The sequence below is a fragment of the Mytilus edulis genome, chromosome 14, assembly GCF_963676685.1.
Source record: "Mytilus edulis chromosome 14, xbMytEdul2.2, whole genome shotgun sequence".
NCBI classification, from domain to species: Eukaryota; Metazoa; Mollusca; class Bivalvia; order Mytilida; family Mytilidae; genus Mytilus; species Mytilus edulis.
The window spans coordinates 39,133,511-39,194,458 of NC_092357.1; the positions used below are offsets into that span (position 1 = coordinate 39,133,511).

The window sequence follows — 60,948 nt, forward strand, 5'->3', positions numbered from 1 at the left end:
AAATACAGCGATTTTGCTAAGACAGATATTATTCTTGCACAGTTATAATGTGCATCATAATTACTGCTTCAGTTGTTAAAGTACGCACACATATTAGTCGGACTTATGTGGCCTCTGTCTTTTGCAAAAGTATTCCAAACCTTTTATTCAATACAATCTTGAATATTTTCAAGATTATTAATTCGTATATTTTACCTCATTTGAGTCCAGGGATAGTCATATTTTAAACTATATTTTCAAAGGTAGATATAAAACGGCGGATAACAAATGCATATTGTACGGTTATTTTCGGAATATCAAAAAATCGATATACAGTGTGACGTCATGTAACATATGTAATGAATTTCATGACATTGTTAAAAGTTTTAAAAGAATTTATAATATATGTTCGATTATTTAAATAAAACAGTCTTCAAAAACATAAAATAAACAAAAACATAAATATACATTGAAATAACACACTTATATGTTCTTATGGTCTAGGAGACAATATGATTGTTTTTTTAAATTCCAACAAAATCAAATGATCGAACAAAGTACACAAATATGATCAAATTGATAGCATATCAATTATAGCCTTTGTAGGGGAATCAATACAGTATATATCGACCCTAAGAATAATATCAACCTGAGACGTTTGTCCGCAGTTCATATACTTCTTTCAGGTCAATAAAACCTTGTATCGACCTCATACAAAAACTATTACTGTAAAATATATTAATAAAGCTTGATCAAAGTATAGACCTACTCTGATACGGTTTTTTCTTTTCTTTTATTTCATAATTTAACAACTGAAGTCAGGAATTCGTAATATGGAAACTATATTGCGTGCATTGGAGAGTATGGTAATACTAGTGCAAGGCAGCTATCGCACCCGGAAAGTGGAAAGGGATTGTTATAAATTGTAATAACTTGTTTCCCAACTATATCAACTATAAAAAAAACTTTTAAGTTAGGGACGACATCAAAAGTTCAATGAAGGATAAAAAACTTAATTCACATAGTTTTTTTCACTGACAACCCTCTCTAAACTTAATTTGGGAAAAAATCATTTAAAAAAAAACTTGCAGCAATGCTACCCCCCTCCCCCAAACTATTTGATATAAGTTTTTTTTTTTTATCCTACATCGATCTTTTGATGTCCCTTAAAAAAAAATCATAATCAATCAAGTTGTATCAGATAATGGATGTTTGATCTTTATAATTCCCTTTGCATTTAATATTTAAGCTCTAAACAAATAACATTGATATTAATGAACTAATTTATGGATAATATTTACAATTACGTCAAATACATACCACATTTTAGTGTAACATCAAGACCATTGTTAGTACTATACCATAGTCGATTACAACCGCCGCAATAATTAGATCTTTAAAATAAACATAAACAAGTATATATGAACAAATATTGATTCAGGGATGAACATTGTATTATTTTTACCAAATATCGGTACCTTTCTATATCACGTTGTTATAACCCATCGTGCTCAGTTCACCTCGCATAAAGTCGTTATCATAGCATACAAAACACAAACGTACATCTTATTAAGAAAACGACATATTGTATACATGATTAAAATGAAATGATACATAATTCACGGATTGTTACGCTATATCCTGTCAAGCACACAATGGAAATAATGTGTCAACGTTTCCTTGTGTTTATAATTTTGTCGTATGACATTCTTGAATACTCTAAAACAAGTTTAATAAGTTTGTGCTTACTCATTTCTAGTGGTTAATGCCACCAAAAGATATGCCTTAATATTGGATACACGAAATGGGTAAAATTACAGTTTTTGAGTGTTAATTCAAAGCCAAAAGCAAATTATTAAATCACGTCCTTTTTTAGATAAAGTAACTATACATTTTTATCATTTTTTAATGTGTGTTGATTTTTTTAATCACTTATTATGTTGCCTGTTATGAGACTTCAAGGCATGCAATTGGTTTTCAGCGCAGCTGGAATATTTAGGAAGCGGAAATAGGCTTCAGCTGTTCCTTAAACATTAGTGTATACTAATGCAGCAAAAAATGCACAACACGAAACCTTGAAATATATAAAGGAACTAACATATTCGAAATATAATCAAGATTTACAAATGCTAGAGGTTCAAAATTTATTATATGTGCAAAAATACCGCAGGGTTAAACATATATTGTGACTTATAAACCCTCCCCATATACCTCTAGATAATTAAGAATAACCATACACAATGCAATACGCGATTTAAGGTCGGTTTAAATGTTAAAAACTAGTAAAGGTAGCAGAAGGAATTCATCAAAATGACAATGGTCAACATGATTTAACAAACGACTAAAGCGTTGCCTGTAGGTAATAATTAATTTCATTCTCTTATAACTTGAATCTGTATAAATACATGAAGTATACGTAATATTACCTGCATTTAGCACCTTTGCACTTCTGTCCTTTGCATGGATCTCTCCGGCACCTAACCAATGGGGTTCCTTCGGGACAACCTTGTAATAAGAAAAAGTAAATTATTTGGATGTCACTAGTACAATAGTCACTTTCTACAATTCCCGAGAACAAGAGTCTGGTTCTTTTGCAATTTAGAAGCAGAGATCTTCAAGGGGACATATAAAACCAGGTTGTCCATGGGAAGCTGGCAACGCCGTTGAACTTATGAAAGACACACAAAAAAAGACAAATTATACACAAACAAAACTTTAGACTTTACAACACGAAAATGCTACCAAACATCTGGGTTTTGTGCTCCGCTGATGTGATGTTCGGAATAGAAGTGTAAGAAATTTTCGACAGACTGGATGTCATTAAAAGGTATTGACGGTTATGTCGTTCATTGTGTCCTTCTAACGGGTAAGGTAATTACGTTTCTTACGAAAATTATTATTTTCACGAAAAGATGTATTTTTTCGACTATTTTTTTTTTATGATTGAAACTGTTTATTTTTTAGAATAGTACATGGACCCCTCTTTTTTAAAATTACATAGAGTTTTGTTACGTATAAAGAATATTTGTAAAAATATTAAAGAAAAAGTCAACATTTTTTTAAAATTTGATTAATATTTCGCACACAATGCCGTTTTTCCTTAAATCAGGAAACTATTTCCAACTGATGTTCATATTTATGAAAAGCATCCACTAATGGTTATATGTTTAAATACAAAAAGTTAGGTGTGTCTATCATAAGGATAGAAATGTCGAAAAAACTAAATGTCTACACCTTCGATCCCTTTGATCTCCTAAAGTAGTACATAAAGGTATTTTTTTATAACATATTTGAATCGCTTACTAGGTGAAAAAACCTTGTTTGCTTGTTTCATAAACAGTCATCATAGGATCGAAACGTTTCGTATGCCCTTAAGATACGATTTGTGTATCGATCACATTTTGTGGATAGTTGTCGTATTGGCAATCGTACCACATCTCTTTATTTCATATTATAATTTCTTCAAATACCTTGTTCTTAAAGGAAATCAAATCATTGTGTTAACAGTTAAGATGATTTGTATGTTTTTATCTTTCTTCGTACTAGTATTCATTTTGTTTTTTATCAAATGAAACCCGAAAAAATAAATTGTAAATGTAAACAGCTATCCTAAATTCAAAACAAAAATCGTTACCGGCTAATCAATAAACAATACAATACCTCATATAAGCTAATCAGTAAAAAATATATTACCTTATGACGGCTTATCAGTTATTAATATAATACCTGTTGAACATTGTTGAAGGATGATCAGAAACAATTATAATAAAAATACCGAGTTTCTGGTCAAATTCAAAGAGCTGAACTTGCAAAATCAAACGTCATCACTCAACGAAACAAGTTTTAACTTTTTATACATTTGTAAAGGCATTTAAAAAAAATGGTAGATAACAAGTTTTACTCAATACAATTCCTAATAACAGCTTATAAGTAAGAAAGACAACAACTCATAACAGGTTATCAATTAACAATATAATAATAAGCATAAATACGACAATACCATTACACCAGTTGTAAGGTTGACATGATTATCGTCCAGCAAACACACGGATATCTTACTTTCAGAAGACAACTTTTAACGTTTTACGATCTGTTTTTTTTTAATTTGTTTCATGAACAAAAGAATATAAGAGTTTTGATAATAAACATACCTTGTGTTACAACTTGAACAACAAAAAACAGCAAAAGAGAAAATAATAATACATATTTTAACATCTTTGAACACGTTTAACTCCACTTTGGAGTTATGTTCAAACAATATTTCAGGTAACATATGCTGTGTTTTAAAGCATTGACGATGGCATATTAATTGCTTAAAACTATAATGCTTTAATATTTCCCCACAACAAAACTTATAATTCGATAAAAAAGAGAAATAAAACATGCAGAATTAGCGGATTAGAAACTTTCCAATTGCTTTTTACTTTTATTATCCCCTTTGAAAAGACCGTATAGATATGTTAAACCAGTGACCTGTCATAGCATGAATGGTTTATGTATTTCATAAACATTGTGACATACTAAGTAGTTTTATATTATTATGTTAATGGCCAACCCAATTCCTTTTGACACTACTATTTTATTTCGCCATGTTTCGTCAAAACCCACCACATCATATTTTTTTTCTTCATCTGGATAGTTCATAAGGATGAAACCGTTCACGTATAAAAACTTTGCGTAAGACCGAGCTACAATTCAAACAGTTCTTAACCTTCAATGAAACGTCATAAAAATGCAGCACTAAAACTTTATCCAAACTGTTTTCTATTCCGTCCGCAGTTGTTGAGGAAAGAAAAAAAAATCAGTTTAGAATCATTGTTCAATCTGAATCTTCACAGTAAGACGTGTATGATACAATACAGGAATAAAACATTTTCTTAAACTTTACCTTAAAATTCAAATTTCGAAGGGCAGCGAGAATTGCTTTCTATGATTGTGCAGTTTTGTATCATTCAGAAGTTATGAAAGAAAGTTTGAAGTCGACTGTTTATTTTAAGCTTTTGAGTTTTGAGGAAAACAATATGTGACTCATTCACCCAGTTCATTCATACAAACTGCAGTTAGTCACCACTACGATGTTAACATAAATATTTATTATAAAGTAATTTATATAATTTAATGTTTGAAAAAGCATGAATTATTCTAAGTACTAAGGATGTTCTTATACCAGGCAGATAATTTTAGCTGTATTTGGCAAAACTGTTTGACATTTTTTTTTTTATCCTTAATGCTTTTCAACTTTGTACTTGTTTTGGCTTGCGAACTTTTTTGATCTGAGAGTTACTGATGAGTCGTATGTAGATGAAACATTCGTCTGGCGTATCAAATTATAAGCCTGGTACCTTTTGATATGTATTTTATGTGTGTTTCTCTGTCCCGTATGATCTCCTTTTTACTTGTATTGTAGTCTTGTCATGTAATGTTGTCATGTTAATTTTATATTTAACATTTCCATAAAAACGGGAGGTTTGGTTAGCCACAAGACCAGATTCAACCCACCATTTTCTTCTTTAAAATGTCCAGTATCAAGTCATGAAAATGGCCATTGTTATATAATGGTTTGTTTCTGTGTGTGTTGTATTTTAGGGTTTATGTTGTGTCATTGTTCTCCCCTTGTATTTGATGTGTTTTCCTCAGTTTAAGTTTGTTACCCGGATTATTTTTTTTCTTAATCGATTTATGAATTTTGAATAGCGGTATACTACTGTTGCTTTTATTTACTGTAATTGTTTTCAAGTGAAAAGCCAATATCCTTCAATATTTTTAAATTATACACTAACACTTCTAATTTCAACATACTCTTCGCTTCACATTTCATATTTACATACCATTTTTAATAATGACTGTGTGGGCAATGTTTACTGACAATAAACTCATCAAAGATACCAGGACTAAATTTAGTAAATACGCCAGACGCGCGTTTCGTCTACATAAGACTCATCAGTGACGCTCGAATCCCAAAAAGTTAAAAAGCCAAATAAATTACGAAGTTGAAGAGCATTGAGGACCAAAATTCCTAAAAGTTTTGCCAAATACAGCTAAGGTAATCTATGCCTGACGTAGAAAAGCCTTAGTATTTCAAAAAATTCAAAAACTTGTAAACAGTAAATTTGTAATATAACCATATTAATGACGATTCATGTCAGCACAAAAAATGCTGACTACTGGGCTTGTGATACCCTCGGGGAAATAAATCTCCACCAGCAGTGGCATCGACCCAGTGGTTGTAAATAAACTCATCATAGATACCAGGACTAAATTTAGTAAATACGCCAGACGCGCGTTTCGTCTACATAAGACTCACTAGTGACGCTCGAATCCAAAAAAGTTAAAAAGCCAAATAAATTACGAAGTTGAAGAGCATTGAGGACCAACATTCTTAAAAGTTTTGCCAAATACAGCTAAGGTAATCTATGCCTTTTAACGCTTCTTTTTGTATAAGAGTTGTCCCATTTACATGTACATCAATATTTTTTGGTAAAAAGACGTTCGGGTTAATAAGTGATATACACAAAAGATCACAAAAGCATTGCAAACAAACTAACTGAGTTAACTGTTAGATATATACACAGACATGTTCGTATGCTAATTTGGTTTAAAATAGTTTCTGGTTTCTAGTTTTCTATTTAGATTCGACAGTTGGTTTTCCCGTTTAAATGGTTTTACACAGTCAAGTAATTTTTGTGGCATTTTATAGCTTGCTGTTCGGAAGTGTGAAGGATCCGTGAAGACTATGCATATAAATGGTTTACTTTTACAAAGTGTGACATGGATGGAGAGTTATCTCATTGGCACTCATACCACAACTTCTTATATTTACTAGTACCTGCATAGTTGAACACCCTAATCCTTGTCAATGTATATTATATATATATTTATATATATATATATATATATATGGTAGGATGTATGAATGACATTTTGTAAACCCATACAATAATTGTTTGATTGTTACAAATAGTTTGTCAACAATTAGTAAATTCGAAAATAAAGCATTACACACAGTGCTCAATGCTATTCGTGTTTGCGTTTGTGTGGTTTTACCGCAATCTGTATCTTTGTATCTACATGTAGCTATTACCATGATAACAATAAGATATGTTGTTTTTTTGAAAAACAGAGAATGCTATTAGTCAATTTGTTTTGGATTTCCCAAATGTAAAGTCTGTCTAAACCTTCTATAAAGTAACAAGGTAACTAAAATGATCAGCCTATAACTTATGCTTTGGTAAAGAAGGTTTCATTGTTTCACTTCAATGTTAAATCCATATTCCTTTTAATAGCTGAGGAAGTCTAGTTTATAAATATGTAAACCATATTTAGCCAAAGTAATACGGACGTGATTATGCGCTTTCTAATGAATTATTTATCAGTGATGCTTTTTAAGGTTACTTAAACAAAATTAAACTACGATAGTTTCTAGGGCGAATATCATTTCACTTTTTGAAATCATCAATTCCTTTAATTCAACTCCAAAAAATTATCATATATGTTTTGTCTCGTAGATAATGCCCCTTTTTAGACGTAAAATATATTATATTTTCCATCTTTATCTTAATATTCAATTACCTTCGTTCTAGTCAGAAACATATTCCAAATTAAGATATCAAAAGTATCTTAATTGGTATGAAACAAAAAAATTGCCTAGGAAATACACTAAAATCTTCAGTGGTTGTCTGCAAATTTTTTTGTTCGTAAATTGGTTGGCTGTGACTAAGGTTGTTAATTTGCTCATTTGAATTGATTCATATTTTTCTCATTGGACTTCTAGAGCCTACTTGACTGTATTCAAATTTCGCCTTGTCGACAGCCGTATAAGTGAGTAAATCCACTTCATTTTGGCTTTCGTGGATAATTTATTCATTGGCAATCATACCACATCTCTTTATTTTCATATATGATATATATGTTTAACATCATAAAATGAAAACAACAATATTTAAAGTTGTTTGTTCTTTGTCTTTGTGTTTTCGGTTTGTAATCATTGCTCACATTGACTTCTCGTCCTCAAATGTTTCCAATCGTTTCTTTAATATTATTTATATTTCTATAATAATATTGTATACTAAGAATAATGAACGAAAGAAACTCAAATTACTGTGATTTATTTTTATCATTAATCTTTCATTTTCTTTAACATGTTCATGATGTTAAATGTATCTTTAATATATGCACAATTAAAAAAAAACTGCGATCAGCCCCTTGGTCTTCCTCTACAAATTACTGGTTTCCCGTCCACAAACCACAGCGCCTTGCATCCTCCACAATATGATGGACTGAAAGTAAACAAAGATACATTTATTTTTCATATAAAAGAAATTCTGAATTCACATTTATTTTTCAATTTGATGCACAACTTGTAAAGCTATCACGTGATACTGTGTCAAAACCTTTTTCATTGCCTATATAACTGTCTTTTATATTCAAGAATTAAATTCGGCTTTTTGTAATTCTTTTCGGTTGTAAGTATGTTGACGGAAGCTAATTTTTGATAAAATGTATAAGCGCTTTATACCAAAATGTTCCTACATCTATAACTTTTACAACCCTACAAAACATTAATATGCGAGTAATGCGACTACGATTTTCAGAATTTATTTTTTGTTTTCGTTTTTCTATAAGTTGAGAATTTCACATCAAGATCGTGCTGGCATGAATGTTGTATGGCATAGGAAAATACGATTCAAATTGAAATGTCCTTAGATTATTTTCAGCTGATAAAATTTAAAAGTATCGATTTTTATGAAAACTACACACATTTTTAATGTAATTGTTATTGATCAAATATCAGTTTTGTGTAAAAACAATATCAACTTTTCCTTAATTTTCATTGTCACAACTTTTTGAAAATTTTGGTGCTCAGTGCTCTTCAGCTTTGTACTTGTTTTGGCTCTCAAACTTTTTTTCATCTGAATGGCGCTGCTTGTTATTCTTTTTTAGACGAAACGCACGTCTGTCGTATCAAGTTTTAAAGCTGGTGCATTTTGTAAGTAATGATTCGTGTTTTTCTCTTTTCTATATTTTCTCCCATTTATTTTTATTATTGTTCTGTCATGAAATGTTTTCATCCTAATGTTATTTTATACGTTGTCATTAAAGTGGACGGTTTGGCATGCCACAAAACCAGGTTAAAACAACAATTTTTTTCTTAAAATGTCCTATACCAAGTCAGGAAAATGGCCATTGTTATATTATAGTACGTTTCTGTGTGTATTACATTTTAATGTTGTGTTTCTGTTGTGTCGTAGTTCTCTTATATTTTATGCGTTTCCTTCAGTTTTAGTTTGTAACAAGGATTTGTTTTTTCTTAATCGATTTAGGAATTTCGAACAGCGGAATACCACTGTTGGCCTTATCAATACCATATCTTTGCATTTAATTAAAAATGTTAGGATGATTCATCGATTGGCTCATTTTTACATGAACTTTGCATTTTATAGGGTCATAGAATATGATTTTGAAATATATGTTGATTGTTGTCAGCCAATGAAACGTACAGTTCTTATGAAAAGTACACTTAATGTAATTTTTATAAAATACATTTTATTTTGTTTCAAATATAAAAACATTGATCAATTATTCAAAAGCTACAAACCAGCATTTTGCCTTTGGATATCTACGGCACGATGAAACATCGCATGGGTTAGTTTTACATAGAGTGACAATCTCACCAGGTGCACATTTTGTTGATGGTGGGCACTGGAATGTTGTTGAACACTTACATTCTAAGAAAAGAAATTTAAATGAAAACGATCTTATCTTTGGTAACACTTTAACTATAAGGTCGACGTCATATGTATGCTTCCGATGTCAAATGTAACACCGAGAGTTCTGTGTCTTCTAGTCCGACTCTGAATGTAATAAAATGCCCAGTCCTTCCGGAATTAAAAATGTGTGTCTCCCTTAGTTTTATACAGATAATTAGAGAACTACACGCTGATGGTCATCCAAGCAAAACCATTGACACACAATTGTTGCTTCAGAATTATACTTAGTTCAGTCTAATGATGTGATTTTAAAAATATAAGCTTCGTGTAAGATTGTTGCAAATGAGAGTTCAAATAAAGCGGATTTAGAAAGTAACAATGATTATGGCCTTCAAAAATGATTAAAAAAAACAATACAGTATAATTGGTTTTTAAACGCCCACACATCTAAATAAAAAAAACACCCTGATTTATGACAAAACATTTCATGGAAAACAGACAGCTATTGAACTACAAGAAAATAAATAGTTTGGATAGGTAAACATGTGTGTAAGCGCATTACCCTTCCCTAAACTATCGTTGTGTCGTTACAGTTAATGAAACAAGCTTTTAGTATTCACATGACGATAACTAGTTATTATTGTTGTACTCCTATTACCAAAAAAAATCATAGCTTTATAACCGATGGTGGTAAAATGTTGCATACAATTTTGACTTGTGAACTATTATAATAAAAAATCGAAAAACATTATTGAATTTCAATCTCATTTATTTCCTAAAATATCTTTTTTTTAAAGAAAATGTACGGATTCACACGATTGCAGTTTGAATGAAATAATTAAGTTATTCCATTCGAACATGTCGTTTGAAAGCGACGCGATATAAATACCAAATGCACATTCAAACTCAAAAGTCGGAAATAATCTGACATCGCCGTGAAAATGATCAAATGGCAAACAAAAGTACATAAAACTCAAAATAGAAGAGAAGACGCAAAACGTAATAAAAAACTTCAAAAAATAGTTAGAATAAATGTTAACATATATATTTCGATGTGAAACTTAGACGTTGGAGATAATCCCTGTTATGTAGAAATCACTGAAAGATTATTTTTAAATGTATTACTTACATTGACAGTGGTTTTAATTGAAGAAAAACAAGATAGAAAAAAGATTAACAATAATTTAAATTACATACCACATTTGCTTGTTACATCCCTACCGGTTGGTGTATACCATAACCGAGTACAACCGCCGCAGTAATTTGACCTTAAAATAGACGTACATTACTGTATTTAAAATTAACGGTGTATTCAAGACCCCGTCCTCAACTAGCATATGGTTTTAATTCAAACAATTTGGATCGATCTAAATAAAACCACTTAGCGATCATATTATCTTTAATCCTAAAGCTCTCTATCGGTATAATCTGAGCCACTGCTTTAACACTACAATTAAAAATGCAATCGATCTGACCTAATTACCCGTAGAACTGCAAACATTGTGCATAAATAATTAATCAAATGAATGTGTTGGTACGCTGATACACACACTTCAAAAAATGGATGGAGTTACTGATTTTTGTCAATCACAAGTTCACATTTTGATACTGGTGCTCTTGTAGTTTTCATTAATTTTGAAAAAATAACTATTCCAAGGAGTTTACAACATAAAGATATTCTGCAGTTTACGAAAAGAAAAAAACTTCCAGAAAATTACAGAAGAAAAGATTTAAGACACACACATTTATGTATGAATCTTTTTTTTTTTTGTGCGGCGAAGATATTTTTTTCCGTTTTTCTTTACTTGCATGTTCGTTTTAATAGAACAATATTGGTTAAACAAAGAACCAGATGTTATGGGTTTTTCGCTATACATGAGCATACATTATTCTCGATTAAATCGTACTAGTTTAAACCGATCCTTATAGTTATGCAACTGACCTCGAACAAGACGCTTAGTTAACGAGTTTAAATGGTCCGGAAGAACACACGGCTGAAAATTATTTTTATTTTCCGTCTGGTCGTAAATTTTTTTCAATGGTCACATTTTTGTATTTTAGCCCTTTAAAGGGGTACTCTTCAATTAACGGTTTTGGGTAGTCACTTAAAAATAAAAAAAATAAATATTTTATTAAATTTCTCGCTATTTTTGTAAATATTTTCGAGGCACATATCACCAAGTAACATCGGAATGATGAAGACATAAATATAATACCATCCCCGAGTAAAACCTTTTAACTTAAAGTTGGTTGTTTTTCAGATGGAAATTTAACGCGTTTTCTGTGAAAACGAGTAAACATATAATTCAAAAGTAGTATTTGACATTTGAGAGGAGAAAATATATTAATGCGATACTGCATCCAAATTTTGTTGGGCAAATTCCAATTCCAAAGAATTTTGTCAAAACTTAAATATAAAAACATCGTTTGTACCTTTTTAATTACGGAAATTTCCTATCCGTCAATCAGCTCCACCCTTTATATTTTACATAACAATGAATTTGATAGTTTCGATGTGATTATGTTCATTTTCTAGGATAAATTAAAAAAAAATTGAGAGATTTGAATATATAAAGTAATTCTTTCGTGTATTTTTTGTAAATAAGTTATACTTTAGTTAATAAAATTTTGACATTTAGCATCCTTCGGATAAGATGTTTTTCCAGATAATGAGTTGTTGATGTTGTGTATAAAAATACATTGTGTATCAATGTTCAACCCCAGAGCAAGCGGTCGGGAAAAGCGTACTTTTGATGTTTTGCAGATAATTGGTGTGTGACAAGGCGATGCTACAACTAACTTCTCTTACTATTCTGCTTTCCTTGGGCGAAAAAGTTGTGAATCATCAGTGATGTTATAAGACTTACACCAGAAAGCAAAACTGTTGTGTCTTTAAATTAGAAGCAATAGAAAGCCAAATATGTGATCAAACTAATCCACATGTATCCTCACAACTTGACACTTTTTTTCAATCTCGCGCTCAGTTTCCTCCTTGCAATTAGGATATTTTTTTGTGTAAATGCTTTTAAACCTTAAAAAATGACAGAAAGTTACACAAAACTGAGTCATCTGAACTTGTTTGACAGTCTTTTGAGGTGTGCAAATATTGGTAATCAATTATCCATGCATGGCATGGTAAAAAATAATCGCCAGTACAGATCTATTTTCAAATGCCGTCTTACTTTCAGCATGCATTATAAGTACTTATTGAAGTCAACACCTGTGCAATCAGGTAAAACAGTTAATGAAAAATTAGAATTTGAACCTGCTGTTAATTCATTGATAAAGATTGTTAATGATTCAATTCATTGGTAAATATTTTCAGTGATAATCTGTTCTTTCTCATGTAGCACATCCTCGACATATACCGATCACTTTTAGCAAAGATTGTATCTGACTTCCAAGCTCCAGAACAAACTAACTATATATAATGACACCTTACAATTCAGACACAGCAGGGCCAAGGGATATCAAATATAGAGTTTAGCTCCTAACTCAATATGGGGGATGCCATATCTGCTGCAGGGAAATTGAGGTATGTGTAAAGACTTTAAGAATTACTCCAAGTAGTGTCTAAAGATATCAAAGATGCATTAGAAGAAGAACAATACCTTCATTCTGACGCCAGCGCTCTTATGAGTTATGTAAGAGTTATATCCACGGTGGGTGTTTCTATTGAAAGTATCCCCGTATCGCTACGGAAGTTCATTTGTTAGTTAATTGATGAAAAATCACGCAAAGGCTCTTCTGAACCGTATATTATCGCTAAAGATAACACAAATTCGTAAATGTATGTCTATTACAAAATAAATCGTTTCTGTAGCAACATTCGCCCGATTACATACGGGATTGGTCGTGCAGTTAAATAATGAATATGGGAATATAAGTTACGAAAATTGATAAAAACTTTGTACTCACATATCTTTTGTGTTTCCTTTGCAGAGGTGAGACTTTACCTGACAAGCATTGCCATGCACTGGTTTGACCGGATCAAGACATTATTTACGCTCTAGATGGCATTGTTTCAAAACACTTTAAGGGATATTTGATACAAAAGATGCCGACAACACAGTCACCAATAAACTCATCATAGATACCAGGACTAAATTTTGTATATACGCCAGACGCGAGTTTCGTCTACAAACGACTCATCAGTGACGCTTGAATCCTAAAAAGTTGAAAAGGCCAAATAAAATACGAAGTTGAAAAGCATTAAAGACCAAAATTCCTAAAAGTTTTTCCAAAAACATCTTAGGTAATCTATGCCTGAGGTAGAAAAGCCTTAGTTTTTCTAAAATTCTTAATTTTGTTAATCTGAAAATATAACCATATCAATGATAATTCATGTCAGGACAAAAGGTGCTGACTACTGGGCTATTGTAAGGAACGTTTCATTCCATGGCAGTAGCAGACTTTAAGGTTTTTCGGTGCATTGAAGCCTTACTGTTGATCTTTGATTGTTGTCTGCTCTATGGTCGGGTTGTTGTCTCTTTGGTGCATTCCCCATTTCCATTCTCAATTTTATTATCAATCCACAATGGATTCCAAAATGCGTCAAATGAAAGTGAAGAGAGGTCAAGATAACACTATTCAATTGACTGACAGTGCATCACCGTTGACGTCATTTTCATTATACCAAAGGTAAGAGAGGTCTTGTTCGTGTTCCGAATTCTTTCAAAAAAAAACACCATAAGAAAACTAACAATATTAACTTTGTACCTGCAAAGGTTAATTTTTGTGCTCAAAAGCTGTGTTTGTTTTGAACAAATTAAACTCTTTCCTGCGCCGAACTCGTTCGTGACAAAAATGGGAAATATGTTGTAATGCTAATACGCGTTATGAAGCCGCATATGATGACGAAGATTTTAATTCATGTCCCTATTTAATGAAGACTAGAACTATTGTATGTCGCTTCTAAAGGAACATTTATATAAGGGTCATGACTGATTTTGAATTACAACATAAGCTAATTGGTTTTACATTTTAGTTTTTGCATCATCTTCCTAAATAAATGATGAGTCTACATTTTTCACCAGGACAATCCCATTAAGACACTAAACTGGATCTGTGTTACACTCAACCAAACGCGAAATCAATGCAAGTCACAATTATGATTTTTTTTAAACCTCTCATTCGCCTCGTTTGACTATGGCATTTTTTGTGTTTTAACTGATATTTCTATACTTTGCAAATACACATTATGTATATATCTATAACTAGATACTAATTTTCACAAAATACACAACCTTTTATATGCAATATTATAAACACTGTTTAAGTGCCTGAATTTTGTTTTTTTTACAAAGATAGAAAAATATTGAAATAATTTGATAAACTTGTGTTTTATAGTTTAGAAACTAGTTCTGTAAAATACTGTAGTGAAAAAGTATGAGCAGTATACAAATTTACGGATGTGAAAAGGTCAAGGCCACCTGTTCTTGTGCTATGTCATAAATGTGGAAAACAAACAGAATGTTCAAGATCAACGCCATTTTGTAATGACAAATTCTCATATAAATAGTCCAATGTGTCGTTTTAACATCTTTTGTAACATATGCTTATGATTGAGCCGTTTTTTTAGCATATTATAGAATAAATATCAGAAAATTTCTCTTTTTTGTCCTTGTCGTTGAAATTTTTTTATTTTCAGATCTGTCCAGTCACCTCAATTTCACAAAAATGTGACCACTCTGAATTTTTATGAGCAAACTTTTCTTATTGTATAAAAAAGAAGATGTGGTATGATTGCCAATGAGACAACTATCCACAAAAGACCAAAACATTAACAATTACAGGTCACCGTACGCGTTTTCCTCTTTTCATCGATATATAATTTAGGTATGTGTTCATCCGGAATTTTTCATTAATTTTTTTAAAAATAAAATCTGGTTGCAGTACTATTATGTTCACATTTAAGTTAGATCGGTTGGCTTTAATTCGACTCAAACTATGTTGATGTTTTAGTTTAGACCGATTGAATTTCGATTAAAAGCGATTTGAAGTGAACCGATCTAGTTTAAATCGATCTAAATGATCTAAATATCATAGTTTGACTATGGTCTAAGTGATTATAATTCTACATGTTCACCCAATACCTGTATCAAGTTCGTTTCTGTGATGTCGAGTTCACCTCAAATAATGTCGTTATCATATATGGATCTCAAATAAAGAAAACAAACACAAACATACAGAAAAATCACTTTATATTATGATTAAAGCATCTACAACACTTTATAAGATGTATTCGTCTAAAGCAATCACGGTCTGAAATTGTTTGATCTGATTAAATTATCATTCTCTTAAATTTCTACTTTTTTAGAATATCAGTAATAATACCTGCATTTAGCACCTTTGCACGTCCGTCCCCGGCATGGATCATCAAGGCAATTAAACTTTATGATTCCTCCTGGGCATCTTCTGCAGCCTTGCAACAAATCAAAATATGAATTGTGTATGCAAGACGATCAATTAAGTAGTAAATTATGAAAAAGTAACAAACAAATAAATATCATAAATATAAAAAATCAACTATATTTTGCGAAAATCTGAATTTGTCTTTTAAATTTAAACGCTTTTTCTTAATGCTGGCTATGCCCAAAATATAATTCAAGATCTCACTCTAAAATATTTTAACAGGTTTTGAAGCGATTCTATTTTTATCTTTTCTCAAAATCTTTTTTTTATTGTTTTGATGTCGAAGCTTGCAAAATATCGCTCTTATTATAATTCAAATACTCTAATGACCTCACTTAAAAGACTCGCTGCTATCAGTTTCTACAACATAACAAGTACATGTAGTTGGCGGTTTCATAAAATTCAGTATTCATCATATCATCGAAACTTTGGTTCCAATCAGTCGTTACCGGATATCGGTAGTAGAAAATGCACTAGCTGTTCCACCGATGACAAATGATAATTTCCAAATGTCGTAGATACAATTCCTTTCTCTTTCCTCGAATGATACCTAAATAATTCGACTTTTTACTAGGTTTGTACAAACATGAGCTACACAGCAGGTGCCATAAGTGGAGTCGGACCTGCTTACCGTTCAGGATCTCCTAAAATCACCAAAAGTTTTTCGTGCATTTCATGTTGCTCATTTCTTTGTTTTCAATGTTATTTTCCAATTTGTGTAAGATTCACACGGTTAAAAAAAATAAAAAAAAATTAAAAAAGATTAAAAAAAAAAACCGCAAAAGTACAAGGCAACATCATAAAAAAATGAACAAAAGTTGAAGACATTTCATTAACAATATATACATACAAAACATGCAAACGAACGGACGCCCAAAAAATGGGCTGATGTCCGAACTATGATGTTTGGAATGGAAATGAAATCTTTAAAATACTGATGGAAAATCATCTACAGGTTTTTAGCTACTTTTATGTTGTTTTTTCATTCAGTCAACTGAAGTATGATCCCTGTTAACTGATGATTTCTTCAAATACTTATTCTTTGAGAATGTATTCTGCTGACGTTTCATTCTCCTTGATATCTTGTTCGGTCGCGCTAATAACAATATGACCGGATCGACAGACATAAAGTCGAAGGACAAAATGAATTAAACTATTAACTTATGCCTTACTATGTATGTTTTATGTCAGAAAAAAATATACATGTTATACCTTATATCTAGTTTTATTCATCAAATATTTTTGTATGGAATTTTACTTTTGCATGTTTTACTTTCTTTTCTTTAAACATTTTTATCAATAAAAACACGACTACCCGAAATACTAAATAAAATTTCAACGGCTTCCCTATATACCAAAAACAACAACTGAAAAAAACTACACGATAAACCATGCATACATAAAACAAAACTTATTACGGCTACTCTACATACCAAAACCTGAACTAATAACGGCCACGCTATATACCAAATTAATGACTGATAAAATTTACGTTAAATAAAAAATGATAACTGATGAGGGCTATCCTACATACAAAAACAACAACTAATAACGTTTACCATACATAACGAAAACATTAACTGATACTGGCTACACTGCATACAAAAACAACAACGGATAACAGCTACTATGCATACCAAAACAATAACTGATAACGTATACCCTTTATATCAAAACAATAACTGATAACGTGTACCCTTTATATCAAAACAACAACTGATGACGCCTACTTTGCATACCAAGCCAACAATTGATAACGGCTAATCAACAATACAATACATCATAACAGCTAATTAATATACAAAACAGTACATCATGACGCAATTGCGGTAACAGTATTAAATTTTCATAGAAATAAGTAGACACTTTACACGAATTAATGTTTAACCACATTGTTTTTTTTGTGTATCTATCACAATAAAATATCTGATAATAAACTTACCTTCTGTTACAACAAAAAATAGAAAAAATGAAAAAAATAATACATATTTTAACATCTTTAAACACGTCTAACTTCACTACCGAATTCTGATCAAACAATATTTCTGGCAACATATGTTGAGTTTAAAGCAATACTGATGGCATATTTATTGCCTCAAACTATAAAGTATTAATATTTTCTCACAAAAAAACTTATTACTCGATATAAATGAGAAATAAAAAATGCCAATTTACCAGATTAAAAATTCTCCAAATGATTTTTACTTTTGTTATGCCAATTGGAAATACCCTATAGATATGTTTAACCAGTGACATGTCAAAGCATGATTGGTTTATGTTCTTTTTAAACATCTTGACATACTAACTAGTAATATATTATTGTGTTAATGGCTAACCCAATTCTTTTAACACTGATATTTTATTACTCCATGTTTTGTATAATTCCACTGCATCATACAGTTAAACGAATTGTTTGTTGTTTCCATCTAAGAGGTGAAAAAGATCTAAAATAGAAATATCCTTTATATGATCTAACTACAGTAACAGTTACAATCAGTTTTAATCTCTCTTTTAAACATTTAGAACAATATGTCATTTAACTGTTTTGAACCGACATATAACTTGACGAATCAGTTCTAGGTTTAGGCTGTCAAAGCGATTTTCTACAGCAGAACAGTTCTAGATTACTTTAACGTGATTTAGAACAGGGGACAGTTGATATCAATATATTTAGCTTATTTTACTCGTTAATTTTATGCTCTTTTGACTTTGAATTCACCTTAGAATATCCTTGAATATCTTCACCCAGTTTTTAAAAATAGATCGATGAGAAGGGATTACCACTGATAACAGCATATTTTAAAGTCAATAAAAAACATCAGCAAATCAAGCACTCTCATATCTGTGCATTGTGTCCCATTGATTTATTTAGTAGTTTTCATGCTTTGTATCGATTTGACGAGTTAATAATGTTTCTAATTTTCTCTCATGCTCTGTTGGTACACCTCTCGGGTTAATAAAAGAGTTGGGCGCACGCAAACATCATGAACATGTTTATCATGATCCTTCGTTTTCTATATAAATGTGCCTATAATGCAGTGTCTTTTATTGCTGAATATCTTACTTGCTTTTCGTTAATTGGATTACATTAAATAAAAAATCTCGTTTGGAAAGCTTTTCATTTTTCATGTCTGGGCCTTTTGATAGTTTGTTATTGATTGTGCTCATTGTTTGTGATCTATAGTAATTGTGGTTTCTTCCATCTATTTCATTCGGTCTCTATGCGTTCATTATTTATCATAGCACATCTTTTTATGTTCATATAAATGTTTTATTCGTCTGTAATTACTGATTACACAGAATACAAAATGACATGATTGTATGAAATTTAAAGACAATTCACCGACCATTTACAATTGATTACGTATACTCATGTAAAATTGAGAATGGAAATGGGGAATGTGTCAAAGAGACAACAACTCGACCATAGAACAGACAGCAGCAGAAAGTCACCAACAGGTCTTGAATGTACCTGCTGTGTATGTATATAATATATGTAACATATAAACTTCAGAATCATCAAGTTAGGAAGAAAGTGTTTTTCACATTTTTTTTACACAATACAATTCAAATTAATTAAAAGATTGTCAGTGAGTAAATCTGGATAACAAACTTTACAATCTAAACTACTGTGGATTCAATATTATTCGTTTGATACTATTTTTTTGTGGATTTTATGGGTACAGGTAAACCACGAATTTAGATGATCAACGAGTATCTTTTCTATAGGCTTGTATGCAAACTTAGACAAAACCCCGAAATTAGATAACCACTAACATGTAGGTTTTTCTTAATCCACGAAAATTGGTACCAATGAAAATAAATGAATCCACAATATATCTTTTTCTGTTTGGACCACGTAGTAAACTAATTCCCTAATCTTAAAATCTTTCCTCAGACATTTCATAGTTAAGAATATCTAAACATATACGTCTTATAGTATCTTAAACGAATGTAGTTAACCTCGTACACATACTAATATCTAATTACATGCAGACATATAATTTGTGCATCTCACTCAGAAAACTAGCAAACAATAACAAAAAGGTTATTGTCGGGTAACTCGTGTTGCATGATTACCAACAGATGTGGCTAGGCAATCAAGGTGTTGATATCAGCAAAGTTTAGCCTCTTCGAAGTCGTGCTATCGTTTGTTTGTTTGGTGTTATTTTTTCTTCTTCTTGTACATCTTTGATTTCTAGACAAGTCGGTTGTAAGTGGTTGTTTAAGGTAGCACAATACAAAGATTTTTTATCCCCAATCAGACATCTTTAAACTGACGTAATTCCACTCATCCTTCTTTAAATTTTATAAATGAGGTACCAAATTAAAAGAAAGAAGAAAGATTAATCTTTCAAATTGTGATAATTTCATTATAACATAATTATTGCATAATCAATTGTTATATAATTAGTTGCTATATTGTGATGTCCACACTTGATGAATTTAGCGTCTTTGTTTTTAATAGCATCCCAAAATATTTTATAGATTCCTGTACAACACAGCTTGACCTCAAAAACTCTGTGTCTCAGATTTCCAAAAAAAATCAATAGAACAAATTTTATACCCAATTGAATTTACTGATCTCTTATTTATTGATGTTGCAAACTTCATTGGAGATTTATGAGAGAACGAAATACAATAGGAAAAATCTAAGACACAGTTATGGAGGTCAAACTGTGTTGTGCAAGAATCTATAAAGTATTTTGGGATTCGATGAATAACAAAGAAGCTAAATTCATTCAAGTATGGACATCACAATATAGCAACTAATTACATAAAAATTTATTATGTAATAATTATGTCATAATGAAATTATCACAATTTATAAGATTAATCATTCTTCTTTCTTTTGGTACCTCATTAATAAAATTAATGAAGGATGAGTGGAATTACATCAGTTTAAAGATGTCTGATTGGGGATGAAAAATCTTTGTATTGTGCTACCTTAAGACAGAAAATATTTTCAATAATTTCTGTTATCTTTTTATGTAGCATACCATCACGAGTCAACAGAAAACAAAACTAAAAAGAAAAAATCAAGTATACCGACCTCCAAGGAAAATTTTAAACGAAAAGTCCCTTCAATATATCAAAATCAAACGTTCAAACATATAAAATGGATGTAAAACAATGGTCCTTACTAAGCACAGGAATTTCCCGTTATAGAAAATGGTGATTTTAAACTTTTTTTGTAACTAGGTAAACCTATCACTTGTATAACAGAAGCAACATCAACAAACAAACACAAACACTTAGAATCATTTATGGCATCAAGCTTATTCCCGTCATTTTGTTTTTTTCTAACGTACGAAATGGGGAAAAGTTAAGTAATTTAAACATTTACAAAAATTAAAGAGTTTTTAATTTAAAATGAATGGGTTGTAAAAGCCCTTCGAGGAGACGGTATGGTAAGTAAAGGCAAATTGGTTTCATATTGATGCATACGCATGCAATAAGGTAAAAGAGCTTGTCAATCACTGCGCGTTAGAATGTTTATAGAAGAATGGAGATAGTAGTATGTGGAACTATTTGACATTTTTTCTTCAGGTTAATTTCTAATATTAGAATTTTAATTAATCATCTTGTATATTCTAGAGCTACATACAACCATTAAATCGGACGACAAAAGGAAAAACATCAAAAACAAAGAAGTGTCCACAAATAACTTCATAGTAGAATACAAGATTGCACAACAGAAGTCTCGTCTCCTTCAGCGAAGATAGTTTGGTTAGTTCATATGACTAACACTGAGCAAGTGTGGGATTTTCCAACGAACGATTTAGTATATTTTCATTATAGAGGGATTTAACTGTTGGGAATCAAATTCAGAAAATCAGTGTTTCATTCATCAAATTTATTTGATCCCAACTTAAATGAATGTATTGTACTAGTATGTTATAATTAATGATATTATCCCCTCGTCGACGTCTTCTGACACGTGACTGGCTCTCCGTTTGAATACCAAACTGCATGACAGCCTCCACAATATATTGAACTACAATTAAAAAAAAATATATTTTGTTAATTGTATTATAATTGATTTGAAATTTAATGTCTATAAAGTATAAAGAAAGTAAACTTTTAATGTTTATTAAATCGGGCCAAACAATTACAAATTTCAAATAGAAATACTTGTGATAAAACTGTTAAGACTAAAATATTTTTCTTTTTTTTGGCACCTTCCTTTAAATTTTTTGAAGCTAAGACTCCTGAAATGTATTGTAGGTCAATTTTGGGTAAATTTTGTCCATAATTTTAATTGTTTTTGGCATAATTAACCTTAGCCGCCATCCACGGTCCAAAAATATTTTATATTGATGAATTGTATATCACATTTTGAATCTTTTGGTTACAAAACATTTTGGATCGTAGGTGGCGGCCAAATTTTTCCTAAAGCTTTTAGGTTTGAAAATTGTCCAAAATCATCAAAATTTGACTAAATGTCCCAAATGGGCATAATTTGGAGAGTATTATGTACTTTTACGAAAAGAACTGTTTTATTGAGCATTAAGACTTTTGAAATAGAACCATTTACGAACCAATTTGTGAACTTTATGGTGTTTTATGATAAAGTTGATATTTTGGGCCATTTTGGGCCATAAGTGAACCTTGTTCTTTAATTCTTTACTAGGATATTAAAATCAAGTTTAAAAAAATCGTGTTTAAATAAAAATAACAAATAACAGTGCTAGATGATCGCAATATTGTTGATAAATACCCCACACTATCTTTTAATGCTATCATATTTCAAAAACTTTGATCGAATGCCTTTAAAAAATTCCTACACTTACCCTGTTTCAATCATTGCTTGCAAGTGGTATTGTTAATGACCGTTTATTTCCTCTGATTCAAAAGTATTCAGAAAACATTTATTCAAATAGACAAAAAAAATGAATTGTTGTTAAAAATCTATTATGTCAATATATAGCCGTGCGTGGCATAGTTTCAACGGATAAACGAATTAGATTATTTTATAAACCTTTAAAATAGAATTTTTAAAAATGGCAGGTTATGAAAACGTTCGAGACAAAAATGTGCAGTTCCCTCGAGAATTCGATTTATGATTTGTGTTTATTGATTTTATTGTAAAGAAGCATACAATTGTTTTCTGGATTGTACAAATTCTACAAGACGTGTCCTTGGATAAAAGGTAGATGATTCTTATGACGTGTACATTTCGCTTTGATACCAACAGCGTAATAAAATTCTCAGTTGATCTGTCTTAGGCGCAGACTTACAAATGTTTATACACTACCAACAATTTGACTAGCGTTAACATGTACATTAAATGCCGCTATAAAAACAGTACTTTGAGGAAACATTACTAAACAGTACATTAAATGCCGCTATATAAACAGTACTTTTAGGAAACATCACTAAACAGTACATTAAATGCCGCTATATAAACAGTACTTTTAGGAAACATCACTAAACAGTACATTAAATGCTGCTATATAAACAGTACTTTTAGGAAACATCACTAAACAGTACATTAAATGCCGCTATATAAACAGTACTTTTAGGAAACATCACTAAACAGTACATTAAATGCCGCTATATAAACAGTACTTTTAGGAAACATTACTAAACAGTACATCAAATGCCGCTATATAAACAGTACTTTTAGGAAACATCACTATTCAGTACATAGATTTTTATATCATTTTCAGTAATGTTGAGAAAAAGTTGTTTACAGTACTGAAAATTTCAGTCATTTACCAGTACTGAAAATTTCAGCCATTTTTCAGTACTGAAAATTTCAGCCATTTTTCAGTACTGAAAATTTCAGTCATTTTTCAGTACTGAAAATTTCAGTCATTTTTCAGTACTGAATTTTTTTGTCATCTTTAAGTACTTCTACACATACAATATAAGGTCAATGTCAGAAAAATATAAAATGTTTTTATACTGCAACTAGTTGTGTTTATTTTATGTAAAATATTGTAACAAAGCTCTATTGTGTACGATGTCAATTTCATCATGGCACACTTTCTCCACAATCAGGGGTCCATGAAGGGATGAAAATAAGTATCGTTTTTGTTACGATTTGAATAGCTATCAATTTATCAATTTATGTTGCAGTATAAAAGCAATATTGTGTCAATGTCAGAAAAATATAAACTTTTTTGTGTTTGGCGCAAAACTGGGGAAGGGCTCGGTAGAACCTCGCCCTTCCCCAGTTTCTTAGCCTCATACAAAAAATATGTATGAGACTGCGAAACTGGGATAGGGCAAGATTTAAATGCGCCCTTCCTTTCCCCAGTTTTATTCAGAATACTAAAAAGTTTTTATCTTTATGACATTGACCTAATATTGTTTTTTTTTTACTGCAACCTAAATTAAAATTGATTTTTAAATCGTAACTGTTATATATTATTAGCATGAATATCAAACTGTGTGTATCCCTTAATGAACCCCTGATTGCGGAGAAAGTATTGCATGATGAAATTGACATTGCATAAAATATAGAAATCAACGACAACGGAAGCCCGCAATGAACGGTGTTTTAATCTTTTGCTGACGACAACTTCCAAATCTACATAGGACCAGGATTTTTTAAGGTAAAAAGTTACGAAATATATCAATGTAGTTCACATTTCATTTGGTTAGTATGGTGATCACGAAATCAAATAACGTGTTCAAACTTGGGGCATTTTAGTTAGTTGCAGAACATGTCCGTCCTGGGACAATTCGGACCGTCTAAAAAAGACAGCTAGGACCATCTATAATGACAACTCAGACAAAGACAAAATGAACATGTTTACTAAGTTTCAAGTTGATTGGACTTCAACTTCATTAAAAACTACCTCGACCACAAACGTTTACCTGAAGTGGGACAGACAGATGGAGGAGTGCACGCACAGACCAGAAAACATAATGCCGATAATTGAGGCATAAAAAATTGTAAAATAACAACTTTAGAAAATTATGTATCAAGTATATTGCAGCAAAATAGGCTAGAAAGGGCTAAAGAGAAAAACAATATCAGCGAATACATTGGTTGACAGAAAATTAGACTTTGAAATAAATAAATAAATAAAAGATTTATAGAAAAAATACGAGTCAGATGAGAAATATCTAAATTGATACTTTTTTATTCCAATTTTGAGTATATATAAAATTATAACGTAAGCATAAAATTTGCCTCAATGTAGATACTGCCCTGTAATAAAAGTGAGGTATGTGTATCTGACACAATATAGCTCAAGTTAAATGAAACCCTTTTTCAGACATTTCAAGTCTATTTTAAATAATATTAATAATTTTATTATATGAACTTTTCGGAAGTGTTTCACGACTTTTTTGGGGGAAAAAAATGAATTTTATGAAGAATCTGTTGCCATCTAATACTTTCCAATAGACCTGCAGAGTTTATTTTCAATGCATTGTAAGTCAGGTTATGTATTTTGAAACTACCACAGAACAAACCATTTATTTTTTATTTTTGTGATTATCAAGGCCCCCCCCCCGAATATTAAACAGTTGGCTCCTTAGAAGGACACTATATGGACTTTTAATGTCAAGCGACTAATATTTCATATATAGTTTAGACAGGACGCGAAATTTAAAGTCATGTACGAAAAATGTATACAATATCATAACAAGTAAGGAGATGTGGTATGACTGCCAATTTGGCAACTATCAACTGGAGATCAATGAAGTAGTATTATCAATTATAACCAACCGTGCGGCCTTTGACAAAAAATGACAAATACCCATACTGTATAAATCAGTTATAAAAGGCCACGACAAAAAAAATGTGAAACAATTAAGACGAAATAAACTAACGGCCTAAGGGACGACATCAAAAGTTCAATGAAGTATAACTAGAGGCTTTTAAGAGCCTGTGTTGCGCACCTTGGTTTATGAGTGTATTAAACAAAGGAAAACGATGGATTCATGACAAAATTGTTTTTTGGTGATTGTGATCTATTCGTAGATCATACTTTACTCATCATTCTTGCTACTGACAATTTTCTCTATCTGTAAGGAACTTGGCCCTTTAGTTACAGAGGAACACATTTTGTAAAAACTTACCCAAATTTACCAAATTAATGAAAATTGTTAAAAATTGACTATAAAGGGCAATAACTCCTAAAGGGGTCAATTGACCATTTCGGTCATGTTGACTTATATGTAGATCTTAATTTGCTGAACATTAATGCTATTTGCAGTTTATCTCTATATATGATAGCATTCAAGAAAATAACCAAAAACGGCTAAATTTCTTTAAAAATTACCAATTGGGGGACAGCAACCAACCAACCAGTTGTACAATTCATATGAACTTTTAAAGCAGATATATAAAAATATACGTTAATAATGATTTTGGCTCAGTTTGGTTGAATTTGGTCCAATAGTTTCAGAGGAGAAGATTTTTGTAAAAAATTTACGAAAAATTGTTAAAAAAATGACTATTAAGTGCAATAACTCCTTAAGGGATCAACTTACCATTTCAATCATGTTGATTTTTTTTAGATCTTACTTTGGTGACATAATGGCTGTTTACAGTTGATCTCTATCTATAATAATTTTCAAAATAATAACAGAAAATGGACAAAATGTCCTTAAAATTACAAATTCAGGGACAGTAACCCAACAACCCATTGTCCGATTCATCTGAAAATTTCAGGGCAGATAGATCTTGACCTAGTTAACAATTTTATCCCTTGTCAGATTTGCTCAATGCTTTGGTTTCAGAGTGATAAGCCAAAAAATACATTTAACCCCTATGTTCTATTTTTAGCCATGGAGGCCATCTTGGTTAGTTTGGTTAGTTTGGCGGGTCATCGGACACAATTTTTTAACTAGATACCCCAATGATGGTTGTGGCTAAGTCTGGTAAAATTTGGCCCAGTAGTTTCAGAGGAGAAATTTTGTTTATAAGTTATTGACGACGGACGCTCAAAATTCGGATTTGTGGACATATTTTTCCTGTCGACAGGAATATATAACTTTTTTGTATTAAAAGATAAACAGATAAACATTATCTGTTTTATGTTAAATTATTTGAAAATTCTGTTTTATATATAAAATGTTCTTTAAATGTGTGCAATTTGTTGGTTTTTTTCTTCAAATAATCCATATTTTTTCAACGAAAGTTTACTTTTGAACACTATTTTTATTTGTTTTTTTAAACTGAAAAAAGTTTTAAATGTCTGAATATCTATATTATTTCTTTTTATTAAACATAATTTGGCTAATATATAAACTCTGCACTTTCCCTCTTTTTTGCCAAATTGAGTCCTGTTACCAGGAAAGGGTAAACATATGGGGCTAAGGGAAGTAATATTTTTTTGTTAAGCTCATGTGGCTCTATTCAACTAATAAAGTTTAATTCTGCGGTCACACTAGGCAACGATCGCACTACGATCTATGAAAAAATGCAAATGTTGACGATCGTAGCGCGATCTTGAAGATCACAGTAAGGTCGTATCACGGTCGTGGTGAGGTCTTCAAGTTCGTGATGAGCGTATACAACTTTGAACATGTTCAAACCAATCGTGGTGGAATCAGGTATTAGTGAGTTCGCACTAAGGTCGTGGTAAGATCGCAAAGGTCGCTGTATCATTATAGCGAGAGCGTAGTGAAAGCGTGATTCTATTCGGAGAAACCAGTACCATAGTGTGGAAACGGAACTGTACGGTTTTCTAATAATTTGGTCATTCGGGAGACTGTCAAAAGGGGCCCCGACATTTGCAAAATAACAAGTTGCTTGAAGAAAATTTGATGAACTCTTATGTTACTATATATAGCTATGTAACGTTTCTGCTTCAGGTTTTGGTAGCTTAAATATTCTCATAAAGAACCAATAAAATAATAAGAAAGCTATGTGCATCCAAACGTTTTCCTTAGAATGATGGAGCTCCATGATGTGTGAAACGATCAAATTTGCCACACAACAGGGATCAAAAATGTATAAAAAAAAACGACGAAAAATGTCAAAAAAAAACATCGAAAAATCAATGTTTGCTACCTGAATTTCCACATGTACCTTTTCTGATATAAAGTTCTACCTGTCTGAAAGTTTTGAAGTCATTGTTCCAGTAGAAATCCAAATATATTCATTTTCTCCATGTCGGATATTTTTATTGACTGTACAATCGCTTGCAAGTTTACTGTAAAATCACTCTGAGCCTTCCTGAACAATATCAATGAGAAGAACATAAACCGTGTACTATCTCTTCTGCCACATTCATGATTAGTTTATGTTTTCCATGATACTTCTGTCATATAAATATGTATTAAAACTACTGTAATCCAATGCTGCAACACATGTCTGGAATGATTTTCTCTCCTTTTTCTGTTACAATTTAATATCAGTTAGTTATTTTGTATTGTTATCAATTTTTTATACCTAAATTACACACTCAAAAGTTGAGTATGACTGAGCGGATCCGGCACGAGGGGAGAGGGAGTGTTGGTGATTAAAACCCCATTCAAGTTTTTCGATTTTTTATTTTTATTTTGTGGAATTTCAGGGTGTTCCGTGGTTTGGATCCCGCACCTGATCTGATATCGTTATTGATAGTATTAAATGATGATCCGATCATTCAACTGATTTTTTTTTTATAGTTTGGTCTTGTGTTGTGATTGGGTTTTTTTTTTTATAAATGAACGCACACAGACATTTTTAACCCCGCCAAATTCTGTATGTACCTGTTTTAAGTCATAAGCCCGTAGTTCAGTGTTTGTCGTTATTTCGTGTATGTCATATATTGTTTTATTATGAATTAGGCCATCATATTGTGTATTAATTTTTATTTTTCATGTCGGAACCTGTTATTGCCGACTATAATTGCTTAAATCCATTTATTTTTTTAACTTTGAAAATCCTATCACATCTCCTTCTTTTTATATTGAAGATATAAATAATTATGGTTTGATAAAATGTTGTTCTCACTAAAAAAAAACTTTTTCGTTAATTTGTCGGATTCTATAGTTGGGAATATTGAAAAGTTCCCGATGTAAAAAAAAATCATGTTGTTTTCTCTGTCTCTCTGATAACAAGGCCTCTCCAATCCTTGATAACATTTAATTTTACTTGAGCTTTTTCTTCCAGTAGTTATAGCTTGTAGTAAACAGAAATATCATTGGAAATTATATCACATCTTCTTATTTTAATATCGAGTTTATTGACATATATTATACGTGTCTTTTCTTGCATCCGTGGTTAGCTACCACTATTTCACATTCGAATTCCTTTATCAAGTTACAATATCCCGATCCTCTGATGAAAAATTCTTTGTTTTATTGTTCAAATATGTATTTATTATTTTTTTTAAATTGCTGGTCAAAAACATATTAAGTAAAATTCGAAATATGCTCTTTACCCTTCCAGAGCATCTAGTCACCTTTTTTATATATACATATTTATTTTGTAAGAGGATTATTTTCATTTTTATTTTAGATTGGATTTTGCTCATTGTTGACGGCCGTGCGATGACCTATTGTTGGTAATTTCTGTCATTTTGGTCTCTTGTGGAGAGTTGTCTATTTGGCAATCATACCACATCTTCTTTTTTTATATCTATTGTATACATTTTGTTTTTGTCTCTGATATAGTCACCTTAAAAGGGTTCCTTGATAGGATCTTAATTGTTAAAATGACTGGTTTTATGCTTATTTTCATTTCAAATACCATATATGAATATAATAGGACAGACAAGGAATATGGAACGCCATAGCTGTGTCACAGTGGAAAAATGGACAAAAATTTATTTTGATACTTTTTGGACATTTTGTTAAAGATTTTGTAAAACCAGTGATTTTGTTATATTTGCAATATTTCACTAGGGATTTTGATATTTTTATTGTGCAAGATATAAGTTAAGTTTAGAAGATTAAGCTAATATAATTTCATGTTTTAATTTTTATTTTTTTAAATGGCGACATTTTACTTCAAAATGATCTATTATTCCTGAGACTACTATAACACATGTTATAGTAGTCTCAGATTATTCGTACTTGACAAGCCAAGGCTTTAATCCCATAAATAAGTCTGTATGTTCTATAATTGTTAATTATTATCTACATGTATGTGTTAATTTTTCTGCTATCCCTTATTTGAATTTTCTCACTCATTTAGAGAAATATTTGTCAAGTACAAGTAGTTTTGGTTTGTTATATAAACTATGTTGTTATTTTGATGTGGCAAATTGGAATAAATATTACACTGAGCAGTCCCAACTCTGTACAATTGTATTCCATGCTGAACTTATTAAATTATACATTGCGCTAACCAGAGTCGTCTTTTGTTACAAGAGCTAGTCCCAGAGTCAGAGTCCGTACTGTTTATTGTGTGTGTGTGGTTCCAGACCAACACATTTCCCAGTCACAGATACACCCAGAATGTATTTGTGATAGCTGTCTTTCGTTGTTCATATTTAGTATTAGCTGTGAAAATTTAATTATTTTCAGCGTTTTTTTCTCGATTATGAGTGCCCTTTTTATTATGTTCACATGGTTCAGTAGTATAACAATTATGTTGAGCAATAACATCATAATGTCATTATATTGTGCAGATCTGGTATTATATTCAGCACTTTAATCAATATACTTTTGTCTTTATATTCAGTACTTTTGAAAATATCTTCTGTCAACATATTATTATATTATGTAGATTTCTCATTATGTTGATTACAGTAACCGAAATATTCAGTGGTCAAACACACTTTTTATACGCCCGTCGTCTTTAGACGGGACGTATTATGGTATACCGTTGTCCGTCCGTCGTCCACACTTCGGACAATAACTCAAAAACGCTTTCACCAATTTCCATGAAACTTAAGTGAATTGTTTATATCTATTGATGTAAGCTCCCTTTTGTTTTTTTTTAATTTTAAGTTTTGGATTTATGGGGCTTTATTTATAAAAAAAAAAAAAAAGGGGTCCGTTGTCCACACTTCGGACAATAACTCAAAAACGCTTTCACCAATGTCCATGAAACTTTGGTGAATTGTTTATATCTATTGATGTAAGCTCCCTTTCAATTTTTATAAATTTAAGATTTTACATTTCCGTGTTATGAATTTTTATGCTTAAAAAAGGGGGGATTTTCCAATTTTGGGACAATAACTAATACTTTTAAAAACAAGTGAAAAGGGCAACGGCCGTATCACGCGCTAAAGCGCAGCACTTTATTATCAGTACTGTTATCATTTATATGTTGAGTGAAATAAATATTATGTTCTGTAGACTGATCATTATGTTCAGTAAAATAAATATTATGTTCAGTTCAAACAACTTTATGATCAGTGGTCAAAATGTTTTATGTTTGGTTCAAAAAATATTATACTAGGTGGTTAATCAATTACTTTCAGTGCTTTTTTAGCTCACCTGGCCTAAAAGGCCATGTGAGCTTTTCTCATCACTTGGCGTCCGTCGTCGTCGTCGTCGTCGACGTCGTCGTCGTCGTCGTCGTCGTCGTCGTTAACAATTTTTCAAACATCTTCTCCTCTGAAACTACTGAATGGATTTGAATGAAACTTAGCATGATTGTTCCTTAGATTATCCTGCACAAAGTGTGTGCTTCGATTTTTGATCCGTCAAAAAACATGGCCGCCGTTACTTAAAATAGAACATAGGGGTCAAATGCAGTTTTTGGCTTATATCTCAAAAACGAAAGCTTTTAGAGCAAATCTGACAGGGGTAAAAATGTTCATTAGGTCAAGATCTATCAGCCCTGAAATTTTCAGATGAATCAAACAAACCATTGTTGGGTTGCTGCCACTTAATTGGTAATTTTAAGGAAATTTTGCAGTTTTTGGTCATTATCTTGAATATTATTATAGATAAAGATAAACTGTAAACAGCAAAAATGATCAGCAAAGTAAGATCTACAAATAAGTTAATATGACCAAAATTGTCAATTGACCCCTTAAGGGGTTATTGTCCTTTAATGACAATTTTTCACAATTTGTTCATCACATTTGCTAACTTTAAAAAATCTTCTCCTCTAAAACTTCTGAATGGATTTGGATGAAACTTAGCATGATTGTTCCTTAGATTATCCTGCACAAAGTGTGTGCTTCGATTTTTGATCCGTCAAAAAACATGGCCGCCGTTACTTAAAATAGAACATAGGGGTCAAATGCAGTTTTTGGCTTATATCTCAAAAACGAAAGCATTTAGAGCAAATCTGATATGGGGTAAAAATGTTCATTAGGTCAAGATCTATCAGCCCTGAAATTTTCAGATGAATCAAACAAACCATTGTTGGGTTGCTGCCACTTAATTGGTAATTTTAAGGAAATTTTGCAGTTTTTGGTCATTATCTTGAATATTATTATAGATAAAGATAAACTGTAAACAGCAAAAATGATCAGCAAAGTAAGATCTACAAATAAGTTAATATGACCAAAATTGTCAATTGACCCCTTAAGGGGTTATTGTCCTTTAATGACAATTTTTCACAATTTGTTCATCACATTTGCTAACTTTAAAAAAATCTTCTCCTCTAAAACTACTGAATGGATTTGGATGAAACTTAGCATGATTGTTCCTTAGATTATCCTACACAAAGTGTGTGCTTCGATTTTTGATCCGTCAAAAAACATGGCCGCCATTACTTAAAATAGAACACAGGGGTCAAATGCAGTTTTTGGCTTATATCTCAAAAACGAAAGCATTTAGAGCAAATCTGACATGGGGTAAAAATGTTCATTAGGTCAAGATCTATCAGCCCTGAAATTTTAAGATGAATCAAACAAACCATTGTTGGGTTGCTGCCACTTAATTGGTAATTTTAAGGAAATTTTGCAGTTTTTGGTCATTATCTTGAATATTATTATAGATAAAGATAAACTGTAAACAGCAAAAATGATCAGCAAAGTAAGATCTACAAACAAGTTAATATGACCAAAATTGTCAATTGACCCCTTAAGGGGTTATTGTCCTTTAATGACAATTTTTCACAATTTGTTCATCACATTTGCTAACTTTAAAAAATCTTCTCCTCTAAAACTACTAAACCAAATTCAACCAAACTTCAACTGAATGATCAGTAGGGTGTATAAAATAAAGTTTGTGCTTTATTTTTTATTTCGTCAAAAAACATGGCCGTCATGGCTAAAAATAGAACACAGGGTAAAATGCAGTTTTTGGCTTATATCTCAAAAACTCCAGCATTTAGAGCAAATAAGACAAGAAGTTAAAGTATTTATTAGGTCAAGGTCTACCTGTCCTGAAATTTTCAGCCGAATTGGGTAACTGGTTTTTCAGGTATAATGCCCCTGAATTGATGATTTTAAAGAAATTTTGCAGTTTTTGGTTATTATCTTGAATATTATTATAGATACAGATAAACTGTTAATAGCAAAAATGTTAAGCAAAGTAAGATCTACAAATAAGTCAATTTGACCAAAATTGTCAATTGACCCCTTAAGGAGTTATTGCCCTTTAAAGACTTTTTTCACAATTTGTTCATCATGTTGACTTACTTTAAAAAATCTTCTCCTTTGAAACTGCTGTATCAATTTCAGCCAAACTTAGGCTAAATGAGTTTCAGAGTATCTAGTATAAATTTTATATTTCATTTCCTTGTATGTCAGAAACATAGCTCCTATGGCTAAAATAGAACATAGGAGAAAATGATTTTTTTTTTGCTTTTGAAGAAAATAGGACGATTCAAAGAACAATTGAAAAGCCAAAATAATCATTGATGAGAGATTTAACCAAAAAAATTAAGGTGAGCGATTCAGGCTCTTGAGAGCCTCTTGTTTCATTATGTGGTGGTGGTAGACTACCGAAAACATGTATATTTTTTTCGGGTTTATTTTCATACTGGCAACATGTCGTCTGCTATACAACGTGCTCTTGTAGAACTTAATCTGCAAATCTTTCAAATTAAAAATTTTAAAGATGATAGGATAGAAGATGACACTTTTCAGCACCTTACTGATCAAGACTTGATCAGACTAGGTGTTGAAACTATTGGTGATAGAATAAAGATTGAGGGAAGCAATGAGGATGACTCTGTGACTATATGACACAAACATTAGCAACTATAGGTCATCATAATGCCCCCAATAATTAGAAAAAGCCCCCGCATAGTCAGCTATAAAAGAGGGGGAAAGATACCAGAGGTAGTGTCCCCGAAATGCTGTGTGGTAGACAGTGTTATTAATTAATTATTAGCGCCCTTGGTAAAACTTCAAATTTCATAATTAATGTATTTCATTGTTAAATAATTTACATGAAGCATATAAGTATATATTTGTTAATTGCATAGCTTTTGCTATTTGAATTCGTTGGTTAAAGATGTTTATTTATATTGTAAAGTTTAATATTTGCATCGTCGCAAAATCTTTGGTTACCCTCTTTGTATACATTCAGTGAGAAAGTTATATATTTTATAGATCATACAGACAACAAAATAGGAAATTGATAATTCTTGTCTATCCTTTTTTTGATGCGTTTTGTTATTTGATTAATGCGGGGTTCACACATTGCCGATTATTGCTCCCGTTTGAGATCAGACAGCGATACGACACGAAAAGTGAAAAAGTCGGATTAGTATCCTCAATTATCTGGAATGTCCTATTATTGTCTGAACGCAGTCGTTTTAGTTCGTAACAGATTCCTACTGGTCGGGAAGGGTCCGAATAGTTCGGCAAAGCACCCCGACAGTTAGGTGCGTCCCGTAACATTCGGGGAAACTCAGCCGATTTTGTCTAGTCGGATTACAATCGTGCCTATGTCGTGACAGATTCTGCTGTATCGGATCGAATTCCTAACAATGTTCTGTGTATTCGGGACGGTGTCCTGTGGAACGGGAATGATCTGGAGAAGTCCCGACAATAACAGAATACAATACGACTGAGACCAGACAAAGCCGTTTGCAATGCGATAGAGCGGACCGTGATAGGATTACGTTCCGACAGTACCTGATCATCCCGATTATGCCGACAGTTTTCAAACGGATAACTTCCGTCAGCGTCGGTTCACTGTCTTGTCACTATCTGATCTCTGTCGGATTACATTCGGTAGAATCGGGACGCAGTCGTGACAGACTCGGTAGAATTTTACCTGGCGAAAGATACAAATCGAATTTCCATCCACGATTCACAGGATCTTGATCAGACTTTTGACAAATTTTAATCGGGAATGGTCCTGTCAAGGACGGCAGTAAAAATCGTGAATGTGTGACCCCAGCTTTAGCCATGTGATTATGGATGTTCCGAATTGAGTTTTCTCTTATACCCCAGTCCCACTAAGCCACGATCGCACTACGATCTGTGGGAAAAATGCAAATTTTGATGATCGTGTAGGTCGCAGTAAGGTCGTACCACGGTTGTGGTGAGATCTTCAAGATCGTGAAGAGCGTGGCCAACTTTAAACATGTTCAAAACAATCGTGGTGCGGTCGTGGCGAAATTAGGTCGTGGTAGAAGCGTAGTGAAAGCGCATTAAGATCTTTACTCTCTTCTCTGTTACCGGCCACAAAAGAGCTCATCAACCAGAGAATTAATTTAATAAACACAAAACTGTAATAAATTCCAGATATTAAGTTTTGGAAGCTCTTTGGTATTGTATTAGGTACTTTAAATGAAAAGAAAAGTTACAAGTAACATATCATATTAGTTTAAACGAGTAAACACTAGGGACTATATTCGTGAACAACGAAGCGAAGAAGAACAGACAATTGTGGTCTCGGTCGTATATTGGTATGACGTTGGCGTCGTCGTCGTCGTCCGAAAACATTTGGTGTTTTCGCACTTTAACTTAAGTATAAGTAAATAGAAACATGTGCAATTTAAACACAAGGTTTATGACCATAAAAGGAAGGTTGGGATTGATTTTGGGAGTTCTGGTCCCAACAGTTTAGGAATTAGGGACAAAAAGGGCCCAAAATAACATTTTACTTGGTTTTCGCACAAGAACTTTCAGTAAACAGAATTCTATTAAAGGAGTAGGTACGGTAAGACTCCTTTTTGGCCCCAAAATATAGCAGTTTTACAAAATTGTGATAATGTTAAGCCATTTATTGGAAAGTAGAATGATTCTGGTACATAAATATGGGCTGTTTTTTGACAATACAATGCACATATATCGGGTACTAGCATCATAAAGTCACGCTAAATTACTGAAATCTTCACAATTTCAGCATTTTAGACAAATTTTAGACGGTTTCTGTCTAAAATCATCTTCGCTATTATAGCCTAGGGTTACGAGAGAGCGGGAGTGGATCGTAACCCTAGGCTAGCGAAGATGGTCTAAAATGAAAGTGGCCGCATTCGTGTTCATCCATAATATTGAAATGTAAGTTGTATTTGATGATAATACATAATATATATAAAGGTTGAGGATGAACACGAATGCGGCCACTTTCATTTTTGACCAAAACCATCTGAAAAGTGACGATTTTTGTCGAATTTGATAAATTTTTCATATAAAGCTTGAATCAGAGCGTTTTTAATGACTTAATCAGTTGAAATCTTTCACAAAAACTAATTGAATCAATTGAAATAGACACTTTTAAAAGTGTTTAAAAAGTGTCTAAAATATTTCGTCAGATGAACTTGAAAATTGAGGCCAAAATCGGCCCTTACCGGACCTACGTCTTTTAACATAAGGTTTATGACCACAAAAAGAAGGTTGCCCAATGGGATTGATTTTGAGAGTTTTGGTCCCAACAGTTTAGGAATAAGGGGCCAAAAACGGTCCAAAACAAGCATTTTTCTTAGTTTTTGCACAATATCTTTAGTATAGGAAAATAGAAATCTATGAAATTTTCATACAAGGTTTATGACGACAAAAGGAAGGTTGGGATTGATTTTGGGAGTTTTTGTTTTCGTATAAAGCTGCGCCCTGCGGAGCATCTGGTTCTTTTAGTGGCCCAAAAGCGTGGAATTCATTATCCAGTGAAATAAAAAAATTATACTATAGGTGTTTTTTATACGACCTCAAACATTTTTTTGGATCGTATAATGGTATGATGTCGTTGTCGTCTGCGTCGTCCGAAGCCCAATTGGTTTCCGGACAGTTTCTTTAGTTTAAAAAAATAGATCTTAATGATTTTTTTTCTAAAGGGTCAATACCACAAAAGGAAGGTTGGGATCGATTTTGGGGATGGTTGTCCAACCGTTTTGGGATGAGAAGCCCAAAACAAGGATTTTTCTAGTAAGGATAATAACTTGTGTATAAGTATTTCATTTGCTCTGAAATTGTACCACAATGTTTAAAACCACAAGTAGAAGGTTTGGATTCGTTTACGGGGTTATGGGTCAAAAGTTTAGGAATAAAGGGCCAAAAAGGGACCAAAAGCCAGCATTTTCTAGTTCCAAGACAATAAATTGTGTGTAACTGTATTGACTTCTCTAAAATTGTACCACAATGTTCCACATAACAAAGGGGAGGCTAGGATTAAATTTTGGAATAATTGCCCAAAATATGTAGGAATTAGTGGGGCCAAAAAAGGGCAAAAAAGAAGCATGTTTCTAGTTTCCAAACAAAAATTGTTTAGGTGAATTAATCTCTCTGAAATCGTAATACAAGGTTCCATACTACAAGGGAAATGATGGGATTGAGTTGAAGGGTTATTGCTTAAAAAGGGGGTTTCAATAAGTTTTTTTTTAGGGGGGTTAAAAATTTTAAGGGATCATTCCTTTTTTTCAAAAAAATTCGAAATTCGAATTTTGAAAAATTTCAAGAAGCCTTCAATTGCACAGTATTGTATAGTAGATTTGTTAGATCTCTGGCAACATTTATTTTGTGACAAAAACCTTAATTATGACAAAAACTCGATCACAATCCAAATTCAGACAGTATGAAGCTTCAATATTGTGACCAAATTTGCTCCAACCGTTCAGGGTTGCACCACTGCGGTCGTATAAAGATGTGCCCTGCGGAGCACCTGGTTGTTGTTGTAATTATAGTTTGTTTATTTAGATCTATTGTTCACATTTGTATATTAGTAAATTATTCATTTATGTAGTTGATATTGTATGTAGAGAGCCTTGTTGAAATTTGGTTTAATCCTAATGAGTTTTTATTATATTATTATTATAACTCGCAACTCAACTTTTAAAACTCGCAACTCGACTTTTGTAACTCGCAACTCGACTTTTGTAACTTGCAACTCGACTTTCGTTACTCACAACTCAATACTCGCAACTCGACTTTTTTTAGGCAGTCACCGGGCCCCCACTTATGAAAATTACTGGATCCGCCACCTGGATGTTGCCATCAAAACTGTGTCACTTAAAATAATTTGTCTCCGAGTATATTGTTATGCAATCTGTAACTTTACTACAATGGTTCTTTTATGGTTGCCATGGTAAGGGTTGTTTTGTTTTAAGGGGACAATAATTTGATGGGGGTTTTTTTTTGGGGGGGGGGGGAGTTGACGAATAGATCTAATCATTTTGATCTGTTGCTACGCAAGTTTATATTTTACTACAGCAAAGCTTCATTTTTACTTTTTTATACGCCCGTCAAAATTTTGACGGGACGTATTATTTTATACAAATGTCCGGTGTCCGTCCGTCTGTTCGTCTGTCCGGCGTAAACATGTCGCGCCGTAACTTGAGAACGACTTATCCAAATTTCACGAAAAGTTGTTTCTTATGATAGTCAAATGATCTGTATACTTTTCGGTCAAAATAAGATTAAAACTTTTTGAGTTACGGCACTTTGTAACTAAAACAGGGGGGTGTTTTATTCACATGTCGCACTGTATATCAAAAACAATTTTTGATTATTGCTTAAAACTTTACACACTTCTTAGTTATATTAATTTTAAGATCTGTATACTTTTTGGTGATGATTCAAAATTTCATTTTTGAGTTATTTAGTATTTTGTAAAAAAGGGGAGGGGATTTTTACATGTCGCGCCGTATCTCAAAAACGATTTATGATTATTGCTTAAAACTTGACACACTTTTTTGTTATATTAATCTTAAGATCTGTATACTTTTTGGTGATGATTTAAAATTTCGTTTTTCAGTTATTTAGTATTTTGTAAAAAAGGGGGAGGGTATTTTTACATGTCACGCCGTATCTCAAAATCAATTTATGATTGTTGCTTAAAACTTTACACACTTCTTTGATAAATTGAACTTAAGATCTGTATACTTTTGGGTGATGATTTAAAATTTCATTTTTCAGTTATTTAGTATTTTGTTAAAAAGGGGGAGGGTATTTTTACATGCATGTCACGCCGTATCTCAAAATCAATTTATGATTATTGCTCAAAACTTTACATACATTTGTACTTCTTTGTAACATTAATCTTAAGATCTGTATACTTTTTGGTTTTAATTCAAAATTTTATTTTAGTGATATTTAGTTTTTTTGGGTTCATATGTCCCTCTGTATCTCAAAAACAATATATGGTTATTGCTTAAAACTTTCTCAAAAAATATTTATGATTATTGCATTAAACTATCACACAAGACGACAAGCGTATCATGCGCTCATGGCGCAGCTGTTTATTTTAATTTGTACACAATTTAGTTCCTGCATTTTAAGTTGCAGAGAGTTAATTTTCTTCATGCTCTGGGCATGTTGGGCAACATAATTTCTGTCAAGTCTTATCAGCCTATAGTAAAGTTTTAAAAAATCCATTTAAAAGAATTGGTTGTCATATTTGTTTTAGCCCACTTTGCTATATTCATAAATTTTTATCCGTTATCATTGTCCGTTAACCTATCTAGAATTGTAAAAACTGGTTTCCTCTGCATACTAATGAGCTTAATTATTTTACCAAACTAGGGAACAAGAAATCTTCATAGGGATACATAGATTGAATATTTTCTAAATGGATCCAAACTCCGTGTCTCACCTGCAGTTGCTGCTGTTAGTGTAAAAGTGTGATGTTGACTATAAAAGTGAGTATATTTATCAGTAAAATACAGAATTTAAAAAATAATATATGTGCATGCATCATACTCCATCCATGAACTATGGATAATAAAAACAATGTTATAGCAATGACTAAAAAATAATCATAGATCTAATTTTAAGGGTTAATTTATTATAGCTCTACATCTTTTATATACGCTTTGGATTTTAAATATTTTGGCCACGAGCATCACTGAAGAGACAAGTGTTGTCGAAATGCGCATCTGGTGCAGAAAAATTGGTACCGTTAATGTTATTATTAAATTTTTGTCGAGCCTGCAACTTTTGTTGCAGAAAGCTCGACATAGGGATAGTGATCCGGCGGCGTTAGCTAACTTCTTAAAAGCTTTATATTTTAGAAGGTAGAAGACCTGGATGCTTCACACTTTGTATATAGATGCCTCATGTCACGAACTTTCGGTCAGTAACATGTCCAATGTCCTTGACCTTATTTTCATGGTTCAGTGACCACTTGAAAAGAAAGTTAATATTTTTTGTAATGTTAAATTCTCTCTTATTATAACTAATTGGATAACTATATTTGGTATGTGCATACCTTGCAAGGTCTTCATGCCCGTCAGACAGTTTTCACTTGACCTCGACCTCATTTCATGGATCAGGGAACAAGGTTAAGTTTTGGTGGTCAAGTCCATATCTCAGATACTATAATCAATAGGGCTAGTATATTCGGTGTATGGAAGGACTGTAAGGTGTACATGTCCAACTGGCCGATGTCATCTGACCTTGACCTCATTTTCATGGTTCAGTGTTTATAGTTAGATTTTTGTGTTTTGGTCTGTTTTTTTCATAATTAATGCAATAGATCTTCTATATTTGTTGTATGGAATGATTGTAAGGTGAACATGTCTAGCGAGCAGATGTCTTCTGACCTTGACCTCATTTTCATGGTTCAGTGGTCAAAGTTAAGTTTTTGAGTTTTGGTCTTTTTATCTAATACTATATGCCATAGGTCAACAATATTTAGTGTATGGAAATATTTTATGATCTATATGTCAGTCATGCAGGTTTAATTTGACATTGATCTCATTTTCATGGTTCATTGCTCAGTGTTAAGTTTTTGTGTTTTGGTCTGTTTTTCTTAAACTATAAGTAATAGGTCAACTATATTTGTTGTATGGATGCATAGCTGTACATGTCTGCCTGGCATGGTTCATCTGACCTTGACCTCATTTTCATGGTTCATTGGTCTTTTTTAGTTATCTTGGTAAATGTTAAGTGTATGTGACAGTCTTTAATAAAGCTTTATACTTAGGACTATCAACATAATATCAATGATAAGTAAAGAAGGCGAGACATTTCAGCGTGTGCACTCTTGTTTATCTTGTTCTAGTTTATCATGGAGACTGCAATGATAAATTATAAATCACAAAAAAATCCTTAATCTCACCATTGCACGTGTCAGAAATGCTAAATATATGGACTCATCTTAAAATTCCTTAATAATAACCCTGATTGGTAAGGTTACCGTAGTATTTGATGATTATTTAAGAAAATTGTACACTGAATTTTATTTTTAGATTTCAGCAACAGAATGAAGAATTCCAAGAGTCTAATACGGTTTATTAAACAGGATTTTATCATTGAATCAACATCCTACAAGAATATAACATACAAATAAGTAATTATGTGCAGGGAAGAACATTTAAACAAAACTGTAAGAGACATACAGTGGTGGTGTATTTTTAAAGAGACCGAAAGAACCTATAATAACTTGCCATGAGTGTATATTTTCCAAACCAGAAGCTCGTTCATAATAATATACAATTTAAATTAAAAGTATTGTATGAACATTACAGATAAAGTCTCAAAAGAGAAAAATTAGTTTTAAATGAAACATTTAAGTACAAAACATTGAAATAGTCCTTTCCATGTTGTGTGACATGTAGAAATGTTATGCTTTCACCATTCATGTAGCTCCATATAGAGGAATGGGTCCCTGACCCCCTCCCCCCCAAAAAAAACGCATTCGTATCCGACAGCAATCAATCGATAAAAAACACCAAACAAAAATCAAAAGGGAAACATACCATCGACACTTGATACATGTAGCATGCTCTGCATTGTGAATGAAAACTAAATCAACAAAGATTTTTTTTATGTTTTTTTGACATGAGACAAGCAATGAGAACCTTGGTACAGGCGTTTGAATAAATTATTTTTAGAATATTAAGTTGATAAATGGATTAGAAAAAAATCTTTCGTTCTGTCTTTTGTAAGTAAGACCCTTTTCCCTGAGTAATTTGTTTCAAAGTTGATCAACAAATACAACTAAAATCCAGGATGCGAGTCAGCGATGTACATGACTTTGCTTGTCTTCTTGCTTTATTGTCGTGCCTGTGACATGCGAAAGATACAGATAACAATCCTACGGCGTTAGCTATTTGTATTGAGCTTGATATTTTATATGGTAATTGACTTTAACTGGAGGCTTCATACCTTGTGGCTTATACATGTATAACGTAAGTCTGTATTATATCTGTTGGCCTTGACCTCATTTTTATTGTCAAGCAACTGCTTGAAAACAAATTTCTATTTTTATTATGTTATTTTCTCACTTAACTATTAATGAACTACCGAATTGGACTATTTAACGGGTTTGTAATAACATGAGCAACAGGATGGGTGCTACATTTATATGTGGAACAGGATCAGCATACCCTTCAGGAGCACCCGAGATCAAACCCATGGTGGGATTCGTGTTGCTTAGTCATTAGTTTTCTATGTGAACTATTATTTGTCTAATTTGCACAGGTCATTAGTCAATGTTAAATTTAGTTTTTTTTGTCTATTTCTTTTAGCAATACTAGTATATAAAACTAGATATAGTGTATGAAATGATTTTATGATTTAAATGTCTTGTCTAGCAGGGGTCATCTGACGAGTCACCTTGACTTTATTTTTTCATGGTTCATTGGTCAATATGTAATTTTCATTGTTTTGGCTGTTTCTTGTATGAGATAAGCAATAGAAAAACTATATTACGCGTGTATGATTGTCAGCTATACATGTCTTTCTGACTTACATTGGTTTATCTCACATTGACTTCATTTTCATGGATCTTTGACAATGTGTGATGTATGTGATACCTGTACTAAAACTCTAACCTTGGTCTATCAGCATAAAATAATTCGTGAATATAAAAGCAGGCGAAACGTTTCAGCTTGAGCATTCTCGTTGCATCTTATAAGTTGTATTTGTCTGAGACATTATTGGTTAGACCTTACAGGACTCACTTTAATTGTTGAGGACCAAGAAATTTGAACAACAAGAAAGAAATAAAGATAGGTTGTATAAAACATGCTCACGACCAAAAGATATTTACTTTCTATAATATTATCTATAATATGTTCAGTTACTGTTAAATTCTTGTGAGGACTCGATTCGTGTTCATTTCCAATTAAAAAAAAAAATCATGTGATAGATCGATTCACTTTGGGTAGAACATGTGTCTGTAGTTTAGATCTTTTACACTAACCGTGATTTTGAAAGTGCTTACGGTCAAGGACAAAAAAAATATTTTTTTGCAATTGAACACTCTTTTACTTGTAACGTAAAAGATGAAGAAAACCAAATAAGACTCCAATTAGTAATAGACTGAAATATCTTTTGTAGAAGTGTTACTGTTTTGTGGAGATTTAACTAACATTTCTTTTCATATTTAGAATTATGTATTTTAATTGGATTCTGCCTTACTACCCTAAAAATTAGTCCAGCTTTTCATTCAAAATCTACTGCTGTCAAAATTCTTATGCTATATTAAAACCACACAAAGAACAATACGAAGCAAAGTTCTATTTTCTTGTCGTTGAATAGAAAATATCAGTGTTGGTAAAAATAAGGAATGTTGTTATAATTTTCAATGATACAACTATAATAATTCACCAAAGTTTTAGGTAGATATACGCTATTGTAGTCGACTGTACGACCTTCATAGAGTGAGTAAAAGTCGCTATAAAAGGTTTAAACATGTGAAATATGAATATGAAACAATTCTTATCAGAATATTAACTGCCTAATGTAAATGTATAACAAAACAATTTACAAACAACAAATATTACCGAAATGAACCAACCACAACCACTAGACTACAGGTTCCTGACTTGATCCAAGGTTAATGTTATAAAAATATCTTGATACGTGTGCTTATTCTTTTAAATTACTTTTAAATTATTACTGATAACAAACTCATGGTATCAAAGAATCTTTTCTATCTATAAGAGAAACGTGAACTATATTAAAGACGTCATTGCATTTCAAGTGCTACAAGAAAGTATGAAAGAGCAACAGTTTTAATATAGACGACTGCATATATATAATCTACATATTTAGTTCTATTAATAAAACAAGGAGATGTGGTATGCCTCCCAACTAACAACAACAGAACAAGGATACTATATAAATAACCATAATTTTCAACGTCAGACGTCGACAAAATCGGTTTAACCCGCCATTTTTATATGCACCTCTGTCCCAAGTCGGACAAAGTCATGTTATAGATATGTCTTTGTGTAGTTATACATTTAGTTTGATGAACGATATTCTGACATTGTGCTTTACATCTAGATGACATCTATTTTTTTCTCTCGGAACTATTCAGAACTTCTTGTATGGTGCTGACTGCTTAATATTGAAAAACTGTATTGGTGACCCCTGTCTGATAGTTTTGTATTTGTTGCTAATGTGATTGAATTTGACTGTTTTTATGACAGCTCCTTTTTCGCCTTTCACGTAAATCCTCAATGAAATCATCATTGCGCATGGAAAGCTGTAAAAGTCATCTTGATAACTAGCGAAACTAATCGTCAGAAAAAAAACCGCACTGGTTTACGCCAAAAACATTGAATAACACCAGTTATGACATACAACAAATAACAACAATCAAAAATGAGAAGTCGTGGCTTGAAACAGGCACATAACGAATGTGGTCATAAAGTTCATCAAAAGAATCCTCTTTAATGTATTAATGTGTTGAAATGAAAGAATAAATATAGCCATGGAGTTTTAAAATAAAATTCTTGTTTTTATCCCAAACCAACATGATATTTGTTGATGATTATTTTTTATTGATTGTTGATTGCTTTATGTCCAGTGGCAAATATTTCACGATGGTTCTGGACGAGAACAAGTTAACAATAAATACAACAGGTACTAGTAGGTCTTTTAATAATAGAGGCCCATCCCGATGATGATCAGGGGGAATTTCGACTTCCACTGGAAAATAAAGGTATATAAGTAAGGGACAAAAAATTTGCCATGCAACAAGAAGAGTTGTTGCAAGGGTTCTTAGCGTGCAGAAATCTCGTCACTCTCTTTACTAGAGGCATTGGATTAAACCGCGATATATGCATTCTTACAGGACGTAGCTGCAAACTTGATACATCTTTCACAGCCAGACGGACGCCCCACTTTAACAAGCTTTTCACTGCCGATCGGAACAGGACCAAGTGAGCATATTTCTATTCCCAACTCACCCTTGGGGCTTATGATATTTGTGATAGGGCCCCTTGTGATAGCATAACCGAGTTTTTTTATTAGGTCTTGAATTTGACTACAACTTTCTGTACTTAAAAATGATTGAAATTTCAGTACTGTAAAATAATTAAATTTTCAGTACTGAAAAATGACTGAAATTTTCAGTACTGAAAAATGACTGAAATTTTCAGTACTGAAAATGAATGAAATTTTCAGTACTGAAAAATGACTGAAACTTTCAGTACTGAAAAATGACTGAAATTTTCAGTACTGAAAAATGACTGAAATTTTCAGTACTGAAGAATGGCTGAAATTTTCAGTACTGAAAAATGGCTGAAATTTTCAGTACTGAAAAATGACTGTAATTTTCAGTACTGTAATCAACTTTTTCCCAACATTACTGAAAATGATATTAAAGTTAATGTACTGAATAGTGATGTTTCCTAAAAGTACTGTTTATATAGCGGCATTAAATGTACTGTTTAGTAATGTTTCCTAAAAGTACTGTTTATATAGCGGCATATAATGTACATGTAAACGCTAGTCAAATTGTTGGTAGTGTACTTATTGTTGTAAAGTTAATCTCCTATGTAAATCCACATGTTTTGTACAGTTGTAGGCTAAGATGAAACACCATTTTTATTTCACTTTGTATCAATTGAAAATGAAAACAAACTACAGATTAAACTTTAATTCATGTTCTAATACAATGCGCCCTTTTTAGCCTTGCATTACCCGTAAGATAAAAAAGTGATATAATACGAATAAAACTATATGATTGTATTGAACAGAAGTTAATTCTGTTACTAGTACGCTCCAAATTATGTTAATTCGGTTTTGAGATAGATGTTGTTTTATTCAAAGCTTGCAAACGCTTGATTTGAAATATTAATTATAAGCTTTCAACGCAATTTTTTCTAATATTTTTTTTATAAAAAAATGCATGCAACATTTCATTTATTAGACATAATAAGCTTCATCTTATGGGGTGAACTAGAAAAGCTCACACACAGCACATTAATCTTCGTTTGAGATTTTATGAAAAATATTATAGAATAAAAATACTTCATATTGCATATAGATTTAATAGATTTTAACTTTAACTTACGGGTAGGGTTAAATATACCATGACTCATTAATCTTCTCGTAAGATTATAAAACTACAATATTTGACGTTAGCGTCAAAATAATTCATGCTAGACATATATTTGTTATTTTTTGTGCATTCGCCATCGCACGGGATACATTTTTTATACAATGTCCCAGACTATATGAAATTTTTAAACAAATTTATGGCTTGGAAAAATAATTTCTTGAATATCAGAGAAAGCCAACTCTTTGCAATCATAACGATACATTATAGATTTAAACTACATATAAACTATTTCGATTGAACAGGGTGTAAACAATGACCCATCACTATCTCTATGCATGGGTTAACAATTTTGTCTTGAAACTTTTTTTCCCGGTCAAAATGTTTTTTATAGTCTTCTTGTTGCCAACAAATATTTGTTTTTCTTCTTTGAAAAATACATTTCAATTTCGTTGCGATATTCTATAACCATAATATATTTATATAAATATATTAATGAGATCCAGATGACTTACCAACACTTTGCGCTAGGAAAACCGGGACAAGATATCGGTGTGCCTCCGGGTGAACAAGGATCCACAAAACAATTAACAACTGTACACCCAGGTAAACAGTTCGTTGGACACTTGAATTCTAGAACAATAATTAAGGACTACAAAATGCAGATATTTTATATTGAAAAATGAAAACTGAGTTACTGATTTTGGATGGTATATTTATCGTTTTAACAGTCACTTTGTAATGTATACCGAGACGGTTAAACATATTCTACATGTCTTGCATTGCAGTAATATTCCAACTTCAGCAGTGCTCCGGATTCAGTTAAGCATCTCTATTAGGAGCGACGACACTGGAATTAGTAATGTTCAATAAAGGCAACAGTTGTATAAAAACTTATAGTTCAAAACTCATAAATCGATAGATAAAAAACAAATCCGGGTCACAAACCAAACCGAGGGAAACGCATTAAATATAAGAGAATGACGACACAACATTAAAATGTAACACACACAGAAACGAACTATGTATTAGACAAAATCCGATTAGAATAACAAATATAACATCAAAACTAAATACATGAATTTGGGATAAAACAGTACCGTGACACGTCTTATAATAAAGTGAATTCACACTCAAATATAAGATCAAACAAACGACACAAAAGAAACACAACGTTAAAATGTAACACACACATGAACGAACTATAATATAACAATGACCATATTCCTGACTTGGTACAAGACATTTTTTAAAGAAAAAAATGGTGGATTGAACCTGGTTTTGTGGCATGCCAAACCTCCCTCTTTTATGGCCAAACATTAAAATGACAACACAACATTACAGGACTACAATAAAATAAATAGGAGAACACAATTGACAAAGAAACACACCAATAATAGCTATCAAAAGGCACAAGAAGTGCGTTGTGTCCTCACAAGACTTATTAGTGACGCCAAGATACAAAAGTTTGAAAGCCAAAACAAGTACAAAGTTGAACAGTTTCGAGGACCAAAAAAGTTGTGCCAAGTGTCAATTCAGCCAGTTAAAACATACATTAACGATCATAAATACATTCGGAATCGCATGAACGATAACAGAGAGGAACCGTGTTTGTCTCCTACATACAATTTTGTAACCCGTTTTGCAAATCCATACTCAGTCCAAATGTAACGCTAAGAATCAATGAACGATCGAGAGTTTACAGACTACACGAATATTCTGGTATCAAAATAACTGAGACCGCTGAAACATATCGCTTAAGGTGAACAGATATTATAATTATGTAGGATTTTTTTTTTAATTTTATTTATTTAACAATCTATACTTAAGATTTAATGATACACATAATCCTGTAAGAATTGCTGAATTTAAGAATACTTCTGCATTAGGACTTCTTTAACAAATAAATCTGCATGATTACTTTATTGCCAATTTAATATGCATGTTTAGTTTTTTACCAATTTAATCTGCATGGTTACTTTTTGACCAATTTAATCTGCATAATTAATTTTTTACAACTTTTTGGAATTTTGTATCCTCAATGCTCTTCAACTTCGTACTTGTTTGGCTTTATAAATAGTTTGACATGAGCGTCACTGATGAGTCTTATGTAGACGAAACGCGCGTCTGGCGTACTTGATTATAATCCTGGTACCTTTGATAACTATTTTTACCAATTTAATCTGCATGATTATTCTTTTCAATAACGATCCTGCATACTTGATTGTTTTCAACATCTTTTACCGCCATATCTTTGTATCTAATCCAATAAGAAATCTTTTTTCATACATACCGCAGTGTTTTGTTACATCATTACCATTTTGATACCATAGCCGATTACAACCACCACAATAGTTTGAACTGACAAAAAGATAATTAAGATAGAACAGTAGAATTATATGTTATTATTGTATATTAAGTCAAACGTACATAGTTATCTGTATCGGTTCAGGTCATAAATAAGATAAAATTTGCAGTTCTATTTCTACCACGCATGTTTTTCTGGGCAATCGAGTATAAAGATAACATAAATTGCCGGTTTTAATTCTTCTGCTTTGGTCGTTCCAGATGAAGGTAAAACCAGAAAACTTATATTCCAAATAGTTGTAATACATGTAGGTAAGTAGTCAGTTTTAAGTACTTATATATTTTATAACAAACCTTTATAAAAATCGCTTTTTTTTCAAATTGAAAAACTATGAAAAAAATAGGTTTCCATTCTTGATATATGGTATGTACTTAAGCGAAGCTTCATTTTTCTGTACTTTTGAATTTATCCACACATGACCACTGATATTCGAACAGGAGCATATTTAGAGGTGTTGAGCACGTACATTTATTTTTAAAATGCCACATTCAGATATTTTGACTGTTTGTCTATCATCTACGTAAAATCTAATGCAAATACAAGACGTTTTGTTTGTTTTTGAAAGAAAGCAAACTATTTCTATTCAAAGTCTATTGGTCAAAAATACGTTCAAGACATCCAAAAATCTTTGCCTACCTGCAAGTTGCACCTTCACAAATTCTTTCCCTACATGGATCATCAGTGCATGCGAATGTCTGAATTCCTTGTGGACATTCTCTGCAACCTTGTAAAAATCATTCAAAGTAGTGAGTACACAAACAATATAGGATCTACACATACTCATTTTTAAGCTGACATCGTGTTTTTGTGCGATAATGGTACTGATTTCGTTATCTATTTCACAATAAGCAATCGAAGGGTGCAACCATAGAAACAGCCGTTGGTAGGCCATCCCTGTTTTTGCAGTTTCTGTCTTGCTTTAGAAAAAATTCGAGTTTTATTTGTTTTTTTGTTTTTGTACCTATAATTACAGTGTTTTGTTATTGTAAACAAGCTAAATAGTTTTTATAGTTCGTTCTTATGTTGAACTGTTATATCAATGTCCCAGGTTAGGATGAGGGTTGGGATCCCGCTAACATGTTTAACCTCGCCACATTATTTATGTATGTGCCTGTCCCAAGTCAGGAGCCTGTAATTCAGTGGTTTTCGTTTGTTTATGTGTTACATATTTGTTTTTCGTTCATTTTTTATATAGATAAGGCCGTTAGTTTTCTCGTTTGAATTGTTGTACATTGCCTTATGGAGGCCTTTTATAGCTGACTATGCGGTAGGGGCTTTGTTCATTGTTAAAGGCCGTATGGTGACCTATAATTGTTAATGTCTGTGTCTTTTTGGTCTCTTGTGGACAGTTGTCTCATTATCAATCATACCACATCTTCTTTTTTATATATAAAGTCATAAACCTTAGTTTTCTTCAATTGCAAGGGAAGTAGATCTATGATAAGCAGCTTGTAAACTTGTCTGATTGTGATTGAATGATTACCAGAAATACTTACAAAAAATATGAAAGTATATGTTTGTCTTGTGTTTTAATTGTATTACTGTTTTAAATCTATATAATAGAATGATGTTTTAATACATTTTTCTAGTTTATTTTTTATTGTATAGTAGTTTTTTATATTCAGCAATTAACAAAAGAGTTATTAAAATATATAACTATACAAATTGTTAATTGCAATAAACTGTGAAAAAATACGCCTGGACGTCCATAAATAAGATTTCAATGCACCATGCAATTGCGAACTCACAACTTTCTTTCACTTGTAGGCAGTTTTGAGGTAAGGACAATTCTGCTTCCTAATTAACGAAATAAAAATCATGATTATTTGGGAATTATCTGTCTATAAAGCAGATTTTTTAGTGCTACAAACATAAATATATTTTTATAAATACAAATTTGAATTCTCCAGGCGTATATTTTCACAGTACATGAAATCCATAAAGCAACAGTATTATACCGATGTTCATAAGTCATAAAACGATTGTGAAAAATATTAACCCGGGTTACAAACGAAAACCGAGGGAAACACATTCACTATTAGATGAAAACAAAGGAACACACGAACACCAAAGTGCAACAAAAACAAACGCCATCACACATAGAAACACTCGTTTAAAATGAGACATACAGCAAGGTTCATTTTTAAACCTACCAATAAACTTGAGAATGGAAATTGGGAATACGTCAAAGAGACTACAACACAAACGGAGAACAGATTACCGACAGGCCTCCAATGGCTCTCCAGCGCAGCGAGAAAATCCCGCATCCGGAGGTGGTCCTCATATGGCCCCTAACTAAAAATGTGGGCCAGTTAAGTGAACATTGACGTCATACTATAAAACTCCAAAACATATACATGAACTGAAATTTAAAAATTGAACAGGCATGAGCTCCTTACTTGGGAGAGGCACACAAATGCGAGGGGGTTTAAAATGTTTTTCTTATCCGTTATTTTATCCAAGTGTCCTCGTTTCAATAACAATCATAGGAATAATTTGCGGGGGGAAATATATAATTTAATCCAATACAAGAACATTTACGTGCATTCAGTACATTTGTATCTTTGATTGCACGATATTGAATTTACCATATCTAATTCAGACAAGAGTAGTTTATTATGTTCAAAAGTCATACATTGATTAAGTGAAAACAAAATATGTTTACAAACTCAAACCGAGAGAAACCCATCAAATATAAAAGAGAGAGAAAAAAACCAAAGGAACAACAGGAACACCGAAGTGCAATAAACACAAACAAGATAAGACATATAGGCGAGTGTAATATTTGAAAAAGACGTCTAGTTAAGGACTTTAATGCACCCACCTAACACACGGCTAAATCCTTTTTTAAATGAAAGAATAATGATTTAACTTTGATTTTTGCCCGGTCGTCACAAAATCGTACGGTGCAGTTTTTGTAAAATTGACGTTTATTTCAGAAATTAGTTGAAAATTTTAAAACTACGACATGTTTTTCAAGCAAAGGAAATTAGTCGTATCTCTTCTTTTAGACTGAATAATTAAGTGAATTAGATTCTTAGAATAATGAAAAACAATATTGACAACTGTAAGTCCGCATGCTTTTGCATTCCTTCTAAATATTTGACATTTTGTACGAAAATTTTCATAATCCTGACCTTTTCGGATCTACAATTAAATTTTTATTCAATGCTTTTGCACTCTATCCGTATTAGAACACACCAAATTACTCATCAGTTATCGTTTTGTCATTCAAGATCAAGACTTTATTTCAACATTTCTTAAAATCACGAATTTCTGTAATTTTATGATGTTGGGTAAAATCACTCCGGAATCCCTTATCTATTTCGTTATCGTTTTTTTACTGAATATATCAGTCGATTTCCGTGTACTTAATAGTGCTATTAGAGTACGATAAATCATATATAAACGGTTCTATTTCTATCTTTAACTTCAGTGTAGCTTAAAATGATATAAAATCGTCCGAAATTAAGATCAAATCAAATTAAAACATAGTTTTTGAGTTCTGTAGAATTCACCCCTTTCTAAATAAGGAATCGTATCGGAAAATTGTAGAACATCTTCCGAGTCGTGTCAAATTTTCACAGTCCAGTTCACAATGAAACCATTCCTATGCTAAAAATCAAAAACTATCCATTGATTGACACAGATATGCATAGTCTGTCCATGTATTTACTACTTAGAAACTATGTAGTTAAACATTTAAATGAAGATACAGTTGTATTGCCGCAGTGGGAAAACGAGAAGATGAAGTTTACAGAAGACTGGTAAATGAATATGAAAAAAATGAAAACATCCCATTTGAAAATACAAAATATCATAAGAGTTGCTATAAATATTTCAAAAGTAAGCACAACCTATCATCTTCTATTCTGTCTGTACAAAGATTTTGTAATACATGTACCAATTCTACCGACCAGTCTCTTCTCATATATCAACGAGGGCAGTAGATCTACAATTCATTCTGATTTATCTGTTTGTAAATATTGCAAATGTATAAAGCCTATAAGCAAGTTACACAACTTCATAAGGTATCCTCATGAGGAGCAAACTCAAGCTGTATCGAGTGTTACTACATATATCTCCTACAATGATCTGATTTACAAAATAACTCATGATAATTTTACTATTAAATCTTTATACCATCGAGCTTGCATCGCTAAATATTTGCTACACAATTTGAAATCAGAAAGTAAAGAGCTATTTAATTCTGAACATAACACAGCTTTTACTAACATTTCGACGATTAAAGATGACGTGCCTGTACACAAGGAAGTATTCTGGTTCACAACTTTAATTACTTGATCAGTTAACCGGGCTTAATTTCTGCCCGAGGATCGCCGCCGCGAAAACTACACAACATATTATCAGCTTTAACAAGAACTAAAAATATATGGTCAATGTATAGTCACATGTATACAGCATCAACAAGGCAAAGGTACATCTAATATTGTATACAGTAGCTCTATAATTTTGTCTTATGCCGTAATGACGGAAAAGTACTCGTTTAAAATGACTGTGATATACAGTCTGTCAAATTTAAAGATCTGAGCAGTGACTGCGAAACTGGTTGCAAGCACTTTATGCAGCTACTAGTATTTTACATAAGCAGATATAGGGTAAAGTTGTAATCCAATCAGATTAATATCCATTATCTAAAAACATTTCACTGGATTATTCAATTGAAATTATGCCACCTGCTTCAAAAACATTTCTGTATTGTCTTTTGGATGATGGCGCATCTGCGGCAGTTAATACAGCGTACGATATTCCTATTGACAAAGTTCTTAGATGTATGGCTTTAGTAGAATGTATATTATCTATAAATATTTTTTTTTACTCTTTTTCATTTAGGTTTATTAATACAAATGCACCGTATTTATGGACACACCTTTGATAACTACTATTAACAAGTGTGACTGCTCAGGAGATTAGAAAAATTGAAAAAGGGGCATACATTCTACATGACATTATTTTTCTTCTGGAGGTCAAAATTTTGTCCAAGACAATATCGACCTAACTACAGAAACAATAAAAGTTCTCCGTATGACTTTGGTTTGCTAAAAGGCAACATCGGTCCAGTATGATGTCATCCAACTTTCTACAAGATTTGATCTGTTCACGCATTGGTATAGGTATAGGGGGAGGGTTGAGATTTCCAAAAACATGTTTAACCCCTCCGCAATTTTGCACCTGTCCCAAATCAGGAGCCTCTGGCCTTTCTTAGTTTTGTATGATTTTTTATTTAAATTTCTTCAGGATATTTCGAAGCTTAGTATGACGTCCATTATCATTTCAAACTAGTACATTTTTGTTTAGGGGCCAAATGAAGAACGCCTCCGGGTTTGGGAGTTTCTTGTTGCATTGATGACCCATTTGTGTTCTTCGGCCGTTGCCTGCTTTTTGAATGGGTTGGTGTCTCTTTGACAAATCCCTCATGTCCATTCCCAATTTTTAATTCAATCTGTATATAGTAGATCTTGTGTCCGCTTTGAGCAAAACCTCTGCTGTACTGATATATGCCCATGTCAAGGAAGTTCTATCTTTGTATGGATATGTTGACCGATAAGAATGATGAGATTACAAGTTAAAATGAAGCTATAATATTCCGATATCGCAATATTTCGACACCTAAATAGTCCAACATCCCATTGGTCCGACGTTTCTATCATTTAGGTAATACGCTTACGTGATTTTAACATAAGATAGCCAAAAAAAAAGTTCAATATTAGGATAACCTTGTCCTCCATTTGATGCGGTGAAACAAAATAAAAAAAAGTAATACTTAGTGCTAAAGAAGCCGAACGTCATCACTAGCGTAATTTAAAAAAAGTACAAACTACTTTTTCAAGTGTTGTTTGATTAATTAGATATCCCAAGATACACGGCGGCCGACTTAAGTAAAATCAAACACAGTTTGACGTACAATGAGTGATCATATTTTCCTTGTGATGTTTTATATTAAAATTTTGTTGATATAAATATACTAGTAGCACTTTACTCATTTTAGTAATGTTAGTTAGTACTCTTATCATCTGATTTAGTGATGTGAATGAAATTGCGGTATGATCCAACCTCAACATATTGCACTACAATAATAAAAAAAATCTGCCCTATGGTTGTCTGATCTTGAAGCGGTTAGCAGGCTTTCAAATTAACAGGAGACCATACTCTTCCTCAATTTTAATGTACAGCTCATCATGGGACTTTTCTTAACAATTAAAAATACGACATATGTTATATTTCCCCCTTGCTTCAAATATTTTGTTTCGAATTATTTATATCAAATTTGCAGATATATGTTTGTAAATTCGTGCAATCAAATGATATGGAGGTATTATAAGATTTAGAAAATACAAGGGCGACTACAGATACATTTGTGTGACTTAATGGTTGATTTTCGAAGACTCCGAGAGAAAACGTTACGTAACATGCGTTACCGTCAAAATCAACCAAAATTAATTAATACTATGAGAGAAATATATTTTCCCAACAGTAATACTGCATTCCTGTAAAATTGTTTCGTTTTTGCATTTTTTTTTACTCGATTTTTCTACTGGAAGTATCCGTGAATTAAAATTGCACCCACGACCTTTGACCGATTTAAAAAAAAAATGCACCATAATTTCTTTAAACGACCGGGATATTTAGAAAGTACACATTCTTAGCTTTCCAGTGATATATAATTTAGCCGTGTGTTAGGTAGGTGCATTAAAAATGTAAATTTGGCTCTCATATCACTCGCCTAATAGAAACAAAATGTTTTATAACATCTGTCATTTTAAGAAAAAATCTTACGGGTTCCGATGAACCAAGTCTCGCCTACTTTTGCTGTTAATAGCAGGCTTAACAAATATGGGGAAAACATTAATATTCTTTTTCCTCGAGATACTATATTTTTTATTGTGAGGACAATTTTTTATTTTTTCTTATGATAAACCAAGAAAATCCAGGATAATTTAAGAAAGTAATCAAAATTTAAAAACCTTGAACCACAGATTGAATATTTAGACGATGACGACGGCGGAATAAAGGATAGCTCTGTCTCGCTTTTGCGACAACAGTCGCAGGCTCGAAAAAATGGTTGGTTGAACTTCGTTTAATGGTATGCCAAACCTCCTGCTTGATGGTAATGTTAAGAAATATCGATAAAACACTTCGTGACAGAAATACAAAACAAATACATGCATGAACATTAAAGAGAAACGCACGAACAAATGACATTATAGTCGGCACAACATGCAAATCGCAGATCAACAAAGAACACATGTCATCAACGACAAACACCACAAGATATCAAAAACTCAATGCGCTAACATAACTTACATGCAATCTCGAATTAGCACTATTTCACAATAATCGTGAAATTTTTATGATAATGATGGTATGAAAAGGAGATTTTATAAATATTTACTACAAATGATAGGACATTACAGAAACATCAATAATAAATCCATGAATGTTGGAGGTACAAAACGTGGATACTCGTCGTATAGTAATGCAAATTCATTGTCATTATTACAGTCGTATTTGGGAATATGACAATGATGGAAATAAAAGACAATTTTAATAATTTTGACAACAAACGATACGACACGTCACAATCTTTCACCGAAACCTTGACAAAAACATCAAAAATAATTCCATGAATGTTGGATATACAAAATACCGAGAAAAGTCGTATGTCAAGTAATAAAAATTCACTATCGGTATTTCCGTCATTTTGGGAATAGGTCACCGTATGAACTTGGCAGACAGACGACATAGAGGTTAAACCGCGATCTAAGACATGGTAAAAATGTCATTAGTTATTATAGTGACAGACACGTCGTAAAGATCAACCAATTCTTGATGGTTTCTTTGAAATTTCAGGAGTGTCATGTTTAATCTTTCCTCCTCATAACTCTGTTGGAGCAGTTTCTGCATAAGGAGAACACTCCTGTATATGATGTCAGTATGGTGAAAACATCAACGTTTAGGAGAGTACAAACAAATGTATAAAAAAATATGTAAAATATAATTTTCTGTGTCATTCATAATTTTTTTTATGTTCACATTAAATGTATGCAACATTTTTAAATTTAAATAAAACAAATGCATATTTTGCACCATGTGTTCATGTATTGTACATTGTATGCATTACTTTACACACATTTACATTAATTAAGGATGTTTGCTCCTCCATTTTTTGACTTTTGTCAGATTTTCGGAATCCTCTGGTTTTATCCATGTATTGTCATTAAAAATTTGCCCACTAACCCCTACTTTTCTTTTTATAATTTTATTACATGAAGTTTAAAAAGCCATATTTCGAAATTTTATAAAATTCTTGTTATTTTTTCATAGTGTTAGAAACAAATAAGCTGCCAATGTTAAATATATGGAAAATCTAGGGAGAATAATTTCCCGCCGAATTTTTAATGGCTTATATCTCTAAAACGAGCACATGGACCCTCCATTTTTTCTACTTTTTTAGTTTCATTATTTATATACTATGAATTCATAATAGTCTGTTAAAAAGCTTGTTATTTTTTAACAGAGTAGCGAACATCCTTAAATTGAATCACTGGAATTATAAATGCTACATATATATTTCCCCGCTGTATTCATATGCATTTCAAAGAGTGCAAAATGCAAACATAATTTAATCTACACCGAAACTTTACACCGCTACGTATATGTTGCCTTACAGACAAGTTTTTCAATGAGAAAAATCCTTTCAAATCGTCACGTGTGCGTCAAAATTGAACATCTAGTTAATTTGTTTTCAACGTTCGCCTGCATTTTACGACTGATTTCAGAATCTTAAAGCAAAACCAGTAATAATCATTAATGAATCGGAAAAAAATAGCCAATGAGTTGTACAGCCAAATTAAATCCCCAAGTTTTAAATCATTCAATCCAAATTTCTCTTCTAGGAACACCATCATTCGGAACAACATATTTTATAAACATACCTTCTGTTCTAATGAAAAAGGTTGAAACTAAGCAGAATATAAAGTACTTTAACATCTTTGAATGCATCTTCCTCTTGCAAACGAATTGTAAATACTGAAATATTTGACGCAGATGTGTATTTAAGCATTATTTATTCCATTTTAAGTATTACACAGAAATAGTCATGTACATGAACTGGTTCAAAAATCATAATTTTCTGTAAAGAATATAATTAAAAAAATAACAATGATCAAAAGGCAGAATTCTCCCAACTAAATGCATGGTTGTACAATTATAAAATAGGATTAACACAATAACATAGAATGTTAAAAAACCATTACAATTAACAATGACATACAAAGCCAATTTAAATGTTATGCAACATTCCATGAGATAACCTTGTTTTACCTAATTCTGTAGAATAAAGGGATTAAATCTGCATGTTGCAACTAATTTTACAGAAATAACATCTTAATTCAAATCCTTTTTAGCGTCATACGGGGATACATTAGGTTATTAGTCAGAAAAAAAATAGTATACCGAACATGGTTAGGGTTTAAAAAGAACCCACCAAACTTATTAGTTGTTTCCTTCGGAGACATTTGAGTTGAGAGAGGTAGTTGACAGTTGGTATCACCAGCCCAGTAGTCAACACCTCGGTGTTGACATGAATATCCATTATATGGAAATTTTTATAAATTTCCTGTTACAAAACTTTGAATTTTCCGAAAAATAAGGATTTTCTTATCCCAGGAATAGATTACCTTAGTCGTATTTGGAACACCTTTTGGGAATATTTGGTCCTCAATGCTCTTTAAGTTTGTACTTGTTCGGCTTTTATAACTATTTTGATCTGAGCGTCACTGATTAGTCTTATGTAGACGAAACACGCGTCTGGCGTTTCAAATTTATAATCCTGGAACCTTTGATAACTATTGGAATACAAAATTCCCTTGATCAATGTTGGTTCTTAATTTATATAAACCAAAATAGTTCGTCAGTTTTTTTTTTCTAAAGAGAAAAGAATCAGATAACGAACAGGCATTTTAATACTCTTCACTATAGTTTGTAATTTCACTTTTCAACCGTTATAATTCGATCACAACTGGTGAAGTATGTAAACGAAACGCGCGTTGTGGCACAACATTATATGCCATGTATCTTTGTTGAATTTCCAAGACACAGATTTGTTTTCTCTGTATGCACTCAATTTACTTTACACGCATATACATTTTTAATTTCTATTTGCAAAGGTGTTGATGATCGATAGTTAAGCAAGAACATGGTAAATAGTAGTTACCTCAAAGTACCAGGGTTATAATTTAGTACGCCAGACGCGCGTTTCGTCTACATAAAACTCATCAGTGACGCTCATATCAAGGTAAGAATTTACACTTTAGTTCTTAGAGATGTGAATCATAGTACATTCGCACCAAATCAAAAAGTGAATCGTATAAAGTGTCTACCTTTACGCACTTGTTATATCTTTAATTATACATATGACATTTGTAGAACAAGGTTAACTGAATACAAGTCAAAGATAAAGGTTGTTGGCCCTATCATTTTGTCTGAGTTGCCATGTTTTCTAATGACTAAAAAGTATAGACGGTGACCTATAGTTGTAAATGTCTGTGTCATTTTGGTCTCTTGTGGACAGTTGTCTCATTGGCAATTATACCCCATCTTTTTTTAAGAGTTTGATTTAAAACGGTCATTTTGATCAAAATAGCTCTCAAATGACTGAACAATATTTTTTAATGTGATGTTAGATCATTTTACAGAATTATTGACTGCAATAGATTCAGAACTTTTCAAACTAGTCGCAAGCAGTCATTTGAGATCTGTGGATGTTCAGTTTTTCTTCGGAATGATCTGTAGTTGTGAATACCTAACCCTATCCACATTAACAGTATTTTGAATTGTCTGAAAAGATATTGAAAGGTACTGAAACGACTGCAAGTAAATTATCCGAATAATTAATTAATTGCTTGAAATATCCCTATAAAAATCGTCTGAATGACATAAAATGACTGAGTAAACAAGCGGTCAGATATTTAGCGAAGATGTTAACCTAAAACTGACCGTTTATACAGTAATGTAAGTTCTAGTGTCGTGTCATTTAATACGCAACTAATTTTGATATTCTTTCCATGCCATGCTTGTGTATATACATGAAACTCTTGTTTTTTATATGTATTGATTGTTACATGTATTGTGTATTTTAATGTTTGCAGGCATCTTGTGAGATGAATAATTGTATGTTAAATGAGTAACCTTCGTTAAATAAAGAACTTCTTATCATTATTATTATTATTATTTAAAAAATCGTCAATATAAATATAGACGGTGCTCTTACACACAATAATCGTCATTAGTTTTTTGTCACAGTTGTCTTTCTTCTCATTAGAATTAAATCTATTTATTTAGGAAACAGTATTTAAATGATGAAACATCTCATAAATCAATTGAAAATACAAATCAAGTTAGCGCCCGAAAAATGAGGAAATTGTATGAACTTCAAGACTATCATCACATACCTGGATTCTACCTTGATTATTGCCGCGATCATTAAGTTGATAACTTCTTTTGCCTCCTCGCAATTTATATTAAAATACTTATGATTTAAGGGGGTTCGCGGGTCTAAATCATTTATATAGGATTTCTCTATATTTTTCTATAAATGAACTTTATCTTATAGTTAATAGAAAAATAAAATAAAAAAGTGGGGTCACCGTTCATTTGCGCTCACAATCTGCCTTCGAAAGAAGCATACATTTTTGTAAAGGTGGTTTTTTTTTCTGTTGAAGTAATAGGAGAAATAAAGGTAAATATCGAAATAAAAAAAGAAATTTATTACAGAAATCGCTTAAATTTTACAATAATTTAGTTTAAGTACAGCTTATATGGAAATTATATTAAAAAAGATAGGTCACCGATGAGTTGAAAAAGATATTTCAATTTTAAAGCCAAAGAATGGCATTTTTCCACCAAAGGGAGATAATTTGGAACTTTTTCCATAATGTATACATTTTAAAAGTCATCTGGGACCAACACGAATTGATTGTTTTGAAAGTTTTTTGTACCATATGATAAAGTAACAATTACAAAAGG

At 32.0% G+C, this 60,948-nt stretch overlaps 1 protein-coding gene and 2 long non-coding RNA genes across 3 annotated transcripts; 1 reads left to right on the forward strand and 2 right to left on the reverse strand.

Annotated features, from left to right (window-relative positions):
* Positions 1-8,134: 8,134 nt before the first annotated feature.
* Positions 8,135-16,095, reverse strand: LOC139502798 (uncharacterized). Its single transcript, XR_011658942.1, has 3 exons — positions 16,023-16,095; positions 9,575-9,704; positions 8,135-8,255 (listed from the first exon to the last, which is right to left on the reverse strand). It is a non-coding gene; the product is annotated as an uncharacterized lncRNA (long non-coding RNA).
* Positions 16,096-21,965: 5,870 nt separating this feature from the next.
* LOC139502677 (keratin-associated protein 9-6-like) lies at positions 21,966-60,451 on the reverse strand. Its single transcript, XM_071292210.1, has 6 exons — positions 60,375-60,451; positions 57,858-57,951; positions 49,537-49,624; positions 48,826-48,893; positions 47,048-47,165; positions 21,966-22,098 (listed from the first exon to the last, which is right to left on the reverse strand). The coding sequence occupies exons 2-6, from the start codon at positions 57,922-57,924 to the stop codon at positions 22,014-22,016; spliced, it is 426 nt and encodes a 141-aa protein (XP_071148311.1). The 5' UTR covers positions 57,925-57,951; positions 60,375-60,451; the 3' UTR covers positions 21,966-22,013.
* On the forward strand, positions 24,494-42,100 carry LOC139503219 (uncharacterized). The gene is made up of 3 exons (XR_011659068.1): positions 24,494-24,664; positions 39,818-39,933; positions 41,485-42,100. It is a non-coding gene; the product is annotated as an uncharacterized lncRNA (long non-coding RNA).
* Positions 60,452-60,948: the final 497 nt, after the last annotated feature.

Bases quoted from the DNA above. Each gene is read 5' to 3' on its own strand.
- LOC139502677 (XM_071292210.1), bottom strand. From the start codon at position 57,924: ATGCATTCAAAGATGTTAAAGTACTTTATATTCTGCTTAGTTTCAACC. The intron at 48,894-49,536 runs GTAGGCAAAGAT...TCTTTTTGTCAG, and splicing joins TGTGAAGGTGCAACTTGCAG to TTCAAACTATTGTGGTGGTT. The intron at 22,099-47,047 runs GTAAGTCATCTG...TTTTAATTGTAG, and splicing joins TTTCCTAGCGCAAAGTGTTG to TTCAATATATTGTGGAGGCT.